Source organism: Malus domestica, chromosome 07, assembly GCF_042453785.1.
Source record: "Malus domestica chromosome 07, GDT2T_hap1".
In the NCBI taxonomy this organism is placed as follows: Eukaryota; Viridiplantae; Streptophyta; class Magnoliopsida; order Rosales; family Rosaceae; genus Malus; species Malus domestica.
In genome coordinates, this window is record NC_091667.1 from 34448129 (window position 1) to 34509076 (window position 60948).

A 60948-nucleotide genomic window follows, 5' to 3' on the forward strand; every position below is an offset into this window, starting at 1 on the left:
AAACAATACAAGCTCCTTCCATATCTATTAGTGGTAAGTAAATATACAAGTGAATTATGGTAGACAGTGTTTGTGCAACCCATAAGGATTTTGGATTGAGCCTAGATGTCGAACTAGAACCCTTAGTAACTAAGCTTAGTTTTCTCCCCGAGCAGATTCATTTAGGGATCAACCATGTCTTGAGATCGAAAACAGAAGAATGGCTTGGAAAGTCCTCTAAATAGCTTATGACAATTTGATCCAAGACCTGATAGTGCCTATCAAGTGTTCGTTGAAATGTATGCTCAACAGATCTCAACAGGGCACGATAGGTGATGTTTGAGGAGTCTTCGTAGCATAGCTTGACATATGTCGACATGCCTACCAAATGCTCAACAAAACACCTCATCAACCCAACATGAGACAATACTCTCAATGCGATACTATGGAGAAGCCTTTCCATGATGGCCCTAAGGACGGAGTTGTATATGGCTTAGGGGGCATCTGCCCCCACTCAATTGTGTGTGCGTGTGTACTTTTGCATTCCAATTCCCAAGCCCTAATTAAACTACAAATGAAAAAATGGATTGCATTTCAATTCCAACGTCAGTTCTAATTAAACTAAAAAAAAAAATGGTCTAGTGGAAAAAAGACAAGGTGTATCCGCTAGTTTACATGCTTGTGACATTAGCATTAACTCTTCCAGTTGCTACTGCCATTGTTGAAAGAGCATTTTCGGCCATGAAATTTATGAAAAATCGATTAAGAAATCGAATGGGAAATCAATGGATCAATGATAACATGATTATTTTTATAGAGAGAGCTATTTGCATAAAAACGCGTCGAAGAATATTGTAAGATGTTGTGTGAAAAACTTTATGGATTAATATATATGTGTTTTGTGCAGTAAATTCTTGAGGTTTTTAATTGTACCTTGTTGTTTGAAAGTGCCCTCATTCTTACAAATTTATGACTTCATCCTTGGCTGGCTCACGAAACAAGGATAATTTATCATATTAACACTAATCATATGCATATCCCACTTTGATAAAATAAAAAAATAAAAATATAAGTTTGGTTACATTTGAAGTGTAGAACGTGATACTTCTTTGTTCTAGATCCACCCATGTAACCAAATATTGGAAAAGGCAGGGGCCCCCAAGGGAGGTGCAACCACTGGATATTTCATAAAATGGTCCCTCTAATGGGGTGGCTAGGTGTTGTGGCTATGGTCCTACAAGCCAAAAGCTAAACCAGCACACCACATGTTCCACTTATCAAGTAGGTGGGGGATTTGATCTCAAACTTTTAATATACAGACACATGCATAACATACTATATGCATATAAAAGATTTAATTCAAGATCCTCCATCATAAATTACGCTCCTATGCAAAATTCTCTCATCAGAATAATTCATCATCATCCTGCTTTGGAAGTATGGATGAAGGTCAATCATTGTTGTAGGATTTAGAGTTCGTTTGAAAGTATGTTTAAAATGGTCGAAATCGCTTATAGTAAGAATATATTTGAAACCAATCATAAAAAAACACTTAAATATTTCATGCATGAAGCACATTACTAGTGCTTCTTGTAAGAGGCACTTCAAGTGCTTTTAGAATCTAAAAACACTTTCGCTAAAACCCCTTTTAGTCATTTTGAAAGTACTTTCAAACGAGCCCTTAATGCACGAATCTTTTGCTTTTATGTGTTAGTTTAGTTGATTAATAAGTATTGTTGCTTGGATTATCGTAAAATAAGTTGAGTCATTTTAGGAAACGACTTAACTTAGATGACATATGTCGACGCTGCAAGGCGAGGGAGTGACTTGTCACTCTCGTAATTCAATCAACTCTAAATAAATTAGAGTAGCTTAAAGTATCTATTGTTAGAAATCACTTAAACCCCTACAAAACAACATTTCGTTCCATATACCAGAAAGAAAAGAAAAGAACATTAGGAGCCAAATTTTCACATGAAAAGGATTTGTTGTTGTAACCAAAGCGGTTAAGAGCGTTTACCTCCTCCAAAAGAGGTCTTGTGTTCTAACGCACCCTGACCCGCCTTAGCCTGTATCTGAAAACAAATAACATATATAATTTGGGCCCAAAGAAGAGCACATCAACAACATTTAAACTGGCCCAACAAAAGTTATAGATCAAACCCATCTTCTAAAATCATTCAGTGTTCGTGATCCTCTCTCAGTTGGATTGCAAAGCCCACTTTCCCAGGCCCACCCAGAACTGCTGAAAATCTGAAAACACATCCAACGCTTCTTCTGGTTGGTATAATTTTGGAAGAACTGCCACCAGAGCTCATGACTCCAAAATTATCAGAATTCTTGAACGGATTGCCATGACGTCCACCATTGCTCCTGCTGCTGCTACGTTTGTGTGCTCGCCGTCATCCACCGCCGGAGGCAAAAAAGCAGCCAGATTTCGTCGCAAAGACCCGAAGTTTCAGCTCTGCTCAGTGGTTCCTCCACTGGGTCTCAGCCCTTTCGCGCCATGGATTGGATTGAAGCAGCTGGGCATCTCATTGGCACCGAAGTCTTTGAAATTAGGTAACCTTCAGTATTTGGGTTCGTGGGGTTTTCTTGCTTTTGCAATTTGTTTGCTGTTTTGCTTAATCAGTCCAGCTCGTTTGTGATTTGGCGGTGCAGAGAGGAGGGGAAGGTGTAAGGGTATGGTGGTTTATGCATCCCTGTTTGGGGTTGGAGCTCCGGAGGCTCTCGTTATTGGCGTTGTGGCTCTGCTGGTTTTTGGTCCCAAGGGACTTGCTGAGGTAAGTGGTATGTTGAGTAATGCTGGGAGACTCAATTTGAAGACTAAATGATGTGTCACCAATAGAAAGGAGCAGTCTATTAACGCATAAGTAATAAACCAATCATCAACTTCCATGTCCTTTAGTTTTCAAAATTTAGTCTCCAAATTGAGTGTCTCTAGCATTACCCGTGGTATGTTATATTATGCTGGAAATTGAGCTCTCAAATTGTTTCGTAAAAAACACTTCTACTCATTAGTTCTTTCAGCCAAATTGCTTGTGCTAGAAGCACAATAATGTTTTAAGAAATCCAAGTGTTTCCTGGAAATGCATTTGGAAGCACTGCCGCAGTAGAAGTGCTTCTCCCAGGAAGCACTACAAGTACTTACATAAACTAGAAGCACTTCTAAATTTTTCTGTCGTTAAAATCACTTTTGACCTTCCCAGAAGGAAATCCCAAACGAGCCCTTAATTTCTTGTGTAGATGCATGTATTCTCAGTTTGAGTAGCGGGGATGGAGGGGTTTTGGAGAATTGGGGGGTTACGATTGGCATATGAACCCCTCACAGATTTTTCGTCTGTCAAAATGATAGTGTCATGAGCTTAGGATAACAAGCTTTAGAAAAGAATTGATAATGTTTAGTCTCGACAGTTAGCAGATGTTCTGGCATTCCTGAGTAACGATTTATCTTCATGCAGGTTGCTCGGACTTTAGGAAAAACTTTGCGTGCTTTTCAACCCACCATTAGAGAACTTCAGGTAGATAATATGAGCTTCATTCGAAATGTATGTTTATGCCCTCTTATGAGAAGGATGTCAATGTTGCATGTACGTACATCTGCATGTAGGAAGTTTCGAGGGATTTCAAGAGCACCCTAGAAAAGGAGATCGGTCTTGATGACATTTCTAGTTCATCAATAGATGCATTCAATGGCAAGAAAATGGACACGACTTCAACCCCTTCATCAACTACCACGACTGGAGATTCCAAAACCACGATTAAAGATTCCAAAACCACGGCTGAAGATTCCAAAACTGTAGACATTTCAAGTTTATCATCAATAGATGCGTACAATGCCAGAATAATGGGCAAGACTTCAACTTCTTCATCAACTGCGACGGCTGAAGATTCCAAGAACACGGCTGACACCGGTAAGTGATTAACTTGTTCTTCAAAATTTGTACCCTCGTTTTGAAAAAGTAAATATTAACCATTACATCATCTGACACATTATGGAACTCCAGAACAAATTTGTGAGGTTTAGAATATGGACTAATGGTAGGAAAGAAAACAAATACGAGTAACTAGAGCTGGGAAATGTTGAGCCGGTTCTATCTCCTATAATATTTCTTGCACATGCATCATCCTTCATATCTGCTACATCTGCTTTGTACAGAGGAAAATATTCAGTGTTTAGTCTGTTTTTTTTTTATCGGATTCATGTTGTCGACGTAGGATTCAATGCAAATAGTTTTTTGTCTAATAAACCCGGACCTGTCAATTGTCTAATGCAGATGGGGCTCCATCACCACCCAAAGCATACACCACAGAAGAGTACTTAAAGATCACAGAGGAGCAGCTAGCAGCTGCCCAAAAGCAGGCGCAGGTGTCTGCTCCTGCGGAAAGTGAGCTTGAACCTCAGACCTCATCTCAAGGTTAGTCGTTATCAAATCTCTCTTGACAACTTTGTTGAATGCATACATCTCTCTCTCGCTCTTGATGATTTTGTTGTGTAGGTACATTGGTAACAGCTACTGTTGAAGAAACTGCTGTGGAAACGCCATTACCCCAGCAACCTCAAACTGTTGAAGAAGAAACTGCCGCTAGAACGCCTTCGCCTCAACAACCTCAAATTGAGACATAAGAACAAATTACAATTGATGGACGGACGCTTGCCAATTGTTTATAAATCTCAAAGTTGAGACATGAAGCTTTGACAGAGGATGAATGGAGCTGAGAAATCCCACTTTTGTTGTTCCTTCTCAAAGAAAATATGGAATTAGTCTAGTACGTAGAATTTCTGTATAATTCAGTGTCCAAAAAGGTTTTTGCAATCTCATCTAGTAGCAATATCTTGACCTAGTACTAATGTAGATATGCCATTTTTTGGAAAGTGACAATTTCGGCCTTTCTTTTCGGGTTTGTACCATGATGTCTTCAGCTTCAAAGACAAATATTTGAGCAATTTTATTCAAAGTGAAAGTAGTGTTGGAAATTTTTTCGATATGGGTCAATATTTTCTTGAAAATATTAGAGAATTAGAGAAAAGACATGGAAAGAGGATGAAGTCCAAACTTCACAAGATATCAAAAAAACTTTTAAATTTCGTCTAAAACTGGCAAATTTTGTCTATATTTTCGACATATCAGTTAATATCGACAAACTGCCATAGAAGAATTTCATCATTTTCATCGAAGGCAACCGATATCGATATTTTTAAACATTGAGTGAAAAGGAATAAGATGAACAATGACGAAGATGGATGCATAACAAAGCGCATTTTCTTTCCATTATATTAGAGGGAAAAAGAATTAAAATACAAATAAAGAGAATACTCGGAATTTTCTTACAACAAATTCATATGTCTGTGAGACTCAAAATCTACAAACTCTGCATTTGGCTGTCCGGAGTATACATGCATATCAAAAACCTTATCATCGGACGACATATTGTTGCCGTCTCTCCCTTTAAAACCGTCCATTGGTGGAGGCCCCCAAGAAGCTGGAGTTGAGGGATTGGAATTTGAACCTTCTTGGTTTATACCAAGAGCAATTGGATTTTGTGGCGAATTTCCGGCAGGTCTTCTGTTGGAGGAATTTGCCGGTGTCAGAGAAATGGACGATGAATTCTGCTGCTGCAATTGCTGCTGGTTTTTCATTGGTGACTTGGGCCGAAGTGCTTCTATGTCGGGAGTTGTCACAACAAGATGAGGTGCCTCTGGAGGCGGGTTTCGTCCACCCCCTCCTTGCCAAACCTTCCCGTCCTTGTCAGCAAAGTTCTTGATATAGCCCTGGAGAATCATGAAACGAATTTTGATGTTGACTAGGGAACAAGATTGATGCAGTGGTACAATTAATCGACTCTAAGCCCACTTTCTGGAACGTATGGTTATTCATATTTCTACTTTGCAATATAAAACCAAACAAAAAGCACAAAAAGTTTTGAGCTTAAGCTATTTTACCTCGGTATTAAAATTCGATGAGGATAGTCCTTTACCAACAGTCAGCCAGCCAGACCGAATGTTGTGGTCTTCACCAAAAAGCTCAAGCCTTCTGCGGCCAAGGGCAAAATGCTCAATAATCCTGTACATATCCTCAGGCTTTTCGGTTGAACCTGCAATTGCGAAGGCACAATTTAGTATCATAGGTGCTCATTTTCATTGCTCTAGATGCAAATGGGATGGTATCCCAAGAACCAAGAATAATGTAATTGATAATGCCTTTTCTCTATCCCCCATTCCTCACTTTGTTAATTGTTCGAGGATACGACTGTTTCTATGTGTTTACACCAAAAGTAAAATTTCGCTACAGAGATCATTGTGTCACCATTTAACGTCTAAAACATAACAGAAATAACATGAATACCAAGTTACTATATATAAACCAACAGCATAAAACATTTGACTCATTTTAGACACATTCACAAATGCAAACTCTCTAGCAGACTATGTTACTGCCACCAGCTCACTACACATCACATGACCCAATCACAGAAACATTGAGATAAAAACCCCCACCACTCTTCAACTTTATACCCATGATTCACACATAGCAATAAAACTCAGCGTTCTTGATGTGGTTACTAACCGTACGGGGGTTCCTCGGCTATTATCACATCTGTATCAATGTTGGCGTGGATTATATGACCATCAGTGCTGCGACGAACAGTGCCTTTTATTCCCATCAAGCAATGTTCCTTCATTGTATTGGCAACAGAATAAATCATTTAAAAAACACTCAGCTTACCACAGGATTTTCAACAAGGGAGGAGGGCAGGTGATAGGATAAAGGTGTACACTAGAAACATTACACCAACCTTTGAGTGCTGAAACAAAGTATGAGCATCGTGCCGCAAACCAGGAGTTGCATTAGTTTTGTTTGTCTTCACCCAACATATATCTTCACACCTACGAAAGCCCCACTGCAGGACCACATTGATTAGATGTCAATAATTACAATTAGTTTACACAAACATATCATCCAACACCATATTACATCAACAAAGGCAACCCCATGTTGCGTTTACAATCCAACCAACAATTCTTGATTAAATACCTTTTTTAGACATTGACGACCCTGCTCAAGACCCATGCCATCACCCACCCAAAGAAAAATGAAAGAAGGTGTGTCTGCTATTGCCTGTGAGCACAAAAGACAAAAGTTCAATTACTGAGTCAAAGGTGAGAGGAAGCGTAAAGGCAATAATTAAACCCTTATGGCATATGAATGAAGTCTAAATGTCTAATACAGTACAGTACATATAAATGTATGTGCAGCCTAAAGAATATGAAAATGCTAATATTTAATAATATGAAGCACCTGTCGATACCTGCTTTATTATTAATATTTACCACTACGAAGTTAAGAAATAAAAAGTAACTAAGCAGCAAGTTTTGCATAAGCTCATAGATATGCCTCTTTCTAATCTTTCGTCAGGGAAAAAAAATGTGATTTTCAGCCATACTACCTCAATCTTAAGATTCATTATTTCTTCAAATGTCCAATACTCTGTGTGGTCAGCAACACCAGGAGCACGATGAACGTATTCCTCCCAAGGTGGATCCACAAGAATGACATCAAACTTGGTTCCAAAAAACTCTGGGGATAGCTCAAACTCTTTCAGGTCACACTTGTAATACATGGGATGTGAAGCAGAATGAGCCACAATCTCATCCTTTTTCTGTATAAGCTCCCTCAGCTTGGGGTAATCCTCCACAACATTTGTAAGCTCTAGCTCCCTGATGAAATTCTGGGGTCGCATACCGGTATCGACAAAATTTTGAGAGTAATCATTCTGCTCTCCTCTGGAAGGAGCTTTACCAGGAGGTCCACTACTTTTATGAGGAAACCAACCACCTTGATTTTTATCAGCCGGAGTTCCTCGTCCCATTGGTCCTGCAGAATTAAAACCAGGGCCAGATATGTTTGGAGGAACTCCTCTTCCATGGCCAGATTGGTTAAAAAACATGGCAGGGTTTGTCGGAGTACCCATATTAGTAGGAAATCTTGGGCCTGATGGTCCAGGAGGGACTGAGGAGAGACCAGGTGGGACACCTAACATATTCATATCAACTCCCCGAGCCCCAGGCCACACGGGAGGAGAAAATGGAGGAATGAAGACACCATGGGACATCGGTGGACCTGGAGCAGGTGACATGCTAGGTGTAAGTGGCTGCATAGGTCCAGGTGGTGGCATTCCAAGAGGGCCAAACGGCGATCCCATTATTGGAAGTGGAATTCCTACCGGTTGGCTATCTCTTCCAGTAAGCCTACCCCTTCCTCCTCTACCAACTCTCCCCCCTTTCATCCCTTGCGAAGCATTTCTATTGAAGGAACCTGGCTCCGCATTTCCATATGGAGGCTGTGAACCACCCCCAGAACTTTGGCCACCAGTACCACACCCAGGCATGGAACCTTTCTGTCCTCTTCCTTTGCCTCCATGGGCATCAGAGTCCTCCCTCCATGAATTCTGATCTCGCAAGGAGTTAATATCATCTGTATATCTTTCCTTTGAATCTTCCCTAGGTGGCCCCGATCCATACATATCACTCCTTGTTCTGTCATCCTGCAGATATGCCCACTCTTCCTCACTTGGTGCTGATTTCCCATCAGATTGCTGACCAGCTTCGGTCCTCCTGGCAAAGTTGGATGCTGATTCTACTCTTCCGTAATCTATTGGTTTAGTTTGGATCTCAATCACATCATAATTTTCATTTGAAATTCCAAAATTTGATGAGGTCTTCACAGCTTCACCACGGCTTCCATCTTTCCTATTACCAGACCGACCATGAGGCCTTTCACTGTCAGTCCTCTCACGACCGTGTCGTGGCAGCTCCCACTCCCTACCCTGATCATAATTGATGTCCCCATTTTTGGAGTCTTTTTCACTACTGCTGGGTTGCCTTCTTTTCCAGTTCTCTTTGGAACCTTCCCGATCCCTACTCCTGTCAGTCCAGTCATCATCTCTGCCTTTAGGTCGATCATTCCTATAACCATCTTTTTCCAGTTCCTTCCGTTTAAGATTAAAATTCCTGTCATAATCGTATTCTGAATCCTGATAACGCCTCCCACTCCTATCAGGTGTCCTTGACCTGGTGGTACTTCCTACTTCTCTAGGACCCTTGTCTTTCGTCCCCGCATTTGCTTCTTCATCTGCATTCAAAGACCTCTCCTTGCTTTCAGCAACATCCCGACCAGTTGGAGTTCTCTGCTGTCTATGTTTTTCAGTTTTCTCCCTGTGTGATCTATCTTCACGAGTGACAGGACTATCACTGTTGCCTTCTTCCAGTGTTTCGGTCCTGCTTTTAATCTTACTCTTTTCCAAATCAGGTTTTCTCTCTTCCCTGTTAGATTTGGTAGGCCTATCACTGTTTGAATCCACACCACGGATTCTCCTGTCACTGGGTTCATTTCTCACAGTGACACTCTTTTCCTTAGAACTCTCATACTTAGGATCAGAAGGCTTACTGCTTCTTGAATCAGATTTTTCAATATGACTTTCTTCTGCCTTTCTCCCACCTTCTGATTCATCCCATCTTCTTCTTGAGGTCTTCACCTGTTCAGAAGAACCATGCGTCCTCTCATGGCTACTTTCCTTGCTCTCCGAATGCCTGGAGTCTCTACCAAGTGTCTTTTCAAGCTCTCCATCATAGGGTCTTTCCTCTTTATTCTTACTTTTACTCTGAGAATCCTCATGCTGTGTAAGCTTTGAGCTCATTTTCCTTTTATCACTTTCTTCGGTTCGAACTGACCCTCTACCTCCCGACTTATCTCCCCCATCTTGCCTGTTCTCTAATTCGCCGTCCTGATACCAACTGCTCAACTTTTCCAAACTGCTCTCTTCTTGTTTTTTCTTCATCTGCTTAGAATGCGACTCTTTCCTTGAGTCATAACCATCTTCATCGCTATCTGCAATGCTAGAACCACCTGATCTTTTTCGGCTCTCACTTCTGTCCCCATAACTTCTCCTTCTTCCACTGCTCTCTATTCCTCCCGTGTCTTCTCCATTGCCAGACTTTCTTGATCGGCTTGACCTGTGCTTCCTCTTATCACTGCCCTCCCACTCTTCATCGTCTCCAGCCCTATCACTCCTCAAATCTGAGCTATCCTCCAACTCTCGTTTCACATGACTCCGACTACGTTCGGGAGAATCCATCAAAACCCTAAGGCCTTCAAATTAACAAACATAATTATTACTATTATTTCTGATTTGCCTGATGTATTTTACATCAGGAGCAGATACTGGAAAGCCTAGTGACCAAATGATCCTCGATCCAGATGTAAAACACAAAATCAACACAAGTCAATGAATCCACTTAAAAATAAAAGAGTTGTAAACAATCACAATTAACCAAAACCCTATTAGATTGACTTACCCAACAATAAAACTGAAATACCAAAAATCCAATTCAAGCTTTTTTCTTTTGCAATAATGAAGTGCTTCACATGCAATTTCAACCAAAACCCTAAAAGAAAAACAACTAAACCAATTCATTTTATCATATTAATGCTAGTAAACAGTAAACCCAATTCAATAGCTTATAATTCCAAATGTTTAGCACAATTAAGAAAAAATTGCAAGCTAATCCACCTAAAACCCTAAATTCGCAGGGGTTTGACGTTGACATTGCAATCCAATCCCACACATGCCCCAAATACCAAATACAGTAGAAACTAGGGTTTCAGAATCTCAAATTTCGTAACATCTGAATCGGACTTACCCGAGAAAGAATCCGCCGTCCCTTAAACCTCAACGCCGATCGAAATTTCGCAAGTCTGCAAATCCTCCTCTCGGACGTATGATTATATTTCTGCGATGCCTTCAAATTTTGGAGGGAGGAGGACAGTGGAACGTTGGCGGGTGGGTGGAGTGAGAGTGGGCGATCAGGAGAGAGAGAGAGAGAGAGATTGTGTATTTTTCCTGTAAAGCCCTAGACGCCAAATTGAACCTGTTTGGTTACGGTTTGACTCTAGCCTAAGTATAATCTCGATGTGTTTTTACAATGACTGAAAGCATTTTGATGAAAATATTTTTGAAACTAATTCTTAGTAAAAATATAAGTAAATTTTGAAAAAAAAACACTTAAAGTTCTTCCAATAAGCACTTTAAGTGCTTTTGAAACAAAAAAATATTTTCTCTAAAAAAGTCATTTTAAAAATACATCTAAATGAGTCATATAATTACACTCAGCAAAACTATATTTAGGTTTTTTTGGTAAATCGATAGTGAGTTAAGTAGTTTAATTAAGTTCAGGTTGGTCGGTATGGAACATTTTTTTTTTCTTCAGAAAACAAAGGAATTATTTTAAAGAAAAGTCTCGGAAACATCCGAGATATCTAGAGTTAAACGAAAAAGTATTTTTGGTTTGGAGAGGGATCATCCCTCCCAAATACACATATTACTCACATGGTGACATGAGGAGATCATAGCATTCGCAATAAACTTCTCTTCTCTAAGAATATGGTTCCATTCCACTAACTCGAAGGAGGAAGCAAGCCTTTTGATATCTTCAATAATATATCTAATCCTCCAATGTGCTGCACATCTTTCGGAAATCGCATCGACAATTTGGAGTCTCCTTTAACTATAATCTTCCTAATGTTTCGTTGTTTGGCCAAAAGAAGGGCAGGCCGTCACCTCCGCCATGGTAAATTGGTAATGGTATAGAGCCCAACTTTTGAGTCTCTTAATATTTCTCATTATATATATATATGTGTGTGTGTGTAAAGTGAGAAGGCAAAAATGGTGAAACATTCAAAATACCAAAAAATATCCTTGTGGATGTAAATTTCTTCATTCTTGATCTTGGACAAAATTGCACCTACAAAACAACTAACACCTTTGGTTAAAGCCAAAAGTCTCACACGCCCACGATAAATAGGGGGGCATTGGCCGAAGAACCTCCGATGTCAAAGTTAGAATTTAGAGAGAAAAATGTTTAGAAAGCTTTTTGGGAGTTTTGCAAGAGTGTTGGGACTTCATTTTTAGAGAAAATGGAGTCCTATTTATAGAGCATGACCGACCCTCTTTGGAAGAAATAGTGGCCGACCCTAGGGTATTTTTTGGGGTGTAATGGGTGATTTAATTGGTGATTAATGGATTAATTCCTAATTAATCCATTAATTAGCCAATTAACCTCCACTTAAATGGAATGTTATATAGGTTATAAAATAATTACCCAAGATGAGGATGGATGAAAATATCTTTGAATTGGTTACCTATTTTGGACACTTTTGAGTTGATTGACAGATGATTGTCCGTTGCTCGCACGTAGGAATCCTGGTATGCCTTAAGGGTATTTTTGTCCTCTTTTACCCAAAAATCCACGTGTCGCCTTGTGATTATTTTTGGCTCCACAAATGCCCCCACACCTGTTGAGCTGCTCGTAGGAAAGGGCAGCAGGTGTAGAGATCTTCTTGCTTTAGGAAACATAGGACTGCTTCCTTTTTTTATGTAGATTCTTTCTTTAATAGGAAATTAGATCCTTCTAGGAAAGGGAAATAAATTTCTCTCAAAGTCTATTTAAGTCCACCTTAAGTGGGTTATTAAATCAACTTTGGAGAGCGATTTATTCTACCTTACAAGAGAGAGAGAGTTTAGAGGATATTTGTTCCCCCTCCTCTAACAATCTTTTACATCTTGCATGTGCAAATGACCGTCTTTCGTTGATTTCTTCTTCTTCTATGTGCCGCACCGATGTAAAAATTTTAATTTTTCTTGTTTTCTTCTTAGATAATGCTATCGCGGGGCAGCCGTCGGGGTGGTGCGGCACGTCGGCTGGCAGGGGCCAGGAGTCGGCTCGGCATAGGTTGAGGAGGTGTTGCGGTAGGGACCACTGTTTTAGGCTGCTCAACTTAGCTAGAGCCATGAATAGCTTGTGCGGTTGGGGCCGCGGATTAAAGTGCTGGGATGTAGTGCTAAACGGGTTGCATGGCTCATGTCTTTTTGGGCTCTTAGTCCTGACACGGGCTAGGCCGGTGATTGAGGGAAAGGAGAAAGTCACGAGCCTCATGAGCTGCTGGAATGCTGGGCATGCATGCTTCCTGCCTGCTGGAATGCTAGGTTGAGCTCCTATGCTAAATATTGTGAATGGCGTTGGCTGCTTAATTCTCTTCACCGGGAGAAATGTGGACTGCTCCCGAAAGATGAGGTAAAGAGGATCAAGGCGGATGCATTGGCTCGTCTGATCGCTGTCGTGGAGCCTACTATGAATGAAGGTGGAAAGAAGAGATATTCCCCGCCTACTCAAGAGATGCCGGTTGATAAAGACTGAAGACTTCCTCTGTTGCTCATTAGGGCCTGCCTGTTGCCGAGATGCTTGTGATTGACATAACTTTTTCCAATGGGAAGAAAAAATGAGGCTGCTAGATCTGAGCCTGTGGCACCGCCATATCGAGAATGGCTAGTACGATTGCTAATAGGATTGCTCAGCGTAAAGGTCCTGTCATGCCCCTAATGCCGAAGTCTGTACCAAGATGTCTGTTGGGAGCTAAGTCCGATTCACCTTTGGAAAGGCTTGCTACTATGAATAGCGATAAAGTGGACTCTGGTGCTAAAGTGGCGCCAAGGCCCACTCCCTTTGTTGCTGAGATTGATTCGCCTACTAGGAAGGAAGAGACTGGTCGCGTGGGCAGCTGTGAGAAATCCACTAAGCATGTTTCTGGGGAGGCTGCTGAGATCTGTGTGCTTTTGAAACTATATATGCTTTAAGATATAGACGTTTGTGCTAAGTTTGTTGATGGCGATAGAAAGGTTGTTAACCCAAGTTCTTTTGCGAAGCATACGACCCAATAAAGAAGGACTGCTCTGCTTGCTATGATGCATATATAACAAGGCTGCCAAGGAGGTGGCGAAGACTATAGCAGATGAAGCTTATTCCTCAGCAGAGGAGATCAAGAGGTTGGATTTTGAGCTTGTTGCTTTGAAGGGGTCTAATATTTCTACCCTCACTTCTCTGCAGCTTGAGACCGCTCGCCACGAGATCGTTGACTTGAATACTAGGCTTGACGCGATCCAAGTTAAGTATGAAAGTGCAGAGAATGAGATTGGATGTTACATACCTCAGATTCAAGATCTTGAGTTTGCAGTTTCTGAGCTTCGTTTCGCTTCTTATGCAAAGGATGAATAGTTGATTGCTGCTTATAATCAAGTGATCCACTTCAAGAGAATCGTCGATAGGCTTGAACCCCAAGTGTTAGAACTTCAAGATGTACTGAAGATCAACGAAAGTTTGAAGAAGGAAGTGGATGAGCTGCAGCGCGTCCGTATTGGTATGCTTGAGAAGAATGAGCAACTGAAGGGTGAGAAAGATGGGCTTAAGGTTTCGAGACCTTCTCTATTTCTCCGGAAGACTTGCTTTGCTTTTACTTTTACTTTTGAGGCTTCCATTGGTGAAGTAGTTGGAGAAGTTAGTGCCTAGGCTGGGGCAGTCGGGGAGAAGCGCCGGATGATGCCGCTGCTAAGAGCGTCGCGACTGCTAAAGGTGTGGCGAACGAGTAGTCGTGGGATGTCCAAGCTGTTGTAGTCTTCTAGGTAGTCTTTAGGATTTTATTTCTTTTTCCTTGTAGCTCTTGTTTTGCTTGAACTCATTCGGCCTTTGCTAATTGTTTATAAACATGCTTCCTTCGTTTTTCTTCATCTTCGCTTCTTTTGTTCATGCCCTAACCTTTAGACTTGATAGACCAGTGGCAGACATGCTACTTTTTTATAAGCAGACAAGCTAGTGTAGCCTATGCAGCCGTATGTGTTTGTGTAGAACTTTGCAAAGTTGTTAGCCATAGGGTTGGCAGTCGAATGCCTTACTTACAGAAGCAGACAAGTCCGCATAACCACTAGGCTGTTAACATTGACTTTCTCTAATTCCGTAGGTTGCGTAGCAAGTATCATAACACTTTAGGACTTGGTGTAGGTTGTTCCGCGCTTGGCAGAGGTGAAGCTTATCGACTACGTAGCATGTCGGCAGTGGATAAAACTTCGTATATGCGCGCTAGCTTGTTTAACCTTTCACAAGAATGTGCGGTTGTATAAGTCTAGCGCGACTTTACTGCTCGAAGGGCAAGCCGTAGGCAGTCTTCCGGAAACCGTAGGCTACCTTAGTGAACTCGGTAGCAGCTTTAGGGTTCCAGGGCAGCCGTCTGTAGGCGTACTGCGTAATGTTCCCCCTCCGTCTCTAGGGCCCGGTTCCCCACGGATTAGGCCAAGAGAGCCAAAATCCTTCAGTTAGCTAAACCTTGAAAAAGACCATTGTGGCTACTTCTAGGAATCTCAACGCAAGCCATCGTGCATCTAGTAAGTTTTATAACAATGAAATATAAGAGAAATGTTATTCGCACTTCAAGAAAATTAGAGTGTTAAATTATTTAATAATAAAACAACATATAGGGTGCATTTAATAAAGTGTGAGGTGCTAGTAAAAAACTTACCATAATAGTGTTATGGAGTTTTTTTTTTTCTGAAGTTTTTCTTTTCAATCACGATTTTTTTCTGTTCTTTTAGTTGTGTCAGTGCCATCCAAAAGAAAATAAACATTAGATGTAAAATGTAAATTTAAGAATTAACAGATATAATCAATATTTTAAAATCCCTATTACATTAAAGTTTTTCATTTGAAGCATCTAAATCGTGTTTCAAGGTGTTCATCATCAGTTTTTAAGGGATTCTCTCTTGGAAAAACATGCTCACAACAATAAATAAATAAATAAGATGTTTTGAAATAGATGCCTTAGTATTGAATATTTTAAGGGATATTATATCCACACACCTCATTTTACTTCTCATATAATTAATTTTCAGCCATCAGATCGGATGAATTGAAGAAGATCAACAGACATAAATTATCAAGGGGTGTGTGAGAAGTAAAATGGCACACACCCCTATTTTAAATTAAACACATTGCTTTTAAAGATTTGGTTAAACATTTTTCCTACAAAATTGTAGAAGTTATCATTTACTTTACGAGTAAACTGTCAATTTGCCCCCTGAACTATCACCCAACTTTCGATTTGCCCCCTGAACTTTTTAATTGGAAAATTAAGGACTTAAACTAATTTTTTTGGCCGATTTCCCCCCTACCGTTAGTTTTTCATAAATTTCATCCAAATTAACGTTAACTCTTATCATGTGCAAACCACGTAACTCTCATTTGTGGACAAAAACGTCATTTCACTAGACCTTCAGACAGAAAAGCTATAGAATCACACATATTTGCATAGGTTTATATTTTAGAAATCTAAGGTTTTCAATTATTTTAAAGAATGAAGTGACCGAACTACCCACACATGTTGTGCATATGCTTCCATTTAACAGAAATTTGGATGGAATGAATGAAAAATTAACAGCAGGGGGCAAATCGGCCAAAAAAATTAGTTTAAGTCCTTAATTTTCCAATTAAAAAGTTCAGGGGGCAAATCGAAAGTTGGGTGATAGTTCAGGGGACAAATCGGCAGTTTACTCTTTACTTTACCTGAGTTGGTCATTCACGTCAAAAAAATAAACATATATTCATTTGGATTGAAATAAATTTCTTAGAATCTAGCTCTTTCGATTTCTCTTATGAAAATAATTATTAAAATAACATGATTATGTACAATTTTATTAGCAATACACCGTTTAATTTTTATTTTCTTTTGATAAAGAAACAATAATACCAATTAAAATGTATTCAATATAAACGTACCAATAAAAAAATAGGAAAACTAATGAAAAGGGCTTGAAAACTTTGAGTTTTAATGATAAAGACAAAATAAAGGGTAAAGTGAATAGTACCATGATTGACTTTTTAGTGTAAAAATGTGGTTTTTCGTTAAAGTGAACAGTACCGGGAGCTTTTCGTTAAAGTTCCCTAAAAAAATACGTATGAAAACCTACCAACCAACGATATCTACAAAATTAAATGTATCAATTGTAACATAAACATAATTTGTTGTATCTAATAATATTGGTACGTTTTCATATATATTTTTTATTGGTACGTTTATTATTGTTTCTTCATTAAAAAAAAAATTGCTAATAAATTGTATATAATCACGTTATTTTCATAATAATCTTTAGAAGGGAAATCGAAAGAGGTAGATTCTAGGAAATTTGTTTCAATTCAAATGACTGTGTAATTTTTCTGGACATCAAGAACTAAACTCAGGTAAAGTAAATGAAAACTCCTACAATTTTGTAAGAAAGATGTTTAACCAATCTTTAAAGGGAAAATATGTAGTTTAAAATATTCAATGCTAAGGCATTTATTTCAAAATATCTTTTTTTATTTTTTTTTGTGGGCATACATTTTCCATAAGAGAAAATTCCTTAAAAAATTAGATAATTTAACATATTGTTTTATTATTAAATAATTTAACACTCTCATATAAACTAGCCGTGGAGCTTGGAAGATATTACTTTTGATCAAACCACTGTAAGTAATGAAAATCACATTGTTAAAACAACATTAAGAACTTAACATTCAACATAAGCATGAGTGTTTATTGACCAATAAAGGGTTTATAGATGGGCGGGAGGAAACTATTGGGTGTATTACTGCTAATTTTCAACAATTTAGAATTGTTAAATGTGATGGTATGTTAGTATTGACTTTTGCTGAACTGCCCTGATAGTCAAAATTATGATATTCCCCGGAGCTCCTTGTCTCGAGTTCTTATGTGGATGGAGTTCTACTGATGCCAACTTATTTAATGACTTGTGGATTTGTTATTTTTATGAATGTTTTATGGTAGCAAATAAATGGGATGTTAGTTATTTGGTTAAAGGTATCAATGTGCTCTGGATTGTGTTTCTGGAGCTGTTAATCATGAAGAGTTCTAGTAGTGTAGGACAAAGTTATGATGCATCTAGCTGGGCAGCTGAGGTGGTGATAAGTGATAGGCCAACTGTAGTCCAAGGAAGCGCATCCAAGAGGAGGTTGTAGCAGAAGCTAAAGGAAGTTGTAAGTATTGTCTTGAGCTGAATTAATGAAGTGTTTTACGGGGAATTGTATGGGCCTTTGTAGGCCGAACTTTAGTGGCAATTTCAATTTTTTGTGTTCGTAAGTGGAGATCAAGGTTGTAACTCATAAATGTTTCTCTCTTTTAATCCCCTGGGGTCTGTATTTAGCTATTGTAATGCAAGGGAGACGAATTCCTTGGATTAAATTGAGTAAACCATATAATGCGGTTATTGACAATTATAAGTATGGATTAGTGTGTTTATTTTCGGTTTATGACATACCATATATTTTCGGTTTAAAGGAAAGTTAATATCAAGATGAATTACCTCAAAATTAATTTTGAAACAATCATACGCGACATGATAACATCATTTCAAAATACACAGGAAAATTTAGGGTTTGTGTTAAGTCTTGTTGAATGGAACTTGAGAGATTAGACGGGGTTTGTCTCCATCCACTTCATGAGGAATTTTGATCATATCTAAAGAAAAATATGAGATCAGTGTTGTCAGTGTCCCGGTCCTCTTTTTCTCTTTCATTTTTCTCTTCTGCGGATGACTACCCTTTTCTGTCTTCTATGGCTTCGACTCCTTCGGTACACTTTGTACCGGCTGTACCTCCACCTTTGCTGCCCGCTGTTCCTGACGGTCACCCAGGTGCCTCGTGCTGATGTGACTACACCGGATAGCTTTCCAGCTGTGCCTCTGATACGGGCTCGGTGGTACCTCCCCCTTTATTTATACAGATAGTTTTGTTTCTATGAAGATTATGCTTACTTTCAAGATATACATTTTTGTAATCGAATTTTCAGTAGTTTCAATAATACGAATGACATATCAATTTGATATGGATGTCGAACATACTTAAGCGATTAAGCTGTCTAATCCTTAAAAGATATGCGCATATATTTTTTTCTTAAAACAAGGTCTTCTCACACCACAAAAAATATCTGCCATGCTCACAAGGTAAAGATTTAAGTCAAAAATGGACTTCATTTTTCTCTAACCCAATACAATTTATTTTCTTATCTCCAGACTCCATCTAATCAGAAAGTTTGTCCATACATACAATAGCCGCTGCTCTCTCTCCCTTCATTTCGTCCGAAGACACCCTACCCTCCTTCCCATTTTTCCCTTAGTGAGGTAGATTGCTTTTACTTTAGTACAAAGGTACGGTGTGGTAAATGACATCGATAACAAGTAGAATTCTCTCATCTCCTATTACCATCCTATTAACAAGTAGAATTCTTTTTGTCTTATTTTTTATATAAAAAATTCAAAACAAGATGTAAACGTTGCGTAATCGCAACCGTTTAAATAGAAGGGGATAGAAGGGAAGAGAGATTAGAAGGAGAGAGAATCCTACTCCAATGTTATTTCCTGCAAAAAGCTGGCAAGCCACAAATTCTATCGTAGCAATGGGATTGTATTAAGTCATATGATTTTTCGGTCTAAAAGAGTAATGTGAAGTGTCCGTTTTTCATTTTTCATGTGATAATATATTATTAAAGGAAAATGTTATTGGCATTTCAAAAATTTTATTTTACACTTCTTATAAGTGTATTTTTCTTTATAAATATAGAAATTTAGAAGTGTAAAGTGAGAATTTTGAAGTGCTAATAATAATTCCCTTATTAAATCGTGAAATCGCTATAACAATTTATCAAGTTCCATATAAGTTGATCAGGCTATTTAGAACAAATTATATTTACTTGATGCTACCCCTGCAATGATACAAAAGTTGTATAGGCCTATTATAAAAGACTTGGATTGTCTGTCCTCCCATTTCGGTGCCCTCCTCGTGCCCTCCTGTTTGTGTGGCCACGGCTAAATCACGTCAATATTTTATATTACTATTTCTTTTTGTTTTATTATTTTTATAAAAAAATAATATAAAATATTGACGTGGCTTAACCGTGACCACACAAAACAGGAGGGCACGTGAAGAGCATCGAAATGGGAGGGCATACAATCCAAGTCCTATTATAAAAGTCATCCTTAGCAAATAAAAAATGAAGTCGTTATATAGGATGGGTGGATATATAGGGGTGTGCTATCTACACATCCCTTCTTACTTCTCACACACCCTTTATTAATTTTTGTCCATTGATTTTCTTCAATTCATCCGATCCGACGGCCGAAAACCAAAAATGTGTGGAAGAAGTAAAAAAAGGTGTGTGGATATCACACCCCAGATATATATTGTCACCTTTTTTTTTTTTTTTTTTGCACAATTTCATAGCAACATTATAAATATTGAGAAAATGCTTTCTTTTGGCAGGGTCGAGAGAGTCTCACAATCCTCGAAAAATGACTCTTTTATTGACGTGGAAATCAAAATGAATCCAATGCAAGTAAAATAAAACAAGCTTGACCATAGAAAGAGGTAGTTTATTGCTTAATGTGAAACGCAACCGCAAAAAAAAAAAAAAAAGATGACAGGCAGTTCATGAGAAATTCCACTTTTAATAGATTTCCTTAACATTTCTCTTGCTGCTCAAGATTACAGCTCTCTCTCTCCTCTGTTCTTCAGCTCACATCTCTCTCCTTTCTCTCTCAGACACTCTTCCCAACTCTCTAGCCCTAACTTCAGCCAAAATCCCCAATAGGATTTCACCAATCCAAACCCCTGTCTGCAAAATCCAACGTCACACCATTGTTGAATATTTCAAGAATATATGTACATATAATATAACATATATAACATGTATAATATATATATATATATATATATATATATATATATGTTTCTGTTTGCATTGGCAGAGTAGGGAGTTGGGTCATTGCCCTACGGTCATCTTTCTTCAAATTAAACACTGCTTCTTTTCATGTTTGGTGAAAACACAACATGATTGATGGACAACAAGTGTATTTCTTTGGCTAACAAATATGACATTTGGGTAACTGGTGCTCTGCAGCAGGTAATAAGCATTGGAATGCTTTTGGATAAGGGAATTTTAACAAAAAAATTTCAGATACTGTTTATTTAATGAAAAATAACATTTTTTACACTAAAAAATCATTCATGATACTATTCACTATATTTTTTATTTTATTCTTATCATTAAAATTGAAAGTTTTAAATCTTTTTTTTATTAGTTTTCCTTTTGAATAATTCATCATATTATGTTCAAACAGACATGATTTCTTTTAACCAATGTGACTTTATAAGTCTTGTAACTTTGATTAATTTGAACATGTTTAATTCTCTCCATACATTGATAACTTTGGCAAAAAAAAAACATTTATTATCGTATTGATTCGTTGAGTAGGATTGTGTATAGAAAGGTTTCAAATGGTGGATTTTAATTGTGTGTTTTTGTTTTGTTTAGAAAGAGAGAAGTCTTGACCAAGTTCCTATGGACAAGTGGTGAAGAATCGAAACAAGAAAATTGGAGGTACCGAGTAGCATGGGACGCCAATGACCGCAACTTGCTGTTAAGCAAGATGCAGCAAGTGCCAGCGATATGGGCAACGTGGAGGGATCAGAGTGTGGCAATGTTAAGTTGACGAAGGAAGAAGTCGAGGCATTGTTGGTTGAGAAGTTAAAAGTGAAGGTGTGTTTCGCACCCAATTGTTTCAACATTTGAGCATCATTTTGATGATTCTACTAGCTTTGTATATGTTGAATAATGTGAAAGTCCGACATCGGCAAACTTAATTACAAAATAACTGCAACTTGTATTAAATGATTCAACTCGTATGAGGTTCGGTATGATTGGCAGTGGGCTGCACCCCCATATTTTTGATATAGTCCTTCACACCTTGTTTAGATGAGAAAATTCAAAATTGCTGAGGAATTTTAAAATGACGAAAATTGAAACAACAAAATTTTAATTTTTAGAATTTATGAATTTTCTTATTTGGTTAACTTAAAAAAAATTAAATTTGAATACGAACTTTTTTATATTTAAAATCTCACTCATAGAAATTTTAAAATAACATTCATTTATATAGAATTTAAATTTGAGAATTGAAAGGTCCGAAATTCCAATTAAGTGAAAAATAAATAAAAAAAGAAAATTAAATTAAAGTCCAACAAAACACTCACTCTCCCACACAAATCTAAATAAAAAGTGGTCCTTATGTGACTCCAGTAATTATTAAAGGCCCGTCTCAACTAAACCCACACACGAACCAATTAATTAATTATAATCCCATAGTTAACACTACTAATTAAACTGCCTTCAAATTAACCCAAATCCATGCTTAATTAATTAAGCTCAATTAACTAGTTTTCAACGACCAGAAAACCAGTGTCCTGCTCGAGCTTCTCCATCGTCGGAGCCTCCAAGCTAATCTCCACATCGATGCTCCTCCCGCCGCTCTTCCCTCGGTACAAATACACGGTACACCATCCCGTCGAACCGGTTGTTCGACCCGCTTCTCACCCCCTCGGGTTTTCCCCACCCGAAATCCACCTCATAGACCTGGAACCTCGGCGAGCTCCCCATCGCCACGCAGTTCACTCCCGCGTCCTTGATTGTATCAGTTAAATTTCTTATTTATTTGAATCTCTGGATGGGTATCTATGTTTTGTAAAATCTAAGACTAGATTTACTGGCATTCGAAAAGATGACATGAGATTCTTTAGGTCACATGATTTTGGATGATTTAATGAGCTATAGAGGCTCCAATTAGGCTGTATTTTCATGGACAAGGATTGTCTGCGCCCTTCCGTGCTTTTCTGTTTTGTGTGGTCACGGTTAAGTCACGACAATATTTTATATTATATTTTTTTATAGAGATAATAAAACAAAAATGAATAGTAATATAAAATGTTGATGTAGCTTAATCGTGACCACACAAACAGTGGCGAAGCCAGGATTTGCCGAGGGGAGGAGCGAAATTTAAAACAGTGCAATGTTCAATTGAATCAGTTGCTTTCATTGGAGAGTGCAAAGTTTTGAGTCAATATTCATAGCAGAAAAAAATCTCTCCACCGAAGCGTTTGTAAGCAAAAATATCAAAGTCAATGTAAGAATCTTAAATTGGCTAGGATTAGATCCTAAAAAATGTTAAGCGCTAGTCAAATAGCGGATTAGAACCTAGCAGCTAGGTGCCTAGGTGAGATCTAGGCAGAAGCCCAAATGGATTTAAATTAGGGAGTCTTATAACGAAACACTCCTGGTACTGTTGATACTCTAAAAAGTCACTCTTAGTACTATTCTCTTACAACACATTTTTGTTCTTTTGGTTAAAACTAAAAAAATTTCAAACCATTTCCATTGATTTTCATATTACTTGAAACATGAAACAAGTCCTCAAATTCACATTGGAAATTCATTGAAAATAGTGATGGCTAGAAAAAAAAAATACAAATTTGAGTATGAAATAACCTCTTCCATATTGTATTAACAACATTAAGGTAATTTTAGTATTGAAAGTCTTATTTTATGTGGTATTTTGTGGGTATAGTTTATCTAAAATATTTCATTGAAGCACTTATGTTTTTAAAGTATAATTAGGGACCAATCAGAAGATCAAACCAAAAGAACGAGAGACCAAGCCAAACCATTTAACCAAAAACAAAGGTACCAAGTCAAACGGAAAAAAGATAAAAGGAAAAAAACAAAAAAAAATAGGAAAGGAAAAACAAAGAAAAACAACAAAAGAAGGATAGAAGAAAAAGTAACAAAACGGAAAGTTTCATTTAAAAGGAGTGCTGAAACGACGTCGTCCGGTTCAAGATATTTTTAGAACAACTTTTCTTTTCCGTTCTTCTTCCTCGCGCATGACTTGCCCTCCTGTACAATAGGCAGCCCAGGCTGGCGCGGTAGCAAAGGGCCAAACGGTGGCCCGGTGTGTGCTGACTGCTGGGATTTTTCTACTGGGAATTTGAATGCAGCTCTGCTGCGCGTAGAGCAGAACCAGACAGCACCGGAGGAGGCGAAAAGCAGCGGCGCTGCAGCAGCAGGAGGGGAGGGGCTGGCCAGCGCTCCAGTCTTGTTTTTCCGGCGAGGGGAGTGGCGTCCGCCACTCCTCGCCCTCACGTGGCTTCGCCACTGCACACAAACAAAAAGGCACAGGAGGGCACCGAAAATGGGAGGTTAGACAATCTTTGTTCTATTTTCATATGTGATCATTTAGAACTCTCCTTCATTCCGCCATAATTTACTGCAAAAAACTGAATTTTTGGTTGGTTTATGTTTTAGTATCCTTAATATACTACTGTTAGTCACATAATTTGGCTAAATATTGAACCAGATAAACCAAATTGATATGTTGTTTCCCTATTTGAAGTTGAAGAGTCTGATATAGATTTTCATTATTTAATATGGATAGTGTCCTTGAGAATTCGGGTAGCATAGAGCAGTTCCAGCGTGTAAAAAATGATTCAATCATCTCAAGTAATTAGTAACTGCCTTTAATAAATAATAATTGCATATTGCATCTCCATCCTTAAACTGAATAGCCCAAACAATTTGTATTAAAATATTAATTTTATAAAATAATTAAAAAAAAGATTTTATATGTAATTTTGGATATGATTTTTAACCGATTTCGTTGCGTCACGTGTCATTCTCCAAAAGTACAATTTTGAGTTTTAACATAACGACAAAATAAAGAGTAAAGTAATAGTATTAAGATTGACTTTTTAATGTAAAACAAAATTTTTCGTTAAAATGAACAGTATCGAAATTTTTTTGTTAAAGTTCCTTTATTTTTGTGCGTTCAGGCCGCTTCCAAGGATTTCAGAAGGCACGCATGATGGATCCAACATAAACTGGACGTCAGGTTCGACACTTTAAGACGCTCCTTTTGCACAAACTTGAAAAGGGAGACCCTAAAATTGTTAATGGTTTCTTGTATTTTATTTCTTCTTTCCTGAAGATTGGTCCGATCTTAGCACTTCATTTATATTTCTCGTTGGTGAGTGTATGATCAATTCACTTGTGATTTCATCTGTACGTTAATGGGGCTAGATTTGTTGATTCTCTGAAATAATTTTGGCAGATCTTCACAACGGTTTCAAGAAAGACGGAATAAAAACAAGAAGTAAGCTTTCACACACAACCTATTCTTTTCTTCTTTCTCTATATAACTCACCATCTATCCTAATAAATCACACACCAAAATCAAAATCTCTATCCTTCTTCATAGTTTATAAATCTTGAGCTCTTACCTTGTCTTCTTCAAAAAAATTTACATTGAAGCATGAGCTGCAAATGATAAACTTCAAGTAATATTAGGGTTCTATTTTGTTTGCTTTCTTGGTTGGGTTTAATTAGCTCATTGGTCTATATATATATATCGTTATATGCCTATTGAATCTTCTATTTACTTAGATGTTATTTTGGTGTAATGCGGCATTACACATAAATAACATAAAAGAAAATAGGTAAATAAAAGATTCAAGAGGCCTATAACATAAAAGAAAATGTTTTTTTTTTCTTATCTAGTTTAAAATCATAGAGACAAATTATTTGGATCTAATTTCATCATAAATGTTTTATTAACTTTGTAGGCCAAAAATATAATTTTACCACCACAAGGCTTTCTAGGAGGATGTTTTTGTGGAAGTATCGCAACTTGTGGAGAGTGCACTCGATGGCTACAAGGTAGAGTGATTTTCTTTTCTAAGCATTTTAAACAGTGATACTTTTCTTTCTTCCATTATTTTGGTTTCGGAATCCATATTCGAGCATAACTTTTGCCCTTGGCAATTGCCTGCCAGTGCCTTAATATTGCGTATTTTTGTTATGTACTGATCCTTTTTCTTTCCCCTTTTAAGTGTATTTCTGTTTGTAGAATTAGAACTGCTCATAATCCCTTTGGTGAATTCGTTTACCTTTCATACACGCAAATGCATGCACTAAAAAGAACATGATTGTCTTTTTTCAAGTTTGCTTATGGTCAAAGAGGTTCTGGGAATACTTATACTATGATGGGCATACCATATGCTCCAGAGCAGAAAGATTTAATATCTCGTTCACTCGAGCAGATATTCTAAACAAGTCAGTCCCTTTAGGCCCAGGGTTGGACATACAAGATGTAGGTATTATTAACTTATTTTTTGTGTTAAGTTGTGCAAATTATAATGCATTTTAATTATGTGCATGCCTTGATGCTCGAAATCTATTACAAAGAGATTCAAGACTTGTTATCCACAAGGGGTGCAGACTTGGCAAGGACATCACACAGAAAGCAGTACACGATACATCATGATGCAGATGGAAACGCACACGTTTCTGGCCTAACAATCGTGGATGTCTTTATAAACCAAACCTCATTTCTATGTGCAGCCTGTTGTAGAAGAGGCTGCACATAGAAATGAGGTTTGGTTTATGCTAGAGACATCCACGATTGTTTGGCCAGAAACGTGTGCGTTTCCATCTGCATCATGGTGTATTGTGTACTGCTTTCCGTGTGTTGTCATTGCCAAGTCTGCACCTCTTGTGGATAACAAGTCCTGAATCTCTTTGTTATAGATTTCGAGCATCGAGTCATGCACATAATTAAAATGCATTATAATTTGCACAACTCAACACAAAAAATAAGTTAATAATACCTATATCCTGTATGTCCAACCCTGGGGCTCAAGGACTGACTTGTTTGAAATATCTACTCGAGTGAATGAGGTATTAAATATTTCTACTCTAGAGTATCTAGTTTGTCCATCATAGTATAAGTTTTCCCAAAACCTCTTTAACCATGAGTAAATATGCAGATCTGAAAAAAGAGAATCAATATTTTTTTTAGTGCATGCCTTTGCGTGTATGAAAGGTAAAATAATTCACTAGAGGGGTTAGGAGAAGTTCTAATTCAACAAACAGAAATACACATAAAAGGGAAAGAAAAAAATCAATACATAACAAAAATACACAATATTAAGGCATTGGCAACCAATTGTCGAGGGCAAAAGTTATGCTCGAATATGGACTCCAAAACCAAAATAATGGAAGAAAGAAAAGTGTCACAATTTAAAATGCTCAGAAAAGAAGATCACTTTACCTTGTGGCCATCGAGTGCACTCTGCACAAACTCCGATATTTCCACAAAAACATCATCCTGGGAATCCTCGTGCTAAGTAGGATTGTGTACATAAATGTTTCAAATGGTGGATTTTAATTGTGCGTTTTTGCTTTGGTTAGAAAGAAATGAGTCTTTGCCATGGAAATGTTGGCACATGGAAGCTCCAATCTTCCCACAAAGGTCAACATTGCCCCTGACATTCTTGAATATGTGTTCATTTGGTACATTTAGGCATGCACTAAAAAATATTGATTGTTTTTTTTCAGGTCTACATATTTGCTTATGATCAAATAGGTTCTGGGAAAACTTATACTATGATGGGCAGACGAAATGCTCCAAAGTAGAAATGTTTAATGCCTTGTTCACTCGAGCAGATATTTCAAACAAGTCAGTCCCTTATGACCCAGGGTTGGACATACAGGATGCATGTACTATTAACTTGTTTTTTGTTTGTTGAATTGTGCAAATTATAATGCCATTTAATTATGTGCAGGCCTCAGTGCTCAGAATCTATAACAAAGAGATTCAGGACTTGATACACCATGATACAGATGGAAACGAAAACGTTTCTGGCCTAACAATCGTGGATGTCTCTAACATAAACCAAACCCCATTTCTTATACAACAGGTTGTATATAGCAAGTATACATTTTGGGTATGAATGTTATTGCTTTGGTGTCATTTTAGCATTACCTTCTAATTTTACAGTACCATCAATTATGTAATTGTATGCAACTTATGATTTTGTTTTTTTAGTGTCGTCACAAATGATATCTTAGGTTTGTAGGAACGAGCAATCTTCGAGAAGCCATTTCGTGTTTACCCTATGTAATTTGGGTGAAAACGAAAACACAAAACAAGAAGTCAATTGGATCTTAAATCTTATCGACCTAGAATTGAGAGATTGTCGAGGACGAGTGCAACCGGAGAGCGGTTGGAGAAAACCCAAGCTATTAACAAAAGTTTGAGAATTCCATTTGAGTGGCATCATGTCTGCTTTGGCTAATAAGGATGACCATGTTCCATTTGAGAATTCCAAGCTTATTTATCTTCTACAGTTATAATAATTTATGATAGTTTTACCATATGGTCGCTTGCTCTTTGCTCTCAAGAAATTGTAGTATTTACATCACATTTCTTTTAATGCATAATCAGCCTTGTCTAGGAGGAGATTGCAAGACGTTGATGGTAGTCAACGTCTCGCAAGATATCTTTTCCTTCGAGGAAACCCTTTGCTCGCTCAGATTTGCTTCTACAGTTCACACGTGTGAAGGGATTCCTCGAAGGCAAATGACTAAAACTTTACAGTTAGCTAGTCCATCTCGGTTTGTTATCTAGAGGACCACCAAAAAGCTTGTGTAGCCAGTTAGTGCTCAGTCTAGTGTGAAGAGGACAACCGTGAATACCTTACATCTAGGCGTGAAGAACTTAAAGCTAGATAGTCCAGCTCCGTCTGGTATCTAGTGAAAAATTATGAGGTTTAGAACATGAACCATTAGTAGGAAAAAAAACAAATGCATATAGTTTCTTATCTCTTTAAGAAATCTGGCCATGTCATCTAATGCCTTTTGGAAGCTGTGGTGAAGCTGTGAATACCTCATCAAATTTTGGAATTTCAAATCAAAGTTGATGTGATTGAGATCCAAACTAAACCTATAGCTTACGGAAGGGCAGAATCAACATCCAAGGTGTGATGTGATTAGACAATTGACAGCTCATGATTTCTTAAATAGATAAGAAACTATATGCATTTGTTTTCTTTTCTACTAGTGATTTATATTCTAAACCTCATAAATTTTCACTAGACACCAGACGGAGCTGGACTGTCTAGTTGTAAGTTCTTCATGCCTAGATATAAGGTATTCACGGTTGTCCTTTTTACACTAGAATGAGCAGTAGCTGGTTGAGCAAGCTTCTTGGTGGTCCTCAGAATACCAAACCGAGCTGAACTAGCTAGCTGCAAGGTCTTGATCATTTACCTTCGAGAAATCCCTTCACACGTGTAAACTGTAGAAGCAAATATGAGCGAACATAGGGTATCCCCGACGAAAGAGGAAAATTGCGAGACGTTGACTACCATCAACGACTTGCAATCTCCTCCCAGACAAGGTTGTTTATGCATTAAAAAGATGTGAAGTAAATACTATAATTCCTTGAGAACAAAGCAAGCATCCATAATGGTAAAACTATCATAGATTATTATACTTGTAGAGAGGTCAACTTGGAATTCCTAAATGGAACATGGTCCTCCTTATTCGCCAAAACATACATTACGCCGCTCAAGGATGAAAAACTTTTATTAATAGCTTGGGTTTCCTTAAACCGTTATCCAGTTGCACCCATCCTTGACAATCTCTCACTTCCAGCAAGGTCGATAAGATTTAAGACCCCATTGACTTTTTGTTTCTTGGTTTTGTTTTCCCCCCGATATATGCAGGGTAAACACAAACTGGCTTCTCGAAGATTGCTTATCCATATCAATCTTGCATATTGTTGTACCATATATTAGGTCTTAGTATTTGGGCATCACACCCTAGCCCATGAAACATGTAGGAGGTGAATGGAACCTTTATTCTATAAAATGATCCTTCACATCATTTTAAAGGGGGGCAAAGAAAAGCAAATAGAGCAAACCCTAGCCTATATCTCCATGTACATTAATTTACATAGTGAAACCAAATCGACACCAATGTGAACGTAGCTAGGGGTGGTTCGGTATGGGATCCCATACCGAAACCCTTGTCCCGATTCCCAAACCGAAATTTTCGGGAATCCCAATTGCAATACCGATCCCAAACCAAATTTTCGGGAATCCCAATTTTCGGGAATCCCGAAATAGTTTCGGGATTTCGGAACAAATCGGGAATCCCGAAATGATTTTGGGCTTTTGGACTAAAATTTGACATATTATGCTTTTGGGCTAAAATTCAATCTTTTATATTGAAAAATTGACATATAGGCCTATTAAAAAGAAATCTGCCTATTCAATACTTTCATAGCATCTGCCCAATCTGCCAATTTGACATAGTTTCATACTTTCATTGCATCTGCCTATTCAAAAGCAATCTGCCAATCTGTCTGTGCACAATAGCATCTGCCTATTCAATTTCTACTACACATGCATGCAATAAAAATAAATTAAGTACCAAATCCAAAAGCAAAAATATTAGCATTCAACATAGAAATATATTCCGAGCAAATAAAAACCAGCTCGTTTCTAATATAGAGGATGGCAAACCTACAGACTTTGTAACGTCATGTCTTTTTTCTACTAATCTGTGCACAAATATGCCAATTAAATGGCAAGGCCCAGTTAAGTATCTGCCTAGAATATGCCAATCTGTGCACAGAATTACAAAACTTGATTTGCTATCAAACATTAAAGCAAGACCATGTATCTAAGATTCTATAGCCAAAACAAAAATATTACCTGACGCAGCGTGTGACTAATTTGAAGTTTGAACAGGTGAAATGATTAACTCCTCAGTTGCTACAGCAGTGCTAAACCTGCTAACACTTCTCCCTGAAGATAACCAGGAAATCAGTCAGCATAGATAATCACTTGTAGTAGTGCTTAATAATTTTCTTTGTTGATTAATGATCAATGATAGCGGTTTAATTTATTACATGTAAAGGTGCACCAGTGAACGCTTAATTCAATGATGTGTGTGCAGGTGTAAAGAGATTTACTTATTGTCGCAAGTAAGACTCCAAGAAAAAAGTATAACTTCAATCTATTTCTCCAGAGTGTAAACTCAGGGGTATTATTCTCATTAAACCCTTTGTTAGTTAAGGTATCGCAACAAAAGTGCAGTTCATTAAGAATTGAGTTGAAATTCTCCACTTCCAAGCTATGATATTAGAGCCTAACAATTTGAACTAGCCATCTAGAAAGTTGAAGAGTTTCCCTGTAAGTATTATGTGAACATGAAATTAATGGACTAACACAGCGCCTAGTACCAACATTCTGAATGAAGCGAGCAGGATGCAACCAGAAACAACTTTAACCCCCCTACAACCCGCCAAAACCAAATACATAGCATCAAACACGGGTGCCGCAGCGCATCATCAATAAAAGAAACGATTTTTCAAAAAGAATACGACAAACTCAATCAAACATCATTTTAATTATTGAATGACTACTAACTAACAGATGAAGATGGAAGAAATGTATAAGTTATTAACACACAAACAAAAAAAATTGCCAACAATCCCTACTTTGGATGAGTGTCAGAAATTAGATTTCAAAACACTAAATTAGTTACCTAATTTGGGGTGAGAGTGAGACTCGGACTCGGTGCTAGATCGAGAGTTCTGTCCGTGAGAGAGAGATCGCAAGAGTCGGAGACGATTCGTGAAGGAAGGCTGGAGAGTTCAGTCTTTGATGCTTTGGCGTGGCGGTGGCTGGGTGGTGATTCATGAAGGAAGGCTGGGCGGCTGGAGAGTCAGAGACGATTCGAAGGAAGGCTGTCGGTGTTGGAAGACTCAGTGAGAAATCAGAAATGAAACTAGACTGGGAGAAACCTAACAAGGAATGGATGGCATGGATTAATTTGAAGCAATCCAACGGTTCAAATTAACTCTAACTATATTAAAAAAACAATATATATTATTATCTATATATATATATATATAAAATAATTAAAAATATATATTTTCGGTTCGGTATGGGAATACCGAAATTTTGGGAAAATCGGTTTGGGACATTTTTGGTTTGGGATCGGTATTTTTTTGGTTTGGTTTGGGAATTTTGGGAATTTTTTCCACCCCTAAACGTAGCCCCAATTTTGGGTGAACCATGATATATCTTTGTGTGTCTTGTACGTTTGTGTGATTCATGGTCGGACTTACTAGATTGGACACACTTGAGCTCGGAACTCGACTCATTGACCCAACTTGTGGCCCCAACTCAAATCCCCTACATATGGCCCCGACTTAGAGACCCGACTTGTGGACCCGATCTGTGGAGCAGACATATAGACCCATATGCGAACTCGACAAGCAAACCCGAGTCATATCGAAAGTTAACTCATAATGAATGCATGCTGACTTCGAGTGCACGAGGAACACCACGAGTCGAGCTGCCTTGCAACGAGCACTGTCTCCAGCAGAGCAACTGCCTTGCCTCGAGCATTTCCTCTAGTCGAGCAACCTCGCAATGTGTGCTACCTGTAGTTAAGTATTGCTTGAGAATGGGCACCGCCCTATGTCGAGTATTGGTTTCAGGACCACTTTTAGTCACTTCGACTTACACATGGATTGGATTTAAAGTCTTCAACCAAAAGACTCTATTGACTGAAGAATTAAGGAAGTCATGTTGTACCATATATTAGGCCTTAGTATTTGGGCCTCACGACCTAGCCTATGAAGCATGTAGGAGGTGAAGGGAACCCTTATTCTATAAATGGATCCTTCACCTCACTTTAAATAGGGGCAAATAGGAGCAAAGAGAGCAAACCCTAACCTCTATCTCCATGTACATTGTAACCCTCAATTTACATAGTGAAACCGAATCGACACCAGTGTGGACGTAGCCCCAACTTGTGGTGAACCCCAATATATCTTTGTGTTCTTATGCATTTGTGTGATTCACGATCAGATTTACATTGGTCCAAAATCGACCCAATTTTGTGCATGAACGCCTACAAATCTAGGATATCATATGTGACGGGACCGAAAAACATAATCATATATCAAAAGTTGCATACAAAAATATCATTGATAGTACCTACTATGTATCATAGATGACTAAAATGACACCAAAACAATAACATTCATACTCATAATGTATACCTACTATGTGCAGCTTGTTGTAGAAGAAATGAGGTTTGGGTAATTTTTTTATGTAACGAGAGAATTTTAGAAAGAAAAAAAAAACTACGTAACATTATTATGGTAATTTTATTATGCTTAACATGTTTTATTTGCGTTCGAAATTGATGAAAAATGTGAGAAATATGAGTTATATAAAGAAAAAAGAAGGGACTATGTTATGTGTGAAAGCATACTTCTTATTTTTATTTCGTCTTTCTTGAAACCGTTGTGAAGATCTGCCAAAATTATTTCAGAGAATCAACAAATCTTACGAGCTTTTCTTCATAAGTTTATCGATAGGTTAATAATAACTAGCACTGATTCTTGTTATAGAAAAATAAGAAGAAGATGGACACAACCCTAAAAAGAAGTTGGAGACAACCCGTGATCAATTATCAGAGGCATTGTACCAGAAAGGACTGGCATTGGCAGAGATTGAATCTTTGAATCTTTCAAGGTTGGAAATAGCACTGATTCTTTTGAAGCACTTTGATAGTCGGAAAGAGATCCTCTCCAGATCTCTTCCACCAAATTTTCCTAATTATTTAATTGAGACCCTTAAAATTTGATCCAACGGTTAAAATGATTATAACTTTTAAAGGATTGTAGTCGTTGAATCAAATTTTAAGGGTCCAGATTAAATGATTAGGAAGATTTGGTGAAAGAGATCCGGAGATGATCTCTTTCTTTCGTAGTCATCTAAGGTTAATCTTCTGTTTTTAAAGGTTGGTATAAAGTATGTGAAAGTTACACGGTCAGATTTTAGTTTGGTCTAATTTGAAATTTCTAACTAATTTGAGTATGTGAAAGTTACACGATCAGAGTCTCTCAGCAGAATCATTTATACTACAATATCATTGTCATTCTTGTAAGCATTATAGATGTTTTAATCATTTTGTGCGTGTGGTAAAAATCCTATCATAACACTACCCTACTTTTTGGGCAAAAAAAGATATGTTAAAACGCCTCTAGCACATATAAATCGAGCTTGAAGTCAAGTTAACAGACAACGAACATATTGTTCTGACCAACCGATCAGTTCTCAAACAGTGATAACACTTGGATATGCTGATTCAGCTACAAGTAAGATACTAAAAATTGAAATTCAAGAAAAAGACGGATGCACTGTCATGACCAACTGACTAACTTTTCAACCATGGCTTTACTTGCTCGCATAATGTTTTTGATAAATTATTGGATATATATAGACAATAGCTTTTACTTGCTCGCATATCTTTGCTCAATAATTGCAAGTAAGGAATCTAAAACTAAATCATTATATTGCCTTTCAAAAAACAATGTCAGTTCGTGGGCCTTGCTTGTACCCTTTCAAGAGGCAAGAAAAAGTGTACCAAGATGAGATTGTCACATTATATTCGGAAAGTTTTTTTCAAAGTGTCATTCAAATTATATAATGATATGTAAAATAGCACATAAGTAGATTTCACAGAGAAATTAGAAACTAAATCGAGGCCAACTACCGGAATGAATACGCTTCATGTCACATAAAATGCAGGTGAGTAGATTTCGCAGAAAATGATCGTATTTTTTCATGTAGGTTACTTAGTATTAATTGATTAATTACCTGCACGCTAGCAGTGGCCTGTGAACGCCCTCCAAGTTCAAGACCCCATTGTAGGGTATGAAGTCCTTCAAAGCCCTGGTGCCTTCCTCAACTGCCAGATCAGCTATACCGATCTCCTCCGCCGCCGCCTCGGCCACCTCCACACCCTCCATCTCATCCCCATACTCAACCCTAAACACTCCCTCCTCTTCCTTCCCGAGTTTCCGACAGCTGGTAAAACTCCACCAGAACAACCTTCGAAATATCCGCCACTGTTGGTGGTGATGGGGAGGAGCAGAATCTAACAAGGGAGGAGAACGTTAATATCGGGATGAATTACCTCACAGAGATCAGACTGCTGCACTTTCTGAACAAGAACAAAGATGAAAATCGTGGGTTATACCTTGAGATTACGGATCTGAGCTGGGAGGAACTCCGTAGTTCCTTTCTTGCATTGCGAGTTGGGGTTGGGCCCGTAGCGCCATCTTCATGTCTCTTTTTGGAAACCCAGTCCCTGAAACAGACCAACACATGCATGAGGTTTCACATATTTCCACCATTAAATGCCAATGGACCAGAAAATTTTCAGACAGAATGAGGATTCTCACTTTTCAGTGAGGGTTGGGGCTGTGATTTCAAAGGTTTCAGAGATGAGCGGAGAAGAAATGGGGCAAGGGTTTGTGGTGGTGTTTTTTTTTACAAGAATGGAGAGAACTGAGGGAGTCTGCGGCTTGGTTGAGAGGCGGAGGGTTTTGAAAATGTGCAGGTGCTACTAGATTAGGGTTTGATGTACTCATAAGCTCCATAAGAAACGATGAGGAAGTAAGAGAGAGCGCGCTCTTGGCTCTGGGCTCGAGGTTATGAGCTCTCAACGGCTAAGGGTTAGGTTGGAAATGAAGAACGAAGCTGTTAAGCAACTTATATAACTGAAAGTCCTAGGGTTTTCCCACAAGTCCTCTTGCACGTGCAAAGCTCAACCCTTTCAGGCTCCCAGGTCACGAGTTCGATCCCAGCGCCTGGCAAATTTGTACCTTATTTTTCTATAGGAAAACTAATGAAAATAGCTTGAAAATTTTGAGTTTTAATGATAAGGACAAAATAAATGGTAAAGTGAATAGTACCAGGATTGACTTTTTAGTGTAAAAATATGATTTTTTGTTAAAGTGAACCGTACTAGTTGCTTTTCGTTAAAGTTCCCTTTTTCTATATATCCATTCCTTTTTTTTTTTTTTCTTATTTTGTATTCTGTTTTATTTTCTAGTTTTATTTCTTTATTTGTATCGTATTTTTTCTAGTCAAGTGAAAGTTTATGTATTATTTTTGTTTATTTTTGTTTTATTTTCCACACTTTGAGGGTAATGTGTGATTTAAGTTTGAGGGTGGGGAATAAGAATTTTTAGTTTTTTTTTTTTTTTTGTCGATAAAAATTTTCAAATTTTAAGTTAATATGATTTGTTGGTCTAAAAGTGTAGTGTCCGTTTTTCGTTTTTCACGTGATAATATATTATTAAATCGTGAGGCTACTATAACAATTTGTCAAGTTCCATATAAGTTGATCAGGCTATTTAGAGCAAATTATATTTACTTGACGCCACCCTGGCAATGATACAAAAGTTGTATAGGCTTATTATTAACGTCATCCTTAGCAAATCAAAAATGAAGAAGTTATATGAGATGGGTGAATATATCGTCACCTTATTTTTTTCGCACAATTTCGTTGCAACATTATAAAATATTATACAATAAAAAATGATAAATAGTTCATGAGAAGTCCCACTTTCGTAGACATTTCCTTTAACAACATTTCTCTTACGGCTCAGGAATACAGCTCTCTCTCCTCTCTCACTCGGACACTCTTCTCAACTCTCCAGCCCAAACCTCCGCCAAAATCCCCAATAGGATTTCACCAATCCAAACCCCAATCTCTGACAATCCAACGTCACACCTTGTTGAATATTTCAGGAATATATGTGTGTGTGTATATATATATACACACACGCGTTTGGTTGCATTGGCAGAGTAGGGAGTTGGGTCATTGCCACAATCATCTTTCTTCAAATTAAACACTGCTTCTTTTCATGTTTGGTGAAAAGACATGCATGATTGATGGAAACAATTGTATTTCTTTGGCTAACAAATATAACCTTTGGGTAACCAGTGCACTCTGCAGCAGGTAATAACCATTCGAATGCCTCTTGGACATGTGCAATTCTCTTTACACATTGATAACATTGGCAAAAAAGAGCATTTATTCTCGTATCGATTCCGTTGAGTAGGATTTTAATTGTGCATTTTTGTTTTGTGTAGAAAGTAGGGGTGGTTCGGTATGAGATCCCATACCGAAACCCTTGTCCCGATTCCCAAACCAAAAATTTCGGGAATCCCAATTTCAATACCGATCCCAAACCAAATTTTCGGGAATCCCAATTTTCGGAAATCCCGAAATGATTTTGGGCTTTTGGACTAAAATATTATGCTTTTGGGCTAAAATTGAACCTTTTAACACTTTTGAGTTGCAATCTGCTAAGAATCCCGTTGCAATATGTGCCAATTGCAAGTTATGTCAATTTAAATGTAGATGCTACAATTGCAAGACTTTGCCAATCTGGATTCAAATGTAGATGCTACAATTGCAAGACTCTGTCGATTTAAATCATTCATACAGAAATATGTGCAACTATTGAAGCCTTCATTTTCTATGGACTCTATCGATCTAAATATATATTTAAAAATTAAATCATATATATTTTTTTTTTCGGTTTGGTTTGGGAATACCGAAATCCCAAAAACTTGAGACCAATTCCCGTACCGAAATTTCGGGATCGGTTCGGTATTGGGTACCGAAATTTTCGGAAATTTCGGTTTGGGATTTTTTCGGTTTGGTTTCGGGAATTTTTCGGTTTGGTTTGAGATTTTTGGGATTTTTTTCCAGCCCTAGTAGAAAGAGAGGAGTCTTGATCAAGTTCCTCTGGACAAGTGGTGAAGAATTGAAACAAGAAAACCGGAGGTACCGAGTAGCATGGGACGCCAACGACCGTCACTTGCTGTTAAGCAAGATGCAGTAGGTGCCAGAGATATAGGCATCATGGAGGGATCTGAGTGTGGCAATGTTGAGTTGACGAAAGAAGAAGTCGAGGCATTGTTGGTTGAGAAGTTAAAAGTGAAGGTGTATTTTGCACCCAATTGTTTCAATATTTGAGCGTCACTTTCTTGATTCTACTAGTTTTGCATGTGTTGAATAATGTGAAAGTCCGACATCGGCCATCTTGATTACAAAATAACTGCAACTCGTTTTAAATGGTTATACTCATTGTATGAGGGCCAGTATGATTGGTAGTGAGCCACACCCCCATATTTTTTATATATTCCTTAACATTTTGTTTGGAAGAGAAAATTCAAAATTATTAAAGAATTTTAAAATATTCAAAAATAAAACAATGAAATTTTATTTTTTTAATTTATGAATTTTCTTATTAAGTTAATATAAAAAAAACTGAATTTAAGTACGAACTTTTTTATATTTAAATTCTCACTTATGAAAATTTGAAAATAACATCTATTTTATATATAATTTAAACTTCAGAATTGAAAACTCGAAATTCCAATTAAACAAAAAATAAAATAAAATAAAAAATAAATTAAGGTCCAACAAAAAACTCAAACTCCCGCACAAATCTAAATAAAAATTGGTCCGAATGTGACTCCAGTAATTATTAAAAGCCTGCCTCAACTAAACCCACACACGAACCAATTAATTAATTATAATCCCATAGTTACCACTACTAATTAAACTGTCTTCCAATTAACCCAAATCCATGCTTAATTAATTAAGCTTAATTAACTAGTTTTCAGCGACCAGAAAACCCTTGTCCTGCTCCAGCTTCTCCATCGTCGGAGCCTCCAAGCTAATCTCCACATCGATGCTCCTCCCGCCACTCTTCCCCTGGTACAAATACACCATCCCGTCGAACCGGTTGTTCGACCCGCTTCTCACCCCCTCGGGTTTTCCCCACCCGAAATCTACCTCATAGACCTGGAACCTCGGCGAGCTCCCCATCGCCACGCAGTTCACTCCCGCGTCCTTGAACTCGAAAATCTTCGGCGAGATCTCCCACTCCGTGTTCCTCTGATCGATCGCTTTCGCGTTGTGCCCCTCAATCTCCTTTTGGATCATCGATGCGCCGAACTCCGGCGGGTTCGCCGACAGCAATCCGGCGGCCGTGACGGTGAACACGGCCTGGATTAGGTTCCCGAAGTAGGCGTCGGGCATGGGCGGGTCGACCCGTTTGCGGCAGTCAGCGAAGACGGTGAACACCGTGTAGTCATTGGGTTTTAGTTGGCGGGCTTGGGTGACGTGGCGCCAGATGTGGACGGAGAGAGACTGGAATGTGGAGAACGGTTTTGAGCCGTCGGATGGTGGGTTTGCATTGACCGTTGACTTGATCTTGTCGATTGCTGCTTCAGAGAATTTGAAGACTCTCTCTCTCAGGTTCGGGTCCTTTTTGCCGTTGGCGGGAACGTCGCCGTTTGATGGTGGCGGGGAGTGATCGAGCTTCACGCGCCTGTTTCGGGCCTGGGTCCGGTCCAGAAATGGTTTGGTCGAGATGGATTTGGATCCGTTGCAGATCTCGGCCCATGAGCTCATGAAGTGCCACGTGGAGGTCCCGTCTAGGATTGCATGGTTGAAGGCGCACCCTATCGCCAGTCCATCTTTCAGCTTGGTCAACTGCCAAACCAATGAGAAAAAAGAAAAATTAATCATCGTAAATAGTAATTAAAAATCAGCCAACAAGTGCAATTCTTTTTTGGAGGAAAAAATATAGAGAGTTTTAACAAAAAGCTCACGGTACTGTTTATTTTAACGAAAAATCATATTTTTATACTAAAAAATCAAACATGCTACTATTCATTTTACCCTTTATTTTGTCCTTATCGTTAAAACTCAAAGTTTTCAAACATTTTTCATTAGTTTTCCTAAAAATATATGTAATGTTATGAAAATCGAGCTCGTGTCAAGGTAACAAATAACGAACACATTGTTCTTACTAATTGATTAATTCTAAACAATTATAACAATTGGATGCTTATTCATCTACAGGCAAGAGACTATAACTCGAATTTCAAAAAAATGGGCGGACACATTGACATAATCAACCGCCTAACCTAGATAATAGTTTTTTTGCCTCAATAACTGCAAGTATGGAAAGTTGTTTCATTCATATGCGGGACTATCCTTGCTTGGATCCTTTAAGGGGCAATAAAAACCGTACCAAGACACAATATAATATGATGGGATTGCTACATTATGCTTGGAAAATTTTCTTTTCAAGTTGTCTCTAATTATATTATGACATGTAATATTCTGTCACTTATTCAGAACATACTAAAAACCTCTTATGATTTTAGATGAGTGAACATTTATTTATCTCTCAAAGAAATCAGATATTAAATCGAGACTAACTTTGAAATGAATAAATTTCATGATGCCACATAAAGTAACATGTAAATTTTTATGTCAAATAATAAATTTTATTAGATTAGCAATTTCACATGTAATTAGATTTAAGTATTTTTCATGTAGCTTAATTAGTATTAATTAATTAATTACCTGCACTGCTAGGAGTGGCCTGTGAAGGCCCTCCAAGTTCAAGACCCCATTGTAGGGTATGAAGTCCTTCAAAGCACTGGTGCCTTCCTCAACTGCCAGATCAGCTATACTGATCTCCTCCGCCGCCGCCTCGGCCACCTCCACACCCTCCATCTCATCCCCATACTCAACCCTAAACACTCCCTCGTCGTCCTTCCCGAGCTTCCCCGCCAGCTGGTAAAACTCCCCCAGAACCACCTCCAAACCCTCCTTCAGTTTCTTCACCCTTTCCTCGAACTCACCCCCCTTGTAAAAAAGGAGCTTTTGGTTGTAGTAAAAAGCCAGGTAGGGTAGGTCAAATGTGACTAGTTGACATTTTTGGCTGCCTATCTTCTTGTTGGGCTTCACATGTGTTTTTCCGGTGACTTTCACCTTCGATATATCCGCCATTGTTGGTGGTGATGGGAGGAGAAGAATCTAACAAGGGAGGAGGACAAGGTGGAGATGTTTGAAGATAGAAGAGTGTGTGAGTGGATTGATGAGATTTAGGAGATACTTATAACCTAGTTGCTTGATGTAGTTGGGGTGCAATTATGGGTGTCACCGTCGTTCAATGTTGCGACCCATAAATGTTTCACTCTTTTAATCCCCCCAGTCGGTGAATTATGCAGTGGGGGTAGACTGAGCAGTCGAAAGTGGGGTGTGTATTTAACCATGGTAGGGAGAAAAATTATTTAGGTCAAATTGAGTAAATCATATGATGCGGTTATTGACAATTATTAGTGTTGATTAACGTATTTAAATATGTTGATGACACATTACTTAGTTTGCAAATTTGGTCTAAAAAAATGATTTTCATAGCATTACTTTTTAATTGTATATTAATCAATATAATCAGGCAACACGTAAAACTTGTTTAGAGGAAAACGTTAATATCAAGATGAATTACCTCGAAGTTAATTTTGACAAAATCATACGTGAATATTATTCAAATACACATAGGAAAATTTAGGGTTTGTGCTAAGTCTTGTTGGATGAATTCATATAAGGTTGGCAGTTGTACGTGAGAGTTCTTAAGTTTGAATATCGTAAGTAGTGAATTCGACACCCATTTATTCTTCAGTCTATTATTTTATCCACACACACACACAAAGGTTTCAAATAACAATACCACCACAATATCTTTATGGTCTATACTTTATTGTCATGGTAAATTACTTGAAATGAGATAAGTAACTAATGGGAACGCGATACTTGATGATCTAATACATGCATGGTTGCTTATGTATAAAATGAACCACGTATCCTCTTGCATACTCATTCATGTTTAGTAAACGTAGTCTAATTTCCTAGATTCTTTGTATGATTCCCTAATAATTATTTCGTACCCAAGTCAATGACAAGGGACTACTACAACCTGTAAAATTAGTTGAAAATGTTTATGGAAGATGACTCCTTAGGCCATCTTCAATCGAATGGTTCAGAGTGTTAGATAGTCGAAAATAACCCAAAAATCGTCTTCAACCAAGGGCCAGGTCAAAGGGCTCATGGGCCCCACTGGACAAAAAAGGGCCAAAGGGGCAACCGGCTGGCTCAACCTAGCCAGCCTCAGGCGGGGGCATATGCTGACATCATATTTGATTTTTATTTTTTTTTTACAGTTTTTTTTTTTTTACAATTTTTTTTTTTAATTTAAAAATTCTATTTTTTCCCTATAACTTCCTAAGTCATTAAATAACATTAAGTAACATGAAACAACATTAAACAATATTAAATATTAAACAACATTAAATAGCATTAAGTAACATGAAACAACATTAAACAATATTAAACAACATTAAATAACATTAAGTAACATTAAACAATATAAACAAAATTTAACAACATGAAAATTATTGACAATCCATAACATAAAAATATTGAGGTAATTTAATTCAAGTAACCACAGTAATTCAATTAAAATAATAAATTATTTTTGGCACTATTACCCTTTGGCTTTCGGTTGGAGATGATATTTTTTTTTTCACAGGGCTATGTTTGGCCTATGGCTTTCTGGCCCATCGGTTGGAGATGGTAAAAAATATGACCATACATTATTCATTAAAATATTAATTTATTGGAGAGTCAAAGGACTAAAACAAGCCCTCTGGCCCTCTTTCGATTGGAGATGGCCTCATGTACCATTTTAGGCTCTTTGTTACTAACTTAGACCAACCCATACGCAAAAAAGGTATATGAAACCACTAAGAAGTCTTTCATAAATTTGTTGGGGATTGTTGAGATAGATCCAACAATAAAATATGACTATTAATTTGCAACACCTCTATTAGAGCCGTAACTAGTGCAGCCTAGTTTTTGGGAGTTTTTCAGTGTGTCGGGACACTCACTTTGTTGGAAGAAAAAAAATCTAATTGATTGTATTATTTTTCTAGAACAAGTACGATATTTATTGATTAATGAAATAACACGTACAAAGGATGACAAGATACATAAAATGAGTCTCGATAAAAACCTTACCGGGAATTTCTAATTAATCGTATTATTAAACTTAGTATATTGGGTCAACTTCCCATAGACTAAAAATTTTCCGCTAGTTATTATAGTTGTGTGACTAATTATTAATGAATTGTGACAAATTAACCAAGTTATGAACTAAGTTGGGTGGATAGTCGATTTTTTGCAAGGGTAGGAGGAGAATGTACCTCGCGCAGAGTTTTACTTCTTGTGTGATTAAAGTGAGGTGTGAAATAGGCACGCTGTAAATATATATATCAAGTGATGTAATAACACGTAAGTTTATTAATACGTGTTAATTAATAACAAAAATCACAAAGAAATCATACACAAAATGAGTGCAGCAGATTTACGTTCAGTGAAATGGAATCAGAAGCTAGGTCAAAGTCTTCATTTACCACACTGTGCATTATAATTAAATCAGAGTCCGAAGCGATCCCAAATCCCAATGAAATTTCAATAAGATGATTAGTATTTTTATTTTTATTTCTGGGAAATTACCGCGTTAAGATCAAGTAGTTCACTTCACACTTAGAAATCAGGTTGATGAAGACATGTGCCAGGAATTTATGTTAGGGAGGAGGGTGGTGTTAGTTGGCATTGAATGACCGCCAGCCAGTTCTGCCCACTCTATTTCAAGAGGAACATAAACGTACCATAATGATAAAAAGGGTCATTTTATGTTGACTTGAAGTCGGTATATCCTTTTTATCACATGATTATGGATCATATGACAGAAGTAATCGAGAGAATGAGTTATATTTCCGAATGTATGACGGAATCTCTCTACTTAACACTGAATATATTTTGATGCCAGTATTTATTGGTTTCTAATGGTCTTCAAACTTGAAAATGACTATGCATGACACCGAGTCAAGACAATAATTTCGAGATGCCGTGCGGTTGCGGGCAAATTAAGGTGTCGATATTTCCAACTATATCAAAAACATTAAGGTCTAAAATATTGATGATATCGGAAATATCGGTAGTTCAAAAACATGGAAATTTCAATGGAAATATCGGGATATTATCGATATCGATAAAAATTGAATAAAAACCACGGAAATTGTAAGAAAAACTTGGAAATTTTTATTGAAACTTTGCATGATGTTTATTTAGTCAATTATCTATTAGTTTATCACAAAAAATTGGAAGGAAATGCATTGCATGATGGATTTAACTGATTTAAGTTAATTATATAGCGAGCTGGCAAACATTGTGAGTATAGAAAATATGTAGTAATTAATGAAAGAAGTTTAAACACACCATAATCATTTATATATAATGAATTAGTACAATATTTTACATTTTATACATTGCAGGGTAAGATACATAAGTGACTTAGTACCACATAGAGTTCCTATCAGGGTCTAAAATATCGATGATATCGGAAATATCGGTAGTTCAAAACACGAAAATTACGATGGAAATATCGAGATAATATCGATATTTTAGACCTTAATCAAAACCATCATCGTCAATGTAAAATATTTTGACAAATTTTTATCTTTAAAGTACAAGTTTATTTTCCTTATTTTATGTCACATGTACGGCAAATTCTTCCACAAATAACATAATTCATATGATTTACGAACACTGATGCACCGTATAATCCACATTGGTGAGTTTGTCTACAAAACAAAAGGTAATTTAGCCAAAATGGTCTCTGATAACTCTTTATTTTGGTTTTTGATATTTGAAATCGATAAAAGTGGTTTATGAGTTTGTCCAATTTCAATCATTTTAGTTATTCCGTGAAAATCTTTGTTAAATTTAAATAGACCTAAATGACAAAGACCCTCAATTTAATAAACAATTGGCTAAAATAATTTGACAAAAATTGAGGGTATATTTATCATTTTGATCCTTATTTAACAAAGATTTTTTACGGAATGAATAAAATGATTGACAATAGACAAACTTAGGAACCATTTCTATCGATTTCAAATCTCAAAAACCAAACTTAAGAGTTATGCTAATCGAAACCATTTTTGCTAAAAAGCTTAAAACAAAATAAACTAGAGAAGCAAAACAATTATTGAGTTTTTATTTTTATAATGTATCATGGGTCAGAGTGATTTGACCCGGATCCAGAATCTCCTTCACCACGAGATTTCTAGCTCTGTTAATGGTCATGAAACACAAATACAAATGCTCCTCTAGCTCATCAAGCTGCTGCCTAAAGCTACAGTCATTTTTCTTCAGCTGGCGCGCCAGTTCTCCTCCGGCTTGGCTCCAATCCTCCTCCCCACGCTCCACCCAAAACTTGACCATGCGACGCATGTGCTCAAGCTCATCGTTTAGGCGAGCCACGAGTCGGCTCACGGTCTCCAAATCCCTGTTTAGTATGTAAGTCCCTTTCGTGGCGGCATCGAGCTGAGATGTCATCTTAATCAGCCTCTTCGGCGAAGCCAAGTCAAGCGAAGCTGCTATAAAAGCCGGCATTGCCACAACTAGCGCAATAGCATGCGTGACAACTATTACGCTCAACGAAGCTGTTAACGCAACTAAGAAAATGGTTGAGCCAACTCGAAGCTTTTTTACGAGTTGGAGCTTGGCTCGAGCCTTGTCCCGAGTTGATTCAAGTCGTTTCAGCAAGTTGGAGCATCCGGCTTGAGTGGCTTGGATGCGAATTAGAGATAAAATCGGGGTGAATCTGATTAGACGGATTAGTGTTTTGGGAGCAGAATGGTCATTTAAGGATTGTAAGGTGGATTTGATGGACTGATATTTGACACGTGTACGATTGATGTCATTTAGTAGGAGGCCACATAGGATGGAAGCATCGGCGGTTTGGGTGAAATAGTCAGATAAAAGTACGTGGTTGATCGGGTGGTTGCAAATCAACGATAAGATCCGAGTAACCATGGGTTGATCCGGATCCAATAGATGTTCCGCGAAGAGCCGATAGGATGGGAGCCGAGCTGCGGTCGTCGACTCCATCGACTTGCACGTCGGTTTGGTGGATTCACTATTGGATAATGCAACGACACGTGTCCAGAAGTCAAGGTACGATTCGGTGCGGAAAGCATTAGCATATTCTTCTGTAACATCCACTCCCATTGTAGCAGTTGATGTAGTGGGCGTAGATCCTGCATCAAAATAGTAGTTATATCAGAAATTCAGCCCAACTCAATAATGATTGTGATAAGATTACAAATCCAACGTGTTATAAGAACTTCAAAATGGTAATTTGTGTTTGAGGTGCTAATAACAATTTTCGAGAAGATTACCGGTAAATGGAATAAATTTTCGGATGCATGTACTTATTCTTTTCCCCATTCTGTCTCGTCAAATCTTGAATTTGAATGATGTAAAGTACGTAACGAGCATGTAACTCAATTGATCAACAGAATTTATCTTTGCACTCAAAGTCCTGTATTTGAACAAACCTCCCCAATAATGCTTGTATGAAAGATTGATGACCCGAAAGAAATAGATAAGGGATAGAGAAGAGAATAAGAAAGGATGAACCTGTGAGTGCAGAGATTGTAATTTGCAAGCGTCAGTAGAAAATGATTTGAAGGAAAGGGAAAAGAGGAAGGAGGGGATTTTATATTTGGGTTTGTTCTTGCTTGTAAGAAACAAAGGGTGATACGGAATATGTGTAGAATTTCAATCCAGGCCTTGTAGTGCACGTGAAGGCTCATAAGAATTGTTTAGAAGCTTGGCAACAACAACAACAAGGTGTAAATTTTTTTTCCAATCCTCACTCAAAATTACGTTACAACGATCAGGAACGCACCTAGACCTTAACCTTCAATTACACTTGAGAAAACAAAATTCATCCAGATAGTAGAATTTCTTCTGTAAATTTCACTGCTTTTCGTTTTCTTCTCAAATTTTATGGTAAATTACATAAAACTATCTTAGCTATTAGGTCAGTTATAGTTACACACCTTATTTTTTAAAAATTTCAATGTCATACCTCATCTACTAATTTTTTACAATTTCATACATTCAGTCAATTTTCTATCAATTCTTCTGTTAAAGTGACGTGGGGTCGAGAAGGGATCCACTCTTCTATTAAAAAATTAATAAAATATTAAAAAACTTAAAAAAAAAAAATCATTTAATAGTTTTTTTATTACATATCCCCACAGCCTTTTCCCCCTACCGTCCTCCCCAAAACTAAACCCAGACCCTACCCCATTTCCCCCGATCTTGTCCTTCACCCCCACCGCCGCCGCCCCCCGTCTTCCCCAAACCCAAAACCACCCAGATCCCACGCCATCGCTTGACTCCCTCCCTCCCGCCCTCCCCGTCTTCCCCCAACCCAAAACCAACCAGATCCCACGCCATCGTTCGACTCTCTCTCTCCCACCCTCCTCATATCGTTCGACGATCTGAAACCGTCGTCGTCCCAACAATCCCACCCCCCATTATTCCCAGAACCACTCCCCTCCTTGTTGCCGCCGGCCTCCATCTTCTTCATTCCTCCCCTGCTCGTTGCCGCAAGTCACGGAGCCGTCGAGATGCTGCCATTTTTTTCCTGCGATTGCAGGTCCCAAAGCCGTGCCCTCGAGATTGCAGGTCCCGTCTGTGATTGGAAAAATTAAAATCGAAAATAAAAAAAATAAAAAAAAGAAAAGAAAATAATTGGGGAATGAATTGAGATGGGGAGGTGGGAGGAATGTGGGGAGGAATTAATTGTGCGGCAGTAGGGTGGTGAACGACAGGAGCGGGGAAGAAGGTGGGGTAGGGTCTGGGTTTAGTTTTGGGGAACACGGGAGGGGCAAAAGGGTGAGGGGATATGTAAAAAAATATTAAATGAATTTTTTTTTTAGTTTTTTAATATATTTTTTAAATTTTTTAATAGAAAAGTGGGTCCCGTCTCATGCTACATCACTATTTAACGAAAGAATTGACAGAAAACTGACGGAATGTATGAAATTGTAAAAAATTGGTAGATGAGATATGATATTGAAATTTTTTAAAGATGAAGTATGAAACTGTGATTGACCCAATAATTGAGGTAGTTTTATGTAATTTATCCCAAATTTATTAAGCCAACTTGTAGACATTTTTTTTCACAATGATAGTTTATTATACCTATTATTTGAAACTTTCAACTAATCAATTAAAGTACTTAAATACGATAAACTCAAATTCTGTAACTATAGTGATTTTTTTCCCATGCACAAAGCTTCAATGGGGGCAATGCTCCTGATGGGCCTTAACGACCTCCGTCCTTACCAACAATGCAGAATTTTCTTTCAGTCTTTACTTAAATTATTTGGTATGGATGTGAGTTTTTTGTTTTCTTCTTTTAATGGATATGAAAATACGTACTTAAGACATATTTCATCATTTTGAATATATCATTAAATTAATAGCTAATTGATATGAGTTAAAAATGATTGATTTGGTCGGTGCAAAAATTGCAACCTGATGCCATGGTGAACCAATCATAGGTGATGGAGAAAGGAGGTGGCCAAATATTGGTATATTGTTTTTCATGTTTTAAAAAATTATTTTTCATATTGTACAAAAAAAGGGACAGAAAAAAAGAAGGGAATTCCAATCTGATGCCCTATTTGAGCGTGTTGAGTGGACGTCAAACAGAATGGGCTTATACGACATACCTGAATAAAACATCGTCCAATCGTATGACACTCTAATATTACTGTGACACAAAATATATCTTGTTTTCTAATACAAGCAACCTCCGTGTATAACCAGTACATATCTATTAGAGAATGTATCAGAGCGGTTTGGTTCACATAAGTTATACCATTTACACTTGTAATAAGAAAAAAAACTTAAATTGATATGCACTCGTGCAAAGTAACGAGTCTCTCTATATCAAGAACACAATTAGACTTTACAGATGGACCCATTACTTACGAGAATAGTCTAATGATCAGCTGCCCTACTGAATTTGCATCCTTGCAACACACAATTCTGACCACAAGCAACAGCACATTATTGATCCGATTAGGGGTGAACGCAAATTGGTTTGATTTGGTTTGACACCAAGAAAAAAACCGAACCAACTCTTATTCAACGGTTCGGTTCGGTTTATTTGGTTCAACACATAATAAATAAAAAAAGTTCAACGTTTCAAGAGTTTTTATCTTCCAACATCCATACATCTCATGCATTTCAATTTAATTGAAATATTAAGTTTTTCAGAACATAAAAAGTTAATCAAGTCAAATAGAACAAAATTTCAAATAAATAAAATCTCATAAAGCAAACAATTTATTAACTACAACTTCACATAAGCATAAAATACATATAAATCTTCTAATGGTTAATAAGGCATCTAAATAATCTAAAATAGACTGACATGTGTAAAATAAATAAATTAATAAATGAAGGGAATTGTTATTGACACTCTAAAAATCTCATTCTACACTCCAAACCTTTTATATTTGGAAAGAAAAATACACGTATGAGGAGTGTAGAATGAAATTTTTGAAATGTCAATAATACTTCTCTAAATGAAATGCATATAGTCAGTACGGTTTAGGTTTGATCGATTTCAAAAATATTAAAATCGAATCAACAATAATTCAGTTCAAATTTTGAATTGTTTGACTTTTTCTTTGATTAAAATCAACTGATCAATATGATTCGAATAGATTGGTTGAGTCATTTTGATGCACCGCATGCGCATTGCTTCAATATGATTCGATACATTTCTTTATCTTTCTGCCGCATGCGCATTGCTTCACATTCTGACGCTCAACTTATCCTATCACACGAGAGATTTTAGGTACATATGTGGTACATTACGTGTCATTATAAAAATAATGAGATACGTGTGTTAAAAAAGTTCATAATTTAAAAAATAAATTTTTTTATCATTTATATAAAAACACGTAACACCTCCCGTATTCCGATCACAATAAAAAATTTATCCAACCACACGATTCTCACATGCCTGTGAAAAAACGCACGCATACACTTTGTTGGTAACGTATGCGTTTTTGACTTGGACTACCATCATGTCCCATTCGATATAATATAAAGTCCATTCATTTTTCTCAATGCAAAAACAAAAATAAAATGCAAATTAATTAAAAAGCATGGCCTGCAAGCCACGCCACGACTAACAATTGGATATCAGAGACTTCATAGTATCTCAAGACCCTCTCGAAACATCGGAAAACAACAGAAACAACCTAGTAGTCATCGCCGTCGTACAGATCATCCTCCACTTTCTCAGCAGCGTCATCTGCAATTTTGTCCTCCATGTACTCAAAACCCTCCGCCAATGCCAGCCCACCCAGCACTCCCGCCACCGCTCCCACCGCCAGTCCTGTCCCCGTCCCCATCCCCCCAAACTTGCTCTTCTTCTTCTCTTCCTGTCCGTACGATCCCTGCCCATAACCCTGCCCCGGCTGCCCGTAACTCCCCTGTCCCGTCTGACCGTAAGGAGCCGGCTGACCGTACTGCGGCGGAGCAGCATTGTACCCGTTATACGGGTAACCAGACGGCGGAGCCGCCGGGTAGTAAGGATTGTATGGCGCCGGAGGAGCAGGTGCGCCGTAAGGTGCCCCGTAAGCCGGAGGAGGAGTCGGCAAATCCCGAGAGCCAGCTGGCGGTGGGACACCGTAAGGCGGAGCGTAGTAGGGATCCGCTACACGAGGGCGTGGCTTCCTAATAGTAACCTTAACGTCAACCTTCCCGTGGGGCCTACCGGATGGTCGCTTGAGATGGAGAGTGCGGCTGGCGCGCTCGTCGAAGCCCACGTCATCGAGGACCTCGCGGAGTTTGAGCCGGGCCGACCCGATCAGGGGCTTGGTGTCCGGGTCGGATCCGGCGTGGACTATGTCGACGTGGAGAGTGGTGTCGCCGTCGACGGGGCCGGGTAAGGGGATGGTGAGGGTCTCGTCCCAGTAGGGTGATGTGTCGCCTTCCTCGTCGACGCGGCTGGAGCATTTTCTCTTGGGGTCCACCCAAACGACGGCGTAGGGCCTGACGGCGCCGTTTCGCCAGTTCACGTTCTTAAGGTCGTGGGCGGAGGTCAGCTTCACTTGAACTTCGTGACCGGACGCCATTGGTCGGTGATGATCGAGTGGTTTTCTGAGTGGTTTGTGGGTTGCGTATGGGAAAATATGGGCGGGTCTGCTATATATAGTAAGAAATGGGGAGAGTATTTCAGAAGCGAGAGTACCGTACTGCCCTTGAGAATGGCAATCAGAGTGTTTGGTGGGAGGGTATTTTAGTAAAAGAAAAAATAAGGATAGATTAAGTAATTATCCGGGGAAGAATATAATTAAGCAAAGTAGATCTAGCTTAGGGACTAAGCATATGTGAGGGAGGAAAATGCCAACATTTGGCGGGAATATCTGAGGCAGTGTTGTTTGGATGCTCTAATTAAATGCCTTTGCTTGAAAGGAGTGAGGTTGGATACGGGACAAGTGTGAACACCAAATTGCAGGCGGAGGGAGTTTTGGCACGGCAGATCTCAACTCCAAGATTGGATTGGATGCCGTAGTTGAGATTTTAATCTTTTTCATAAATTCAGGTATTCAATCAGAATTTTAAGTGATTATCTGAAATTCAATGTGTATTCAATTAGGATTTTAAGATAGTTTACTAAAATTCTTAGAAATCCGAGTGTATTCAATTAGAATTTTATAGAAGTTTACAACATTTCAGGTGTATTCAATTATAATTTGAATTTAAAGAATTTGGAAAAGTTGAGGAATTAGAGGGAATTAGAGATTTTGTAGTATATTTTAAGCATTCACAAATCTCACTTCTTCTTATGAGATTTCAAGGGAATTGAATCAAAATTTTACATGGAGTCTTTACAAAGCAGTTAAACTCCATAAAAATCTGTCTTTACAAAGCAGTTAAACTCCATAAAAATTCATGAATTTATAAATCCATTAAAATCTCTCAAATTCCTAATTGAATACACCCCCCCTTAGGTTGTCTCCATTTGGAGGGCAGGAAACAAAAGAAAAACAAAACTCAAAATTTTTGGGTCGAATCATCGTCTCCAAGGAATGTATTTCTTTTAACAAACGATAATATCTATACTAAGGGGGTGGACGAATGGGTTAAGCCTCATAATATGCCAGTAATAATATGATCCAAATATGCTTTTGGTGAGAATCGAACCTCATACATTTTATTTATCAGTGAAGAAAAATACCATTATAATGTAGTACTAAGTGGCCCAAATAATGATTTTAAGAGTTGGAAAATAGGATTTTTGGTTTGGGGTGGGTATTTGGGTCTCCTATCCCATGGATAAGGTTTCTAGTGGGCCGACGGCTCCCCGCAGCAGTGCTACATCCTTTGAAACCAGGCCACGCAGGCCCCGCGCAACATGATCAAGTTGGCAAAGGAATCCTCTACGGGTAAGCACATAGCAAGCACTTTACCTACGGCCTAGATGCGCCACCGTTCAGATCCAGTGGCTCAAATTCAATTTTACCCACGCCTGAAGTTCAAATCCAGCGCCCAGATAAATCCTTGTTAAATCCAACGGCTCAAATTCAATTTATTTAATTTCAACAGAATATAAAATGTTTAACAAATTATAAAGTGTGGGGACGGGGGAGGGGGGTTTTAGCATATTTTTTTTATTTTACCCCCCCTCCCCCCGCGTAATTCTTCCTCTGCCATGCTGGGGCAGAGTAGCAGAGGAGATTATAGATCCTCACCGTTGGATGAAAAAACTACCTAACCTCATATATATAGGTCAATAGTTAAAACTACGGCTAAAAATGAGATTTTAGCCCCTTATGTTGAAGATAGCCTTACGTTGAGAATCTCGAGATGAAAAAGATAGCCTTATCTTTGCTCAGTTCAAACCAGTAGTCGTCCCACCCGAAAGAGAGAGTTTAAGTCAAATTAAATCTTGGGCCGAATAAAAAAGAATATCGAAAACTTGTTTGGCCCATGTTATAATTACCGCAGTTACCGCACAGTAATTACCAACATCAAAACCCTAAATCCTAAAACGCAAACATTATAAAGTGCCTGCAGCCTCCCTCGTAAACCCACTTCGCCTCTCTCACTCCCTCTGATAAACCCTAGCAACGCAGGGTACTTCCCTCAGCTCTCTCTACTCTCGCAGCGATGGCTCCTCCTCGAGGTAATTGAGAAAAATAAGCTTACCCCTCTTTGTAATCATCGTCTGTTTCTTTGTAAATTGTATGAAAGTATGCATTTTTATTTGGGTTTTCTGGTATCTGGATGTTTTGATTTCTTTTTCTTCTGTTCCTGCTGAAAATATTGTCGACTTTTGTTCTTGGGTTAATTTGCTATCGACAAAATCACATGAAATTTGGTTTATTTTCTATGCATGCTGCAAAGAGTGTTGATTTTTGCGTTTGGGTTACTTTGGTTTCGACCAAATTGATTAAAATTTCAGCTGTTTACCCTTATGTGTCGATTTTATGGGTACTTTGTGTTGTTTTTACTTTTCATGTTTAAGATTGTTACAAGATTTGGCAGAAGTCCTTATAAGTTGTTGGGTTTTGTTCAGGTCGTGGTGGTAGTGGTGGATTCAGGGGCGGTAGGGGTGACAGAGGTGGAAGAAGTGGGGGTAGGTCTGGTGGTGGTAGAGGGTTTGACAGAGGTGGTAGTGGCTTTAAATCCCGTGGGCGTAGTGATCGCGGACGTGGTGATCGCGGAAGAGGCCGTGGGAGAGGAGGAATGAAGGGTGGTAACAAAGTGGTGGTTGAGCCTCACAGACATGAAGGTGTTTTCATTGGTAAGGGTAAAGAAGATGCTCTTGTTACCAAGAATCTTGTTCCCGGTGAAGCTGTCTACAATGAGAAGAGGATTTCTGTTCAGGTGGGTTTCAATCATTTGCTAATTTTATTAAAATATCTGCTTTGAATCCGAATAAACCAAGATTTAAGCGATTTGTTCTTGCAAAATTATCTGTTTAATTGAAGTATCTAGACTAATTACTTGATCTTTATTTTTGTGGTATGTGAATATAATCGATGGTCACCTTAAAAGTGCATTTTCTTTCTTTCAGAATGAGGATGGAACAAAAGTTGAGTATAGGATTTGGAACCCTTTCCGTTCCAAGTTGGCTGCAGCCATTCTTGGTGGTGTTGATAATATATGGATTGTAAGTCTTGATTTCATGTATTCTTGCATTTTGTTTGATGTTCATCGTCTGTCCACAATCGTTTTTAAATCTTTTATAACCGTCTGTTTAATGTAGAAACCTGGTGCTAAAGTTCTCTACCTCGGGGCTGCTTCTGGAACTACAGTCTCTCATGTGTCTGACATTGTTGGCCCTGTAAGTGTTCTTTCTGATTCAGTTTCTTCAAGCTGTTTATATTTCTTCTCCGAGAATAGCTTCTTAGAACCACCTATTGTTTTTGTAGACTGGAGTTGTCTATGCAGTTGAGTTCTCTCATAGAAGTGGCAGAGACTTGGTAAATATGGCTAAGAAGCGCACAAATGTCATACCCATTATTGAAGATGCTAGACATCCAGCTAAATATCGGATGCTTGTTGGCATGGTTGATGTGATATTCTCTGATGTTGCACAACCTGATCAGGTTTGTTTTTTGCAATTCATGTTTTTGCTAGTAAAAGAACCTAATTTTTCAAGTCTTTTTCTTATGGGTTATGAAAAGATCAAGGATTTTCAAGGGGATTTGTTTTTACATTTAAAGATTAACTAGTTAACCTGACCTGTTTTGCTATAGAATTTTGCAATTAGCTGAGCTTGAAATTTTGTGTTAATTGAAAATCGCAAACTATTGGTGTTCATTTTTGTTAGCTTCTCATATTTTTTTCGCATATGATGAGATAATACTCGGATTCCCCTTCACGACATCATGGATGATGTGAACTCGAGTTTCTGATGCGTACTTTGTTCTGTATCACACTCTGCATTTCTTTTGCTCCATAAATTTTGTTAGTATTTGTTTATGCTTTTTCGTTCTTGCAAGTTCAAACATCTTTTGTTGTACTCGTTCTGATTTTTTGTTTTCATAAAACTTACATAGTTTGGTTTTTTTCCTTCTTTTGTCTGCTGTGTGGTTTTTCGTGATTGTATTTTTAGAAGTTTTATCCTTTGCAATATATTGAGCATGTGACGAACAACTCGGACAATTATGGGTGATGCAAAGACCGAGTTTCTGATGCTCCTACACTTCAATATTTGATTTTGTAGTTTTAGTATTTTATTTTTCCTAATGATTTCACCTCACGTCACCTCGCCAGCCCTTTCTCCCCTACTCTTTCATTATCTGGCGTTGCTGGTACCCTTAACACCAGTGTTTCTGACGGTGTTGGTGTATTTGACAGAAGTCCTTGAAGGCATGGCCGTACTTAGCCTTCAAATGTTAGTTGCTTCAGAATTATGTTCACTCGGTCTAATTATATAATGCAGGCTAGGATTGTTGCATTGAATGCATCATATTTTCTGAAAGCTGGAGGCCACTTCGTTATCTCAATCAAGGTTTGTTTCTCGAATTTTGCTAGACCGTATAAAACATGAGGAACCTTTTGCTTGGGAAATACCTTTCACTTCGGTTGGAAATTTTCCTTTTGCCGCACGCTTCTTTGTTTTATGAATAAAATCTTGTTTTCAGGCCAATTGCATTGATTCAACATCACCCGCGGAAGCAGTGTTCCAATCAGAGGTCAAGAAGCTTCAGGAAGAGCAGTTCAAGCCTGCGGAACAAGTCACTCTTGAACCTTTTGAGCGCGACCATGCTTGCGTGGTTGGTGGCTATCGTATGCCAAAGAAGTCGAAAGCTGGCAACGCCTAGACATTGTCCGGCTTCCCGTCCATGATCTGCTTTTATTGGGGAGGAGAAAAAGAACATTCAGTTTACAAAGTTTAAGAATGTAAACGTGACTCTGTCCTTCCTTTGTATATTTTCTGGTTGCTGGTTAGATTTGTCTTTCGATGTAGTAGTTCTGAACAGTTCAAACGTTGTAGAACGTTGTAGACATATATGTTTTTTTATATAATCGTTTTATTTCGTACCTGTGTAAGTAGGCGGATAGAAATTATTTCTATCCGCCGCCACCTAATGTTGCTTTGAGTGTATGTCAAAGCAAAGATTGCAACTGCAGGATTTTGCGCCATCGACACTTCGGTTGTTGCTCCGGCTGCATGCTTGTAAAGATACGGGCTACGCTTTCTCATCCTCCTCCTTGATGAACAAGCTCTTTACAAAAAGATTTTGGATGAAGAACAAACTCTTCAAAACCAAATTGATATTAACAGATAAAAGACAAACCAAATTATATATTTGAAATTCAACAGACTATCTTCATTTTGTGCGAATTCAAAAGACAAACCTACTCTAACAAAGCCGAAAAACAAAAATAACAGACAAAAACAAATTCATGTAAAAGTAAATTGAACTGAACCTATTTTAATCCTAACTCATTATTTCACTCTCCTGCACACTTAGCTTAAGGTGGTTACATTTTGATATTCACACTTAGCTTAAGGTGGTTACATTTTGATATTCGTAAGTCGACAGCCCTTTTATTTTTGTTTGATAAAAGTGAAGAGTGGTAGAATGTGAAACCTACACTCACAATCACAAGGGAAAAAAAAAGGAAAAAAAAAATGATAAGATAAGGAAATAAAATAACAAGAAAAAGAAATGTCAGAAGTGGGATTTGAACCCACGCCCTCGTTAGAGGACCAGAACTTGAGTCTGGCGCCTTAGACCACTCGGCCATCCTGACAATCTTGATAATTGGACTAAACAAAATTTATTTAATTAAGTTCTGTTTTTCTTTCAATCGAAAGAATTTTTAGACTAGCACAACTAAAATAAACCACAACATAACAAGTAAATAACCGTAGAAAAAAAAAAAAACCACCTCCGTATTTTTAAATAAGAGAAGAGTAAAAAAAATAGTGTGACTAAAATCAATCAGAACGAAACAAGTGATAATCGGAAGATTATTTTCTTCCAATTAAGCTCTTTCTTTTGGTCGAATTCTTCCAAGTAAGTTTTCGAAATGCTTTTTGTGCAAGTGTTTTGTTCCTTTTAATTTACTTATTTTATTGACCATATGTTCATAGAAGTCCTTTTCATGTAAGTCTTTTTCATTTATGGTCAGATTGGTTTTCGCAGTTGGGTTTATAGACTGAGAACCAATAAAACATTTCTCTAATTATCTTTTGGATTTTTCAGTAGGGTAATGTGTCCGTCGCTTTTTCCTCGTGTTCAAAATTGAAACCCTCTTCTTGTTTCAGAGCAGCTCAATACATCGCATTGTCAAAACAAGCTCTCAATTTCTTTAACTAGGCACTCGAAATACTTTCTTGTGAAAGTAACGTTCAGAACAACTTTTGTTTACCTCAATTTTGATACATTATTGACGACGGAAAGATAGAAAAACAGAACTTTTAAAATTTTATGGGAATTCAGATTAACCACTTGAACATTCAATTGATAGGTTAAAAAAATGAAAAATCTGTACCGATGGCAGGTAGTTTCCTGGCTAGAAAGTTTGAAAATTCTAACACAAAAAATTACAACTAAGCAGAGAGCTTAATTAGGAGATTTTATGCACTCGGTAGAAAACATGATTTCATACGCTAACAGCAGCTATCTCCTCGTCGCCGTAGTCTTGCCCAGCCCACTTCTTCATCCGGTCCGTTGTTTGTTCAACCTGCCACGAAAAGTTACGATTTAGCATAAGCGTTTGTGCAAGAAGTGTTGTTATTAGAAACACGTCAAACTTTGTATTAAGAATTCAGGTGCTTTTCTAAAAAAACACTTCTACAATCCAGAAGTGTTAGGGAAGCGCTTTTAAACCCTTACGAAAGCAGTCTCAAAACAAGCACTTGATAGAGAATTTAACTTACCTCCTTGTTCCAGTTGGTTCTGTAAAGTACAATCATAAGCAGCAAGGTTTGAAGAGCAGTCCCGCATATCATGCCTCCCCAAATTCCCTACAATGGTGAAGAAATTTTGGGACTATGATTGTCGAAGACATTCGAGGAAAGGAAAAAACCGAGCTAGCCAGGCATCGAATCATATAGTAGTGGAACTGAAACCAAAATGATTTACCTTCACTCCCCATTTTGCTACATAGCCAAGAAGGATACCGAGCGGGAGCCCGATAATGTAGTAACAACCCAAGTTTACATAAGCCACCAGTCCCTGCCATCCGCCTCCGATAGCAACACCTGAAGCATGAACCCAGAACAAAAAGTTACAAGGGGACGGGGTCAGAGATGGAGTGGAAGTTACGTGGTTATCAAACGAGTCCTAAGTAACTCGATTGTTACCTGAAATAACTGGTTGGACGCTATTGAGAAGCATAGTCACTCCGAGAAGAATTGCTAGATTGGAAACTGAATGTTGCAATTCCTCGTTGTTTGTGTACAGGACAGAAAAGTAGTCTTTGGTTATCAAGATCACAACCATGCAAACGATTCCGATGAGCAGAGACTGACCAACCGTCACGTAGACTGAATATTTAGCTGCTCTTGGACGTGCCAATCCAAGTTCGTTGGAGACCCGAACACTGAAAACGCGTGAGACACAAATTAAAATCAGGTCTAGAACATCTTTAACTAATGCCTCAAATTGTTTCTTGCGTTACAAGATTGCACATATGAATCTTGGGCACTTACCTTATAGCAGCATTGATTCCAATGAACAGCATTGCTTCCAAACCGTTGAAATTTAAGCTGAAACATCAATTGGTCGAGTAAACAAACTGAGTAAAGTATCGGAATTCGAGTACAGAAACGAACGAAAATCACTGTAAGAAAAAATGAGGGGGAGTTATGGCCTTACCAAATAGCGAGCGAGTCAATAGAAAGTACGGCATTACTAAGGTGGCCTGTAGCAAGGATAAGAGTCATCATATACCAAATCTCCAGGCAAAGCATCACGGCGGACTCAAGTGAAAGCCGGACAAACGCCCATATGTCTTTGAACGCCAACCACGAAAACCCTGTCCACCCTTCCTTGCACCATTTCATTATGTAAATATTTTGAGCAATCACAATTACCCAACCTGTGATGCCAAATGCAATGCCTGCACCATATATACCCCAATCGAACACGTAAATGAAGAGAGAAAGCATTCCAATTTGTACAAGAAGCGAGATAAATCCAATCCACGCAAGCACGAGAACTTTGCTTTGAGCCTGAAGGAACTTCTGGGCAGGGAAGTTGAAGGCAAGGGAGAACAACTGCGGTATGCAATATATGGTGAATGTTCCAGCAAGATTAGCCACGTCATCATCCTGCCCGAGAAGCTTCAAAATCGGGGCGGAGAAGATATAGATTGGCGTGAGGATAACACAGCTGGTGAACAGAATGATCCATGATCTTTGCATGTAAACGCCGAGCATGTTAACGTGTCCGGCTCCGAAAGCTTGGCCACAAAGCGTCTCTAACGCACTCCCCATGCCAAGCTACAAATTTTTGTACATAATATGCATTAGCTCCTTTAGTTGAATTTAATCATGCTGTGTGAACATATTTTCATTTTGCAATTACATTTGATGGATGACGAAGCTTTTTATCAGAGTACTGATTTTTACACCCTCGTTTTCTCGTTTTGCACTTCTGTTTTTGTTTGTGTCTCTCGAGCAGTAATAATAATAGTAAAAAACAAAAGTGGGCTTTTACCATTTTGTGCAAATTCATTTTGGGCTAACTACATTTACACACTTAAAGTTTGAAATGGTTTTCAAATGGACTATTATGAGGTTTCAATTTTTTGAAATGGTATCCCAAAGTTTTGTCATTTTATTAATTTACATATTTTGTCTATTTAAATCAATGTGGGAAAGGACGTAATTTTGACTTTTTACCTCTTTCTTTTCTTGTTTGAGGGAAATGAACAAGATTAACCCTTTAATTAAATTAAAATAGTAAATAATAATTTAATTAGATTTTATAATTATTTAGATATAAGCCATTGAATTAGATTTTTTTAAAGAAACTGATTTATCCAGTTCTGTGTCATATATCTTCCTCTCGATCTCAATATCACGCACACAATTTTCATCTTTTCCTAGATTTTCTCAAGTATGAAACAAAGTATGAAATATCCAAATTTAAACAAGAAACACTGATAAAATATATATAGATATTTGGTAAAAAAATAAAAAATATATATAGATATATCTGAATAACTTTGAGCAGTGGTACCTAACACTTAGAAAAGAAGAAAAGCAATGCAGAAGAATATAAAAGAAACAAAGTATGAAATATCCAAATTTAAACAAGATACACCGATAAAATATATATAGATATTTGGTAATATATATATATATATATATATATTAAATAACTTTGAGCAGTGGTACCTAACACTTAAGAAAAGAAGAAAAGCAATGCAAAAGAATATAAAAGCAAAAAATACAAAGTAAAATTAAACACAAAAAAACGCAAAGTTAGAAATCTGAATCAGAAACACTACAAATATAAATGTGAAAATATATATATATATATATATATATATATAATTTTTGAATAAAGATCTATACTTTAAGCAAGTGTTTAAAATATCCATGAAATTGTGAAAAATTAAGGATCTAAGTTCACTTATATTAGAAGGATATAGGAAAAACAATGAGTATTTACCAATATTTACCAATATTTACCGATTCATCACAAAAAATTTGCAAACTTTTGAATTTTTATAAGAAATTTCTCTCTAATTTCGACTAAATTTAAATGAGTTGATACACTCATCTCATTATATATTTTCATAATTTCCTTCGAATGCAACTAATATTAATATGTATCCAACGATATTTTCAGAAATTTACGTATTGATATTTTCACTCATATTTTAAACCATGCTTTAAACACATAAAAAGACGCGACTTCCATGTTTTGAAATGCGAAACAATGAATGCAGACGCGAGTTAGTCTGATTCCGTATCGGAATCCTACGTCTGAATTTGAATGTCCCTTCCCGTAAATTAAATCATTTAAAATCGAATACCGCATTTTAAAACTAATGAAATGTAAATGAAAGCTGAAAATTATGAAAGGAAATTACCATGAAGCCGAATGAGAAGGTGCAGATGACGGAGAGAGAGATGGAAACGGCGGAGAGCTGGAGGTTTCCGAGATGGCCGACAAACATGGTGGTAGCTGTGTTGTTGCCAAAGTTGCAGATGATAGTGAAGGCGATGGGCCCAGCAATTTTCCACAGCTTCTTGGTTTCATTCCACGCCACCGACCGGGCATCCCTGAAGTTCCTCACCGGCTCGTAGTCATGGAACTCGCCGCCGTTCACTGCGTGAAGCAGTGGCACTGGCGTCACCATTTGAGTCTGTAGTTGTTGCAGGGACACGTGTACGGACCCGACGAAACTGGAGGTCGCTGCCTACCGGAGAAGATGGTGGCTTTGGGTGTTTGGTTTGGTTTAGGTTTGGTAGTGGAAAATGGAAATGCAAAGTGTTGGGGTTTCTGCGTTACTTATATTGCTTTGCTGCATGCTCTTCATATTGCTTTGCTTTTACTTTTCAAAACAAACTTCCTTTGTGACAAAGAGTTCAAGGAGACTTGAAGAGTCTCATTCTCAGAGAATCTCGTTGGAATTTCACTTCTTGTTATCTTTACAAAATTACAAGTATGATATTTGGATTACTGTCAACAAATTGATAAATAACCACCAGATAAGGATACATACAATTATCCAGTAACTA

At 37.8% G+C, this 60948-nt stretch overlaps 7 protein-coding genes, 1 long non-coding RNA gene and 3 other non-coding genes across 14 annotated transcripts; 4 read left to right on the top strand and 7 right to left on the bottom strand.

Annotated features, from left to right (window-relative positions):
- The first annotated feature begins 2249 nt into the window (after window positions 1-2249).
- Window positions 2250-4960, top strand: LOC103439790 (sec-independent protein translocase protein TATB, chloroplastic). Of its 2 annotated transcripts, none has more exons than XM_070825494.1 (6): window positions 2250-2541; window positions 2641-2762; window positions 3441-3500; window positions 3590-3893; window positions 4257-4397; window positions 4494-4960. In XM_070825494.1, the coding sequence occupies exons 1-6, from the start codon at window positions 2334-2336 to the stop codon at window positions 4604-4606; spliced, it is 948 nt and encodes a 315-aa protein (XP_070681595.1). In that variant the 5' UTR covers window positions 2250-2333; the 3' UTR covers window positions 4607-4960. The 2 variants fall into 2 exon arrangements, with proteins under 2 accessions (XP_070681595.1, XP_008376626.1); XM_008378404.4 differs by having other exon boundaries at window positions 2252-2541; window positions 4479-4960.
- A 265-nt stretch (window positions 4961-5225) lies between these two features.
- Window positions 5226-10929, bottom strand: LOC103410299 (N6-adenosine-methyltransferase non-catalytic subunit MTB). Of its 3 annotated transcripts, none has more exons than XM_008349015.4 (7): window positions 10682-10929; window positions 7429-10130; window positions 7017-7100; window positions 6778-6882; window positions 6549-6657; window positions 5924-6075; window positions 5226-5752 (listed from the first exon to the last, which is right to left on the bottom strand). In XM_008349015.4, exons 2-7 carry the CDS (start codon window positions 10114-10116, stop codon window positions 5309-5311), a joined length of 3582 nt encoding a protein of 1193 aa, XP_008347237.1. In that variant the 5' UTR covers window positions 10117-10130; window positions 10682-10929; the 3' UTR covers window positions 5226-5308. The 3 variants fall into 3 exon arrangements, with proteins under 3 accessions (XP_008347237.1, XP_028962013.1, XP_070681594.1); XM_029106180.2 differs by having other exon boundaries at window positions 7429-10228; window positions 10682-10910; XM_070825493.1 differs by lacking the exons at window positions 5226-5752; window positions 5924-6075 and having other exon boundaries at window positions 6544-6657.
- A 19093-nt stretch (window positions 10930-30022) lies between these two features.
- LOC103420785 (uncharacterized) lies at window positions 30023-35176 on the bottom strand. Its single transcript, XR_003775083.2, has 5 exons — window positions 34855-35176; window positions 34650-34760; window positions 34268-34547; window positions 31134-31392; window positions 30023-30391 (listed from the first exon to the last, which is right to left on the bottom strand). It is a non-coding gene; the product is annotated as an uncharacterized lncRNA (long non-coding RNA).
- A 2675-nt stretch (window positions 35177-37851) lies between these two features.
- LOC139187472 (BAHD acyltransferase DCR-like) lies at window positions 37852-40448 on the bottom strand. Its single transcript, XM_070825495.1, has 2 exons — window positions 39855-40448; window positions 37852-38972 (listed from the first exon to the last, which is right to left on the bottom strand). Exons 1-2 carry the CDS (start codon window positions 40281-40283, stop codon window positions 38088-38090), a joined length of 1314 nt encoding a protein of 437 aa, XP_070681596.1. The 5' UTR covers window positions 40284-40448; the 3' UTR covers window positions 37852-38087.
- A 3918-nt stretch (window positions 40449-44366) lies between these two features.
- Window positions 44367-45854, bottom strand: LOC114826174 (UPF0496 protein At3g49070). The gene is made up of 3 exons (XM_070824996.1): window positions 45822-45854; window positions 45581-45723; window positions 44367-45439 (listed from the first exon to the last, which is right to left on the bottom strand). Exons 2-3 carry the CDS (start codon window positions 45627-45629, stop codon window positions 44400-44402), a joined length of 1089 nt encoding a protein of 362 aa, XP_070681097.1. The 5' UTR covers window positions 45630-45723; window positions 45822-45854; the 3' UTR covers window positions 44367-44399.
- Window positions 45855-49308: 3454 nt separating this feature from the next.
- Window positions 49309-50948, bottom strand: LOC114826175 (protein SRC2 homolog). Its single transcript, XM_029106184.2, has one exon. The coding sequence runs from the start codon at window positions 50354-50356 to the stop codon at window positions 49478-49480; it is 879 nt and encodes a 292-aa protein (XP_028962017.1). The 5' UTR covers window positions 50357-50948; the 3' UTR covers window positions 49309-49477.
- Window positions 50949-52217: 1269 nt separating this feature from the next.
- Window positions 52218-55280, top strand: LOC103406558 (rRNA 2'-O-methyltransferase fibrillarin 2-like). Its single transcript, XM_029106185.2, has 7 exons — window positions 52218-52410; window positions 52804-53114; window positions 53305-53400; window positions 53497-53574; window positions 53663-53839; window positions 54679-54747; window positions 54881-55280. Exons 1-7 carry the CDS (start codon window positions 52395-52397, stop codon window positions 55058-55060), a joined length of 927 nt encoding a protein of 308 aa, XP_028962018.1. The 5' UTR covers window positions 52218-52394; the 3' UTR covers window positions 55061-55280.
- LOC114826221 (small nucleolar RNA snoR60) lies at window positions 54079-54152 on the top strand. Its single transcript, XR_003775140.1, has one exon. It is a non-coding gene; the product is annotated as a small nucleolar RNA snoR60 (small nucleolar RNA).
- Window positions 54373-54432, top strand: LOC114826222 (small nucleolar RNA snoR60). Its single transcript, XR_003775141.1, has one exon. It is a non-coding gene; the product is annotated as a small nucleolar RNA snoR60 (small nucleolar RNA).
- A 633-nt stretch (window positions 55281-55913) lies between the features above and the next one.
- TRNAL-CAA (transfer RNA leucine (anticodon CAA)) lies at window positions 55914-55997 on the bottom strand. Its single transcript has one exon. It is a non-coding gene; the product is annotated as a tRNA-Leu (tRNA).
- A 668-nt stretch (window positions 55998-56665) lies between these two features.
- On the bottom strand, window positions 56666-60689 carry LOC114826176 (protein DETOXIFICATION 35-like). Its single transcript, XM_029106186.2, has 7 exons — window positions 60297-60689; window positions 58070-58695; window positions 57904-57960; window positions 57556-57794; window positions 57335-57453; window positions 57130-57216; window positions 56666-56933 (listed from the first exon to the last, which is right to left on the bottom strand). The coding sequence occupies exons 1-7, from the start codon at window positions 60564-60566 to the stop codon at window positions 56853-56855; spliced, it is 1479 nt and encodes a 492-aa protein (XP_028962019.1). The 5' UTR covers window positions 60567-60689; the 3' UTR covers window positions 56666-56852.
- Window positions 60690-60948: the final 259 nt, after the last annotated feature.

Excerpts from the sequence above, each read along its gene's own strand:
- LOC114826174 (XM_070824996.1), bottom strand. The coding sequence starts at position 45,629 with ATGGGGAAAAGAATAAGTACATGCATCCGAAAATTTATTCCATTTACC. Across the intron at positions 45,440-45,580 it reads AAAATTTATTCCATTTACCG|GATCTACGCCCACTACATCA; the intron begins GTAATCTTCTCG and ends ATTTTGATGCAG.
- LOC103439790 (XM_008378404.4), top strand. The coding sequence starts at position 2,334 with ATGACGTCCACCATTGCTCCTGCTGCTGCTACGTTTGTGTGCTCGCCG. Across the intron at positions 2,542-2,640 it reads ACCGAAGTCTTTGAAATTAG|AGAGGAGGGGAAGGTGTAAG; the intron begins GTAACCTTCAGT and ends TTGGCGGTGCAG. Across the intron at positions 4,398-4,478 it reads ACCTCAGACCTCATCTCAAG|GTACATTGGTAACAGCTACT; the intron begins GTTAGTCGTTAT and ends TTTGTTGTGTAG.
- LOC139187472 (XM_070825495.1), bottom strand. The coding sequence starts at position 40,283 with ATGGCGGATATATCGAAGGTGAAAGTCACCGGAAAAACACATGTGAAG. Across the intron at positions 38,973-39,854 it reads GGCCACTCCTAGCAGTGCAG|TTGACCAAGCTGAAAGATGG; the intron begins GTAATTAATTAA and ends TTGGTTTGGCAG.
- LOC114826176 (XM_029106186.2), bottom strand. The coding sequence starts at position 60,566 with ATGGTGACGCCAGTGCCACTGCTTCACGCAGTGAACGGCGGCGAGTTC. Across the intron at positions 58,696-60,296 it reads CCTTCTCATTCGGCTTCATG|CTTGGCATGGGGAGTGCGTT; the intron begins GTAATTTCCTTT and ends AAAAATTTGTAG. Across the intron at positions 57,795-57,903 it reads GGAATCAATGCTGCTATAAG|TGTTCGGGTCTCCAACGAAC; the intron begins GTAAGTGCCCAA and ends ACGCGTTTTCAG.
- LOC114826175 (XM_029106184.2), bottom strand. The coding sequence starts at position 50,356 with ATGGCGTCCGGTCACGAAGTTCAAGTGAAGCTGACCTCCGCCCACGAC.
- LOC103406558 (XM_029106185.2), top strand. Across the intron at positions 53,401-53,496 it reads GTGTTGATAATATATGGATT|AAACCTGGTGCTAAAGTTCT; the intron begins GTAAGTCTTGAT and ends TGTTTAATGTAG. Across the intron at positions 53,840-54,678 it reads ATGTTGCACAACCTGATCAG|GCTAGGATTGTTGCATTGAA; the intron begins GTTTGTTTTTTG and ends TATATAATGCAG.
- LOC103410299 (XM_008349015.4), bottom strand. The coding sequence starts at position 10,116 with ATGGATTCTCCCGAACGTAGTCGGAGTCATGTGAAACGAGAGTTGGAG. Across the intron at positions 7,101-7,428 it reads TAATGAATCTTAAGATTGAG|GCAATAGCAGACACACCTTC; the intron begins GTAGTATGGCTG and ends TTGTGCTCACAG. Across the intron at positions 6,658-6,777 it reads CTTTGTTTCAGCACTCAAAG|GAACATTGCTTGATGGGAAT; the intron begins GTTGGTGTAATG and ends AATACAATGAAG.